This window comes from Amblyomma mixtum, chromosome 8 (genome assembly GCF_055824585.1).
Source record: "Amblyomma mixtum isolate Tamu chromosome 8, ASM5582458v1, whole genome shotgun sequence".
Classification (NCBI taxonomy): Eukaryota; Metazoa; Arthropoda; class Arachnida; order Ixodida; family Ixodidae; genus Amblyomma; species Amblyomma mixtum.
In genome coordinates this window covers 113,398,090-113,469,323 of record NC_143019.1, presented here as the reverse complement: position 1 = coordinate 113,469,323, position 71,234 = coordinate 113,398,090, and the positions used below count along the sequence as shown (strand labels likewise).

The 71,234-nt window shown below is 48.0% G+C and overlaps 5 protein-coding genes across 5 annotated transcripts in view; 3 read left to right on the top strand and 2 right to left on the bottom strand.

The window, feature by feature from the left end:
- The first annotated feature begins 14,126 nt into the window (after window positions 1-14,126).
- Window positions 14,127-39,974, top strand: LOC149333992 (uncharacterized). Its single transcript, XM_089557833.1, has 3 exons — window positions 14,127-14,342; window positions 37,592-37,681; window positions 39,678-39,974. Exons 1-3 carry the CDS (start codon window positions 14,127-14,129, stop codon window positions 39,972-39,974), a joined length of 603 nt encoding a protein of 200 aa, XP_089413959.1.
- A 5,604-nt stretch (window positions 39,975-45,578) lies between these two features.
- Window positions 45,579-60,954, top strand: LOC149333989 (uncharacterized). The gene is made up of 3 exons (XM_089556160.1): window positions 45,579-45,829; window positions 56,034-56,227; window positions 60,538-60,954. The coding sequence occupies exons 1-3, from the start codon at window positions 45,679-45,681 to the stop codon at window positions 60,952-60,954; spliced, it is 762 nt and encodes a 253-aa protein (XP_089412286.1). The 5' UTR covers window positions 45,579-45,678.
- On the bottom strand, window positions 49,033-49,503 carry LOC149333991 (uncharacterized). The gene has a single exon (XM_089556159.1). It carries the CDS (start codon window positions 49,501-49,503, stop codon window positions 49,033-49,035), a length of 471 nt encoding a protein of 156 aa, XP_089412285.1.
- Window positions 52,427-53,836, bottom strand: LOC149333990 (uncharacterized). Its single transcript, XM_089556158.1, has one exon. It carries the CDS (start codon window positions 53,834-53,836, stop codon window positions 52,427-52,429), a length of 1,410 nt encoding a protein of 469 aa, XP_089412284.1.
- Window positions 60,955-67,405: 6,451 nt separating the features above from the next.
- LOC149333988 (uncharacterized) overlaps window positions 67,406-71,234 on the top strand; it is a 5,411-nt gene continuing 1,582 nt past the window's right edge. Inside the window, exon 1 of the mRNA XM_089557832.1 lies at window positions 67,406-68,608. Within this exon, the coding sequence (XP_089413958.1) occupies window positions 67,495-68,608 (1,114 nt within the window). The 5' untranslated portion in view covers window positions 67,406-67,494. The remainder of the gene's footprint in view (window positions 68,609-71,234) is intronic.

Here is a 71,234-nt window from a genome sequence, read left to right as displayed (position 1 = left end):
TTTCACAGGTTCTTCTTCTTCTTTGCACCAGAGGTGCCCCGCCAGAAACGGGTGGTTTAACTCGGACTGAAGCTTATGTCTTCGCACCAGGGGTGCCCCGTCAGAGACGGTCTCTCGAAGAGTCGAGACGCAGGGATAAAGGGAAAACTTATGTACAGTTTATGTACAGCAATTTACAATATCAGGTTCTTCTTCCTCTTCTTGCACCACAGGTGCACCGCCAGAGACGGTTGATAACTCGAAGACTGAAGCTTATTTCTTCGCACCAGGGGTGCCCCGTCAGAGACGGTCTCTCGATGAGTTCACACGCAGGGATGAAAAAGGCAATAACTGAAGATTTATATACAGATATTTACAGGATGTACAAGTTTAGGCACTCGAGAGGACAAATTAAAACAGCAAAGGACAAACAACAAAAAGGTGGATCTGGCTAATACTAGGGGAGGCCCCTACTCGGCGTGGCCGAAGATGCGTAGCATCTCACCTTAGCGCAGAACCCTGCTTCCAGCTCCGGGGCCCGGTTTTAAAGCCATAAAGGCCCAGCCCACATTCGGTAACTTCCAATCATGTTGTGCTCTCAACATGATTGGTTCTCAAGGGCATGGCCAGCCCTCCGGCTTCGACAAGGTAAAACCACCCTCTCCACCACAAAATAAAAACAAACACAAATAGACGTTCGTGCCAGCCCGTGCGCGAATCGATACCGCGGGGCGGGTGGACACCCGTACTTCCCGGCGCGTTCGCGAGCGGCCGCGTTCCAAGAAAGGAGACGCTCCGCTTTGAGTGCCCCCAGCCGCGTTCCAATGACCCCCGCGAACGCTAGTGATACCTTACAAGTTGGATCATTTACGCTAGAAACCATACAAACTCCGTGGTTGTATATTTCAGAAGGAGAGAGAGTAAGCATTTTAACAATGGTTTCTTGTCAGTTTTTCTTGTCTGTTGCTTCATCAGACGCGCAATGCTCTTGTCGGAAATTATTGATTGTGAGATGGCAGGACTAACAACTCCGATGCTTCACAGGTTACTGACACGAAAAGTCAGAGCTAGCACATTTATCATTGGAAGTCTCAAAACGCCCCCCTCTTCGCAAATTCAGAAACAAATCATGTGTCATGCAGATGAGGTTAGCTACGAGTTAGTAATATCTGACCATGTATGCTTTTTTACTCCCATTACTTAACATGCATAGATCAAATCTATCTCCCATAATATATAAGCAGAGCTGTAGCAGGAATAGAAGAGGCAGCAAAACATGACCGGCACCGTCATAACAAGTGTAGCATAAAGAGACCACAAAATGATAGATACTGAGGTCTGGAAAAGCGCACAGGCGATCAGTATTCCATCACACGTCACCGCGCCGCAGGAAGAGTATACGCTTAAAATTTGAAGCTAGAGATCTCTAACTTCTTTAACACCGAACATTTCGGTGAGTAAGAATGGCGCTCTTCCTCGCCCCCTCAATTCACACTCGCCGATGCCCCAGAAAAAAAAGCTACAAACACAACAGTGCGGAACTGCACCATTCTGCGCCTCGTCTAGCCACATGCCGCCCACGCCATCTTGACGCGCCCTTTGAGAAGCCTCGCCGAGACTGTCCACTGACGTAATAGGGTCAGCCGATGCACGGATTGGGGCTGCACTAATTGGTAGCGAGTTACTGCGAGCGGCGATTTTAAAAAAAAAATTGTAAATCTTAAGGTCGACGCAGAGATTTTAAATTTGGCTCGAATACTCACAAACACCGTCTGTAAAGGTCTGTTGCACTAGACTATGACCGCCATAATCAATTAAGCGTCCGATGGACAGCAAAAATGGATATTCAGTGCTCTGAGACAAGCTGAAAACAAGATCGATTTCATTCGTACTGTAAGGGGAGTTCTCTTCGGTCAAGCAAATTTGACACGGAGAGGAAAGTAACATCAACCGCAGATTTACGAACACATCGCTTCGAGTCGTTTGGCTGCACCCAGGCGAACGTTAATATGTAGTCTTCTTAATTTTGAATTATGACGCTCTTTGCCGCAATGGTGAACACCTGTTACGCTGGGGCGCAGTCTTCTTGCGTGCCTAAGAAACTGCGCGATTCCTGGAATACCTGCAGCAGGAACGGATGTTTCACATCATGCGTCCGTCAGCTCAATGACGACGGAACCCTTTGTAATAGCTCAGCTGCCATCGAGTGCGAACGGCCACAGTGTTGTGTTTGGTGAATGTTTCACACGCCTCCTTCACAGCGTCGGAGCCTAAAACTTTAAGTAATCAACTCTTTGAGAAATTTCCAGTTTCTGGTTTCATTCCTGACCCGATGCTTTTTTTAAAATAAATGTTATGATCCCCTCAAGCGTCTGAAATTACGGCTTATAAAAGAAAATTCACAGGGACACTTAACTCGACTATATCCGCAATGCGTAGCGTAAACAGTCCTTTATGCCTCTACCTAAAGTCTGGTCTGGTGACGTCACTTCCCTCCATCCAATGGAAGAATTTTATGACCGACGTCGCATTTGGCTCCACGAAGCTTCAACTTTACTGCAGGAATATAAGGCGATTACGCGGGAGACATGGGAGAGGCCTTTGCCCTGGAGCAGGCAGTCAGGCTGGTAGGGTGATGATGATGCTTGTACTAGAGATGCAATAACAATCACTTAATTGCATCAGGAATTGCCCGTGACACTTCCGTGTAATAGGATGCGGGCAGTTTTCACTTAATGGAAAGAAAAATGAAAATTTGTAATGCGGGCACATAAGGCGCACAAACTCCTTGGCTTCTCGATGAACAGCTGAGCCTTGTCGTGAGGGAAGGGATGATGGAGGTGATGAAAAAAGAGCGAGAAAGAGGTGCTGTAGCAGAAGACTGCGAATTAATATTTAGCGTGCGCAAACATTGCACAGCAAACAGGCCAAAAAAATTGTTTTTTTTTTTGTTTTTGAGACCACCGCCGTGGCTGAGTGGTTAGAGCACTCGACTACCGAGTCGAAGTACCCGGGCTCTTTCCCGGCCGCGACGGCCGCGTTTCGATGAAGGCGAAATTCAAAACGCGCCCATGTGCTGTGCGATGGCAGAGAACGTTAATGTCCCCAGGCGGTCTAAATAGACCTTTTCACAAATTCTGCAGCGCCACCAAGCGGCCGCGCAAAGCACTGTGGGAAAACGGAGCGGCGCGGCGCCCGCGGCGCCGCGCTCGCGTCTTTTCGTCCGTCTCTCCGACTATGCCTGATGACCGGAAAGCCTTTCTCTGCCATCTCGTCGCCATCGCTGTTTCTAAACCTGTGCTACACGGGAACGTTCGAATGACATCTGAGCAGAATTACATTCGAGAATTGGAATGGCATTCGGACTCGACGGACGCGTGCGGTGCTACACACTTTAAAAAACGCATTCAAAGCCTCAGCTCATTTTCAGTGTACAACGACGACGACGGTCACACTAGTCTGACAACGACACTGTATATATCACGCTCAACATCAGCTTGTTATTATAGTGAAATATCTAGTTTACTATGATATGATTGCAGTGGGACAAGTTTTCAGGCCAACGACACCGACGAATCCGATCGGCGGACGGTCAGCCTTGTCGGCGGCTGAGCGAAAGCACAGTGATGAGGCGGCGATGTGAATATGTTCGCGCTTCTAAATGAGCGAAACGAACGGCTATATTTCACATATTCCCACCTGAACACTCCCCAGCGATAAGCGCTTGCCAAATCAATTTCCGTCGACGACGACTCCCTTCCCTTCCGCGACGACTAGGCCTAGCGAGTCCGCAGGGTTGGATCTGTGATTGCGGCGGTTGTTTAGAGCGAATCATAAGCTTTAGCGAATGAAAATGGTCATCGAGTGTAGTTTGGGCAACAGTGACCTGAAATCAACTATTGCTTACATCGCAGGGCACGCATATGATGAACGGGAAACGCCGGTGTGACCCAAACTGCCGAGCCGTGCTTTACGGCCAGCAGCAGTCGTCGCTGTCGCTAGCTTGTGGATAACAAGTTAGGCCGTTTCAGTTAAAGCGAACGGTCGCCAAACATACTTCTGGATAAAGTAGTTTAAAATAAAGTACTGGTCACGTCGGAGGAAGCCGGGGCAAGAAGCGAGAAGCGCCGGTTTTGCGCGATGTCAACAGCCCGCTGTCAAGTGTTTCTCAGGCGTGCGATCGCATCATCGCTTCCCACACATTATCGCACTGCGTAAACAAGCACGGCTACTGTCGGTAAAAAAGAAAACAGGTTGTTTAATAGAACTAAAGCGCCAGTTGCGTTTTATGTCATGAAAACGAGCACTAGCTGTTCGTACGCAGCGATGTAAACAACAGTATGAGTGCACTCGTGCTCATCGGCGCACTCCTGAGAAATTTCATGCTGACGCGGTAGATGTTCATTGCTGTAATATTATCTTCAAGCACTCCCTTAGACAGACTAACAGATAACCACAACAGCAGTGCGCTGTAAACTTTCGCTAAGAGACACCAACAACGCGCACGAGAAGACGCACAACGCCTGAACACGGCGGCACAACACAGCAACACGCTTGACAGCAGCCGACGCGGGAGGCGATCGCTCCTTTCTCCCATCATGCTTTGCGCGGATCCGCTAGGGGATGGCGCGGCGCTGCAATTTGTGGAAAGGTCTATTATTCCGGAACGTCCACTGCGGCATCTTCCTTCTTTTCGTCTTTCATTCGCTCATTTATCCCTTCGCTGACGGTGCGGTTCGCGTATCCATCGAAATGTAAGGCAATTTCTGCGCTATTTCCTTTCCCTAAAGTCGAACTTTCAATTTTCAGTTTTCGTTTTTGAAAAAAGAAAATGGTGCTGTGATTGACTGACATCTCGGTGGACCCCCGAACCACGTCTTAAGGAAACAGACTATTAAAAAACTTTGTTAGCTGAGTGGGAAAACCGGAGCCCCTCTAACGCAGCAGGTCAACAAAAACTTCGTTCAGTTTCACTAAGGTCGTGCTTCGGCTAACGTTACTAGATTATCTGGTCAGTTTGCAAACTCCGCTGCAGTTCGGCGGCCGAACGTGACCCCATTCGGCTCCCGCTCGTGAGGTGGCGCTTTCGACGCTGTGGGCCCGCTCCGGCCGGTCTTTTGTCACACGAACTATTATCGCTATGAGACGAGCGCGCCGTCTTTCACGCCACTTTACGCCGGTAATTCCTGTTTAACGACGATATTTTTAAGATAGTGCACAAATATTATTCTGAATGTGCAACTACACTGGCATTAAGGCTGCGCGAACGGTCCTGGGCGGCAGAGGTACGATCGGGATGTCTGAATCATTAGCTATTTTGATGAGACATCTTGATCTTGGTTTGGTATAGTTTTTTGTTTCATTTACTTCCCTACAAACTAAATGACTCTGCTTACGGCGGGCCACGAAACAGTAGATGAGTCGCATGTTGCCGAAAATGTCGAAACATAAGGCCAAGTACCATCGATTTGAAGCAAGACATTCAACGATGCATACGTGCTTTTTAAAGGGAGATGCAGGACTGCCACCGTGAAACTTCGGCGTTATTCTCCTTGCTCTCTAAACGGTGATTAACATCTCTAGAAAAAAAGTGCATTCTTGTAGCAATAACAAAGTTCATTATCTGGCAAGTGAATGCCGACACGTGCTCTGCACAACCCAAGCGAGCAACTCTGCACTTTTGAAGCTCTTACAGCGCTTTCCAGAAAATGTTTTAGCCTTGGCGATGGTCAGCGTGAATTGCGGTCGCACATTACGTAGAACGCTGGTCTTGCCTTGGTTTGGGAGCAGACAGGTCGTCGACAGCTCGGCCGCACTGACTCACGGACGCATAGCTCGGGTGCGCCGACGCAGTTGCAGCCGAGACAACGCCGCCCGAGCGGCGTCGCTCGAAACGCACTTATAAAAATCTAGCAAGGACACAAAGGAGCAGCGATCAACTTGCAGCGCAGTTCAACCCAACGAAGAAACGCCTGGCACAAAAATGCTTTGCTGTAGTCTTCGCTGACGTGGTCAGCGCGGCTACTCTATCGAGAAGCCGGTCAAACAGTGACGAGAGCGCCCCCGCTCGGCGGTACAGGCAAGGGCGACATCCGCGGCGTCGGAGTTTGCGAACTGAAAAAGTAATCTAGTAACGTTGCCTTCGGCAACCTCTTCGAGAGGGAGATACTTGGAGGGCAACAATCTGCTGCCGCCAACACAGTTTGGATTCTGGCCGCACCTCTCAACGCAAGACGTCGTGCCATACTTATATATATAAAGACCTCCTCGTGAAACCTCCAAAAACCCATACAAGTGGCATTTTAGCCCTTGATTTAAACGGCGCATTTCAGAACATCTCCCACTCCAGTATCATGAGTGGCCTAGCCGACGTCAACTGCGATCCAAAGACATAGTACAACTACATTAGAGACTTCCTAACATCGAGACAGGCCGTCCTCAACCTCGAATCCTTCTGATCTGCGCCCATCACACTTGGCCCGTGAGGAACTCCGCAGGCGGCGGTCCCGTCACCGCTACTCTTCAGCCTGGCGATCTGGGACCTACCATCCCAGCTTCAGAAAATCGAAGGCTTCCAACACGCCATCTACGCAGATGACATCGCCATCTGGTGCCACACCGGGAGCCACACAGAGGTGGAGCAATGTCATCAGACAGCAGCCGACAGTTACACCAGTATGCAAAAACCCGAGGCATACAATGTTCCCCGCAGAAGTCGGAACTGCTTGTACTCAAGAACTTGAGACATCCTCTAGACCAAAGCATCTCAATCCGCATCGATAGTGGGCCAGTATACGCAACCTGGGCCTGGGCCAGTATACACCACATCCTGGGCCAGTATATACCATAAGGCCGGCCAAACACCACGATTGTCAGAAAGCTGGCAACTACTAGAGAGCAGATAACCAGCATGCTCAGCCGCATCTGCCACAAGCACCACGGCATAAAAGAGACGCACGGAGTTCGCCTGGTGCGAGCATTTGTCGGCTCACGAATTACGTACGTACGAGACTTCCTACCTCCACCTCACCCAGTCAGAAATAGCAAAACTAGAATCAATAATACGGGCTGCTTACTAAACGGCGCATATTTTCCCAAAGACCGCATCAGCATCGCGCCTCATGTCTATCGGCATCCACAACACGCTCCAAGAAATCTTGGAGACACAAAGTCTTATCACAGCTCAACCGCCTGGCCATCACTAAAACAGTCCAAGCCCTTCTAGGAAAGGTGCACCTCACAGTTCCCTACACGGTCGACCAACGGACGGCACTTCCTCTATCAATCCTCAAGAAGACTTATCTCCATTAAATACCCAGAAATATGCATCCCACATTCAACGCGTAGTAAAGAAACGCCAGAGCCGAAAGCCTGCGCAAAAAATGGGATAGCCGCCCGGACACACACTACGTGGATGCAGCCGGCCCAATCCAAGTGCGGATGACCATCGCCATTACGAATTCTCAGGGCGAACTGATCAAATGCGTGTCTGTGCGCACGTTCAACCCCACTCACGCAGAGGAGGCAACAATTGCACTAGCGCTAGCTACCAACTTAAACGCTAATGTACTCACAGATTCCCAAAATTCCTGCAGAAATATGAACAAAGGACTAATCCATCTATATGGTCTCCCACTCATAGCCAAACATCCTCCTAATCAAACCTCAATCCTATGGTTTCCAGGAAACACGGAACACACGGGAGGGACTGATGCCGCCCACCGGCACGCATGAGCTCTTTTATACCAGGATTCCCCCTTAGCCGACGAGGAAGAGGAACATGTTACACGACCAATAATCAGCTTCGCCGAACACCTACAGGCCTACAGACAGGCCAGACAGACATTTCCCTCACCTCACAAAACTCTAGACTAGGCAGAAGAACACAGCCTTCGCCGACTACAAGCAGACACTCTCGTAACTCCACTTAAACTCCACCAATGGTACCCCTTACTGAATAAAACACAGTGCCCACACTGTGAAGAAATAGCGACAGCTTTTAACATGGTGTGGGCATGAAAATTCAATCCTGCTATGGACAGGCTTCCGAATCCCAATTTGGAGCAGTGGCAGGCCATTGTGCACAGCGATGACCCCCGACCAGCAACGAGGGCTGGTTCGAAGCGCCCACACTGCGCCGCAGCACAGTGGACTGCCGGAATAGGCGGACCACCCAAGTCTCCGGTAATTGCCATTCTTTAAATAAAGTTTTCAATCAATAAATCCGCGCCGGACAGCCAAGACCTTATGCGCCTCAGCGACCCAGTCAGGCCGTTGGTCGAGATGGGCCTGAAGACCCTGCTCCGAGCTGCGCAGGAAGGTAGAAGTGAAAGAAAAGAAAAAGTTGGAGGCTTATCAAGGTTAAGCCCAGTGGATGCGAAGCAGCCTTCGTTTTGCATTCTTATTATTAACGTCCTTGGCGCGGTTGCGGGCACAGAGACTGACGCGACGGCGGGCGCGCGCCGCTCATCCCTTTCGTGACGTCACATATCACGTGATGCAGCGATGGTGGCGCCGCCGCCGCGTCGCACGCGACGGCGCGAACCGAAGCGTGGAGGCCTCCGCCGGGCGACGTCCGACGGCGCGATATGAGGCCCCATCTGCAGCCGGTGTGACGTCATCACGTGACGTCACATCATGTGATCTCACTTCAAGCTCAATGGTGGCCACCGCCGGGCGTCGCGCGAAGGCCCGAAACCTACGTTAATATGCTTCGCATAATATTTCCCGTACTGTAGGGCTCCGAATACTTTTCACCGCCTGGGGCTCTTTAACGTGCACTCACATCGCACAGCAAACGGGCGCCTTTGTATTTCGCCTCCATCGAAACATGGCCGCCTCGGCCGTGTTCGAACCCGGAAAAGAATTCCTGACTTTTGCCAGAAAATGGCCTATAAGTTCGCCTGAAGGCCTCTTTCCCATGCCCATGCAGCCTCCTGACTGGCTCCAGTCTGTGGATGATCTTCCATGATGGGCGGTAGGGGGCGGGTCCCCAAGTAGTTTTTTATCCTGCGGAAATGTTAATCCACAAGCATTATACACTCCAATAGCACAAAAGCTGGCATCGTCGCCGCCCATGGAACGAAATTCCTGTTACGTTGCCGTGCTCTCGCATCACTCAGCAGTAGACCATAAGATAGTGGCGTCTACAGCAGAGAAGAAAAAGTTAAATTTATTCAGAAGGTGCGGGGAATTGAATTAAGAACCTTCAGATTGCGACCGAGCACGTAAACTATAGGCCACGAAGCGGTTTTTTTTCTTCATTGCCCACCGCACTGTGCCGTGGCGAATAAAGGTGAACCTAGTGTATGCTTTTCCTGATGACTGTAAGTTAATGAGTAGGTGTCTCATTGGAAAGGAAGGAATCTATAATGTGATTCACAACAGAACTCACGGTGAGACAATTCTACCGCATTGAAAGCACGTAAGCAGTCATAAGTGCCTTTCGTATTTTTTTCATTTGAGACGTCTTCGGTGGTGGTGCTGAAAAACATGTATCAACGATTAAATAATTACACAGAGGTGATACAGGTAGCGCACTACAGGCCCTTTCCCCTCACAATACTAGGTGAAGCCCCTATTCTGGGGCCCCATTGGCAAGTAACGCCGCCCGTGTCCGTTGAAACAAGGCCTTTTGGGCCTCGAGGTCTTGACAGCCGTGCATAGCCGCCTACCAGTCCTCTCTGGTGGGGTTAGGCTTGGGGGAATAGACTTGTTTGATTGGCATGCCACAACGCAATAGGTACCCCTTCGGGATTCCAATACAAGCGTGACCGATTCTTGAAACCTGACGAAAACATATTGCTTCGTTCTAGGACATTATCATTTGCGTCCCCACGCTGGTGTCGTTGTGAGACGTGTCCGTGCTTTCAGCCCGGCTTTTATTTTTCTTTTGCGTTTACAAGTACTCAACTCTAGCAGCATTGTGGCATAGCTTGTGTTATTTTCCCATTTCGGGCACTACTGCTATCGAAGTTTCTAGTTTAGTTTATTTGGATCACAGATATGTGTCGCCAAATAGCCATGTAAAGCTGCGGTGATTTAGCAATTTTTTAGACATGCGAAATGGAACATCGAGCTGAAGCGGACATTATGTATTGAGGTGAACGTACTTTTGAAATAGTGTGAAGAGAGCAATGTCACGGCATGTGGTTAAAGACTGCATTGAAAGATCAGTTTTTATCTGAATGGCAGTGAGTGAGTGAGGTAGTGAGTGATGCTGGAATGGTATCAAAGCTTTTGATGTAGTGCCTCATAATAGGCTAAAAACAAAATTACAACGAATTGGTTTCCCACAAATCTTTATTTCTTGGATAAGTGACTACGTAACCGGCAGTAATGCGTTGCTCTTGGCGAGCAGCAATCCAGCTCCTTTCCCGTCACGTCCGGTGTGCTCCAGGCAAGCGACCTGCGGACATTACTCTTTCTGTTATATATTAATGTCATCGTAGATGAAGTTTATCGTGGTGTTCAGATCCGTTTGTACGCCGATGATTGCATAATAATTCGCGAAATTAGTAATAATCAGCATCAAAGTGACCTCAATGCGACCCTTGGCAACATTGTAAACTGGTGCAGCCGTTGGGGAATGGCTCTGAGTCCGGAGACACCTCTTTCAGTCTGCATTACTGGAAAACAATTCCCACAAAATATAATTATAACCTCGGGTCTTAGGACCTAGAGGAAGCCACTGTTGCAAATACTTAGGTGTGACAATTTCAAGTGATCTATCTTCGAATACACATATTGACAATATCTGTAGGGCAGCATTTAGAAATCTGCGTTTCCTGAGGCATAAGCTCCGTAATTCTGCATGCAATATAAAACTTAATAGTTCATGCAATATAAAACTTCATAGTTAAATTTCTTTAATCAGGCCCAAGCTTGAATACGTATGTATAGTCTGGGATCCACACACTACATCGAATACAAAGAAGCATGAAAAGGTGCAAAAGAAAGCTGTGAGGTTTGTACTATCGAAGTATTTGAAATCCGATTCTGCTTCCGAGTTAATGCAAGCTGACGATATACCGTGCCTCGAAATGCGGCGAAAAAACTATCGTTTAGAATTTCTATCCTTGTTATTTAACAACAAGCTTCGACTTGATCTCTCACCCTATTTAACTCCACAGCCCGCTGGAAGCCGTCGACGCTACGATACTATTTTTTCACCGTCATATTTCGCCCGAACAGAATTGTATAAGCTTTCTTTTTCCCCTCGCACCATCGCTAACTGGAACTGTTTGCTCACATCTAAATACACCTGGACGGACTTGCTCATGTATTTCTCAACTGTGCTGCACCTTGTAGCTCCTTATAAGTCGCAATTTTTTATGCGTAGCATGTTGCAATCACTCAGTTCAGCCCTTGGGCGCGGCCGGGCAGCCACCAAACCACGTGACGTGACGTCACGAAAGCCGGAGGAAAAACCGTAGGCAAAGATGATGGGGATTCTTGGTGAGAATTGCAAACACAGTAAACATGAAAAAAAGGGGGAAAAAAACAGGAAAAAAAAAGAAAAAGAATGGCTGAGCATGGTGGCCGTTGCCACCGCCCCATTTCAATGGGGGCGCTCCTATCCACCCATCCATCCATCCATACGTCACGGAGGAAAAGCTGCTGAGAAAATCGAGTGCCGCCAAGCAATACCTCGCGCAAAAAGACCGCGCAATATGCAACGCATTCTTGGCTTAACCAAGCTAAGCCTGGGCATCATTTTTTTTTTTCTTGAGCTGCAATCTCCTCGTCCATTTCTCTCTCTCTCTTGTAATACCGTTGGTATTACACCTCAGAGCTCCTTATACGTCTTAAGGTTTTGTCACTTTTCAAATTCTTTGTATTTTAAGTGCCATTTTTCATGTTGTGAATTGCCATCTGAATTTCACTGTATCTTGTATAATTTCAGATTTTTTTTTTCATTGCTGTCTAAAGTACCCTTCCTCCTTGGACCTAACCATGGTCCGCAGTAAGTCCGTAAATAAGAACAAGTTTCTTGAATAGAATCGTGAAACCCTGCTCTAGTTAGATCGTAATCACAAGCTATACACCATGAAAGTTTACTAGGAGTAGGCCAGGCGTTGTTCTTATTGCTCCTAATTGAGCTCGCTCATATCTGGCCTGATGTCCTTCAATCATTCAAACACTGCATAGACCTTCGATTGGCAGTTCCTAAGGGGTACAAATTCTATGAAATTTGAAAGTTTTGGGTACTTGTTCACTTCTTTATTTGTCTTTCGTTTGTATTTGAGACAATTTAATACAAATTGGCTCAGAAGGCAGTAGCAAAAGGCTATGCCCCCCTGACAGCAGAGGCAGCACATGTGTTTATATGATTTGACATCGTACGCAGACCCAAGTGTAACACATCAATACAAATGCAAATTTGTTTTGAACGATAGCATTTGCTCCTCGAGATATCTCGAATTCAATAGAGACGAAGGCGTCACAATGATAGTTGTCGATAGTTGACAAATCACGCGAGCAGCAAAAGATTTTGTGGTGCCACTACGTCACCTCTTGAGTCAGGTCAGTAATGATAAGGCAGTAGCAAAAGGCTATGCCCCCCTGACAGCAGAGGCAACACATGTGTTTATATGATTTGACATCGTACGCAGACCCAAGTGTAACACATCAATACAAATACAAATTTGTTTTGAACGATAGCATTTGCTCCTCGAGATATCTCGAATTCAATGGAGACGAAGGCGTCACAATGACAGTTGTCGATAGTTGATAAATCACGCGAGCAGCAAAAGATTTTGTGGTGCCACTAGGTCACCTCTTGAGTCAGGTCAGTAATGAATACGCACACTGCGGTGGACTTAAGAAGGTATCGGGTGTGACGCCACAGGAGAGTAAGTAAGGCACTGGAGACGTGCTCATGCGCACTTCAAGGAGGAGTCTGTCTCGGCTGTCGCTCCGCAGGTGGCCGCCCTCTTCGCCAGCCAGCGTCTCATCGCGAGCTTCTACGACAGCGAGAAGCATGCCTTGGTCATACAGGGCCTGTTCTGCTTGGCGCGCGCCTACCTCCTCTCTGGGTTCGCGCTGTTCGCCGGCTACAGCGCCGAGCTCTTCCAGGGCGACGCACGCGCACACGCGGGAGCCCTGGTGAGGGCCGTGCGTTGCCAATTCCGCAGGATCCTCTCGGAATGGCCGCATGGAAACAACAACAGCGCCACAGTCGTCACCGAGTGGGACTCGACCGAGGTCGTTTTCTCGGTAGGGCTGCCGGGGCGGCTAACTTCTTTAGGGGCTTTTCAGGGCAGATAATATAGAAATTATGATTTAAGACATAGCGTTTGATGCATGGTTTGCAATGTGCTATCTGATACAGAGGTACCAGTGGATACAGCGCCAGAATTAGAAGCTTGGCCACAAAAAGCAGGGGTGAACACGAGCTTTGACTGTCAAGTGATGTTTACTTTTGGTGCAAGAAAATAAGCACCATGAGGAAATTCTTCCAAATGTCATGCACAACACAGTGAGAAATGTGCACATGTAAATTTGTATCCTACATGAATAGAAGAAAATTTTCTGCGGGAAGTGTGAAAACCCAGTAGGCGCGCTATTTTCCTGATTGCCTCCCACCCAGGTTAGTTTTGAAAGCATACGTTTTGTCAACCGTCGGGTGCGACGCCGAAGCAAGTTGTTTGAAACATGGAAGTGCTATTATTGTGGAAATCAAAACGCTTTAATGTTTTGATAAAGTACACCATACACAAAACTTTGCTTTTCTTTTAACATTGCCCAGAATGGTTTTTTACGCGGCATAACTGTTTTTAGTAGATAACACCACCTATACTAACCAAAAAAAGGAACGACCTTAGGCCAGGGCAGGGATATATAAGATGTATCTAGCCGATACATGTTGTCTCTTGTTGATAGAACTATATGCTGCATATAGTTACAAGAAACGCCTGTGGTAAGGAGAACGACTGATGCTAGCTCTCTTATTGAGCGTAATACAGGAACGCGCGACGTGTTTTTGGACACAGAAAGTAAACATGTCTGCAGTGTCCTTCAAATTGTCATCTTTTAAACATGCAAGTGTACGAAAATTTTATCACCTCCGACTCCATGACTGACAGGCCGACAATCCGGGAGGAGGTACGCCTGGCCAGGAAGGCGGCCACTCAAGCTACCCATACATGGGCGACTCCCTGGTCGAGAACTGGCGCCGTGCCGTCGAGGTGCAAGCCGGGACTCTGCCTTCGCGAGGGGCGGCCGTCTCTTCAGCGATGGAGGCACTCGCCTTCTACGCCGTCCTCGAGAACGACTTTTTGCTGCTACCGTACGCCTTCGCGTTCCCGCTCTACGACGAGGACTCGACTGGGGCCATGAACTACGCCGGCCTCGGCAGCCAGGTGCAGCAGCGCGTCGCTGTGCGTGAGAAAGGATGATGTTGTTCCCCACTAAAGATCGGAGCTTTGCACGTTGACAGTCTCCGCGCTTGCAGCCTGCGCTTCAGCTTTCGTAAATGTCGATTGCATTGCAAAGATCAGCTTGCTTGCCCCCGCTGCAGCGTAACGGTATCTCCGATTGTTCTCCATTCAAACCTTTGAACAGTCGCGCGATTGTAACAGAGAAATGGTGATATGTAATTTGGGTAACGTTTTCAACTTTTTCGTATAGCTTGATAATAGAGTTGTAACTAAGGGCACTAATATTTAAGTGGGGTGACAGAATTAATTCTAAAATAAAGGCTCTCTAAGTGAAGAGATGATTTAGCGTTTCCCGGTATAAACGCTGAACGGAGGCTAACGAGTCAAAATGTTTGCTTCTGGTGAGTTTGTTCTTCACAGATTTCGCATCGTTTGAATTAACATCTTTTTAAGGCTTAAATTACGGTATTAGATCGATCAGGTTACTGTCTGTTGCGCACAAGATATTTACAAAGGCAATCGCTAATAGAACCAGCACAATCGATAATCATGCAGGCTTTCGTAAAGGCTACTCGACAAAGACTGCATTCACACTATGAATCAGGCGACAGATCAGTCTGCAGAATATATCCACTTCCCTTTATAGCCTTCATAGATTGCTAGCAGTCATGAATGCAATACGGAATCAGGGTGTAGATGAGCCTGTGTAAAATATGCTGTAAGATATCTATCACAGCGGCTGCACAGCCTCCATAGTCCGTAATAAAGTCATCAATAAAATTCCAATAAGGAAGGGTATCAGGCAGGGGACGCTATCACGGCATTGCTGTTCACTGGATGTTTACAGAAGGTACTTAGAAGCCTAGCTTGAGAAAAGTAGCGAATAGTAGTCAATGCAAAATACCTTAGTAATACGCGATTCGCTGATGACATTGCCTTGCTAAGGCACTCAGGACAAGAACTGCAAATCATGATCAATGACTTAGACAGGCAGAGCAGAACGGTGGGTCTAAAGATTAATATGCAGAAAAACAATGTAATAATAAACAGACTCGAAAGGGAAAAAACAGTTTACCATTGGGAGGTAGGTGCCATAATTGGTAACCGAATACGTGTGCTTAAGGTAGGTATTGACCGCAGATCCGGATCACGAGAGAGGAATGATTGGAAAAATAATAATGCGATAGAGAGCTTCTGTCAGGTTCTCTCAGATCATGAAGCAGCTCAGATCATGATGCAGTTTGCCAAAATCCTTCGAGAACAAAGTATAAAAGAGCTGTATTTTACCTGTAGTCGCTTGTGGAGCAGAAACGTGGGGGCTAACGAAAAGGGCTCAGCTAATATTAACGACAGCGCAGCCAGCTATTGAAAGGAAAATGATAGGTGTAACGTTAAGAGATCGGAAGCGGTCGGAGTGGGTGAGGGAACAAACGCGGGTTAACGCCATCCCAGTCGAAATGGAGAGGAAGAAATGGTCTTGAGTAGGACGTGTAAGGCGGAGGCAAGATGATCGCTGGTCCATAAGGGTAACGGAGTGGATACCTAGAGAAGGCAAGCGTAGCAGGGGATGGCAGAAAGTAGGTAGGCGGATGAGATTAAGAACTTTGCGGGGGTATGGTGGCTGCAGATGGCACAAGACAAGGTTAATTGGAAAGATATGAGAGAGGCCTTTGTCTTGCAGTCGGCGTAATCATGCTGATGATGATGATGTGTAGGATGAACAAATCTAGCAATACGTGTTTATTCTGGTATCAAAAAACTGATACTTGTTGCTGTGACACTTCTTTTGTACTTATTTTTTCTCTTGGCACATTGCCGCTACCATGAAAAACAAAGGAAGAATGTCAATTCCCAGCTGTTTCCACAACCACACTTTTAAAATTTTTGACAGCGGAGTACAGACTATGATCTTTCTTTACAGTTCGACCTCCGCTAGAATTATTAGTGATTATTAAATATTTCTCCTTCAGCAAGTGCAAATAGTCAGATCCCAAACTTTTCTGGCAAATCTCCCAAAAATGTAATCGTAAGATGAAATTAAAAACTAAAATTTCAAAAGCCTCTTACTTGTTTGGAAGATCGCAACATGCTCTTAAGTAACTGTTGTAACTTGTTAAATGGAAAGGGGGAGGTAGGGGAAAATGCTGCGTGTAAGGTTGGTTGAACCTCACCCGGTTGGTACATAGATTGTTTGGTGTCAGCGCGAGAACGAAAGAAAAAAAAGTGAGGAACGAAGGGCGACACTGACACAAACAACAGGTTTCTTGACAAAAACGACACCATGTATAGCAGCCACATGAAAACTTTTTTTTTCCTTTTCAAGCAATATACAAATTCTGCGTCAGTGTGCTGCGCAAGAATTCTAGTAACCTCGCCCTGCATCATCGGAACCACAAGTGCAAAGTATAATAAGCCAGGTCACGGTCAATGAGACGTTGTAACAAGCTGGTGCGGGAGATTAAGGAAGACTGGCCGTAGACGAGTGTGGACAAGCATGTTTAGCACACCTTCATTGAACCTAATAATCCAAGAGAAAAACTTCTTGCCCACTACATAGACGCAGAAGTTGTAACTTATCACCATTTTTTGTTGTTAAAAAGTTTCATGTGGCGTCTATATATGATGTCGTATTGGTCTATAAAGCTCCTTTTATGTCAGCGTTGTCCTTCGTACCTTCATTTGTGTTTCCGTTTTTCCCGAGCTGAGGAAAAGCAACCAATGTGTGCGGCCTCAGGTTGTTGCACTAAATAAAGTGGGCCATTAACTGTTGCTGTGAGCTGTTGTTGTTTTTTAAATTTTTACCCCAATGTAGGTTTATTTCTCGCTAAATCAGCTCGGATTGCTCTTTCTGCAGGGATTCTGCCACTAAGGGACTTCACAGGTTGGAAGGTAGAAAGAATTCTTACACTTGGATACAGAAAAGCAAATGCTTTTAAAATTGCAAACGACTATACAAAAGCAACGCAAACTGCACCAAAAAGACTACAACGTACACAAGCTGCCCTTTACAAGTTCTTTTATGCTATTATAATACGATGACAGTGTACCTTATTCTATTTTAGGAGTTAGTGAAGTATTTCATTCTGGTATTTTAAAGGAAACATTCACGAGTCGTGCGCGGTGGAGTGTGGTAATTATTATCTTAGCTGCTTAAGTTCGCTAATTAACATGAAACTAAGCAATGTACCTGGTTTATGACAGAACAGTTTCTGGATGGTGTAAGAACAGTTTGAGCCTATGCTATTAAGAATAATCATATTGCCACGTATCATTGTAGTGTTTGTTCGTTCATGCTCAAGGCTGCAGGAAAGGGCTGTTATCATATTTGTTTGTGACGCGAGAAGCGACCGGACTAATCTCGATTGATCACAGCCACGAAGAGCGGCATCTACGTGTTTCCAGATTACTCTAGATGATCTCGAACTGTTATCTCGAAGTTTTCTTGGCGGCTTTAAATTGAACGATGCCGCGAGCAGTGGACATTCGTAGTTCGACGACCGCCGAGCACGCCTGTTGCTTACGCCGCCGCCGAGTGATTCAGTTCTTTTGAGGGCGCAAGTCAGCCCAAATAAAGAGCTTCGTTTGAAAGTCTTTGTTGCTGTCTTCCTGACCGCTGGACTGCCGTCACTACAACGTGACATCTGGTGGAGGTGCTGGGTAGCCTTCCATGTACCGGACACCCCCAGCAAGTCGCGACGCCAGCCCTTCGAGTCATTCACCGCAGGACCTGAGTCCAGTCCACCGCGCAAGCCGACGTCTGCTAGGAGACGCACCTGAGTTCGGGATTCTGCCTGACCCTACCCGGAAACGAAAGCCAGCAGGAACGTCCACCATGAGCTTGCCCCAGCCGACGGCTCCAATCATTCTTCACCAGCCCCGGGTGCCACCAACCTTCGACGCTTCGCCTGGCGCCGACCCCGAAAAATGGCTGGAACAGTTCGACCGTGTGGCTGCCTTCAACAACTGGGATGATACTACGAAGCTTAGGTACGTCTTCTTCGCCTTGGAGGGACCAGCAAAAGTCTGGTTTGAGAATGAGGAAGCTAACCTCACGAACTGGGAAACCTTCAAGGAGCAGCTTCTAAAGACCTTCACGAACGTTGTGCGAAAGGAGAGAGCCCAGCAGCTGCTACAGTCTCGCATACAACACCCAAACGAGACCGTTGCTGTGTACACTGAGGAAATGAAGCGTCTCTTCCGGCGTGCCGACGCAAACATGAATGAAGAAGAAAAAGTAAGGTTGCTCATGCGAGGAGTTAAAGAGCAACTCTTTGCCGGCCTCGTCCGCAACCCACCGAAAACTGTCGCGGAATTTGTAGAAGAGGCATCCAGGATGGAAAAAACTCCGGATGCCCGAGCCCGCCAGTATGACCGCCAGTATGGCGCGTTTTCTCAGCAAGCTGCCTGGACACCGCTAACAACAATGAACTGCGGGATGTTATACGTCAAGTTGTGCGAGAGGAGCTCCGACGATTGCTGCCAACGGGAACGCAGCCGCAAATTTCATCGCTCACTGACGTCATCCGGGACGAGGTTCAACAGGCCTTGGGTGTGACGCCGACACCCACGCAGCCTCTGCAGCCCCCAGCCATGACTTACGCCGCAGCTGTGCGCCGTCCTGCCCCTCGACGACGGGACCCAAGCCCCTATCGCCCTCAGCCAGCTGCGTTGGACCGCCGCCCACTCGCCCCAACCCGCCCGTCCTACGAGCGACGCGCGCAGCCGAGGAAATGCGACGAGTGGAGAACTCCCGACCAGCGCCGCCCACTATGCTTCCACTGTGGGGAAGCCGGTCACGTCCTCCGGCACTGCCCATACAGAAGACTGGGCATCCGAGGGTTCTCTTACGAAGCTCCACGACCCCGACCCGGCCAGCGACCAGCCGAAATTGAGGAATTTTTGCGTCGGGAAGAATGCTCACCACCCAGCCACCTATCACGTTCCCCGTCGTCTTCGTCTCCGCGCTTCGTATCTCCGAGCCGAGGCTACGCTGTGCGTGGACGCTCCCCCAGCCCCCGAAGGTTAAACTGAATAAAGCAGCCTCTGGAGGTGAGGTTGCTTCTAAGCGCAAGGACAAAGATCCTCCACCGACGATAACTCCGACGACACCTCCGACGACACCTCCGACGACACCTCCGACGACAACTTCGACGACGACGACGAGGCGACCAGACTTGACGCCTTTACCGCTGCCCATAGAAGTAACGTCGGAGTACGCCCACCGCAGCCTCACTACCCGACGAAGCCGAGATCGTACACCGAAGACCACGTGTAGCACGAAAACGCGAACAAGTGACCTTGAAGTTACGGTCGACGGTCACGCGGTTACTGCCTTGGTCGACACGGGAGCTGACTACTCAGTCATGAGCGGGCCATTCGCTGTTCGACTCAGGAAAGTGACAACAATTTGGGATGGCCCGTTGATCCGCACCGCAGGTGGTAACCTGATTACGCCGTCAGGACGCTGCACCGCGAAAGTTACTGTAAATGGGAGAACCTATGCTACAACCTTCCTGGTCCTACAGCAATGCTCGCGAGACGTGATTTTGGGAATGGACTTCCTGAGTGAACATCGGGCGATCATCGACCTTCGATCTAAGTCGATCAAGCTTTCCACGGAGAATGCCATACCTGCTGCGACGAACGCAACTCATCACGTTGCCTTAAACGTCCTCGACGAAGCATTGAGCGTGCCGCCCCGATCGAGTGTCCTCGCCTGCATAGGTACTGGAGACGTCGAAACTGCCGAAGGCGTCATCGAGGGGAACACCCAGCTACTCCTGGATCGAGGACTGGCCGTCGCAAGGGGAGTCGCCCAAATCCGAAATGGCCAGGGCCAGGTGTTGCTAACCAACTTCACCGAAGAATACCAGCATCTAAACAAAGGCACGACGATCGCTTTCCTCGACGAGCTGGCAGACATCAGAGACGTATTTGCCCTACCCGACCAATCAATCAATCAATCAATCAATCAATCAGCCTTTTATTTTCTCTATATTAGAGAAGGAGACAGGACTAAAAGCTCGAAAGCTTGACAGAGGTCCTGCCCCCTTTTTTCACGCTGGCATTGCAACAGACAAGCGGCAATAAATTCTGCGCTATACATTATAGCACAAAAGAAAATAACACACCTTGAAAAAAAAGCAAAAAGTACCAACATAAAAATACATGCAGCGTCATGACACAAACTTGTTCAGAAAAAATTTCTTAATAACGATATTTGAATGCTGGAAAGGGTCAAACATTTCTTTGTTTAAGTTATTTAATAGCACTGGCAGCGTATACGAGATAGATTGTTGTGAGTAATATGCTTTAGGTGTAGGAACTAGCCACATTTCTTTATTTCTGGTTTGTGGAATATGGGTGTTTTTTGCAAGTTCTGCCAAATTACCAACATAATTTTCATTGCTCCGCGAAGCACTTTTGAAACTCATTAAAAGTCTGTGTTCGTGTAAAGCTAAGACTGGCAGGATTTCATATTTTAAAAAGAGGTCACTCGTAGGGAAACAATACGGAACACCAGCAATGCATCTCACAGCTCTTTTTTGGAGAAGATGTAACTTGGTCATGTTCGTGATACCAGTGGTACCCCAAACGATAATGCAGTATTGTAAGAGAGATAGAATTAAGGAGTTATACAGCAACAGCCTAATTTTGACAGGAAGAATGGTGCGCAGGCGCGACAAAACTCCGACAGTTGAAGATATTTGGATCTGATATAATCCACATGATCATTCCAAGTCAAGTGTTTTGAAAACACGACACCAAGGATTTTGACAGAATCCACTATCTCCACAGGATCATGGTTTAAACATACATTGAGTGGCCTAAACAATACCTTCCCTTTCGGCAAGTACAACACTATTTTAGTCTTTTTAGGATTAATCTTCAAAAAATTTGCTTGTGCCCATGTATTTAATGCATTAATTGTTCTACCTGCTTTTTCTTCAATATCATCTTCTGATTTCCCAGAAATGAACACTGAAGTATCATCGGCGTAAGATACAAATGTACTATCAGGTTCACAATGCACAATATCATTTAGATAAATTAAAAATAAAAGCGGACCCAATATGCTTCCCTGGGGAACTCCTGTGCAGATATTCTGTACTGAGGACAAGGAGCTTTTAAAGTCTACATACTGTGTTCTATGGGAGAGGTATGATTCCATTAAGTCTAGTGCTTTTCCACGGATACCGTAGGTTTCCATTTTATGTAAGAGAATTTTGTGACTTAATAAATCAAACGCTTTTGTGAAATCTATGTAGATACCTGCAACTATTTCCTTATTTTGAAATTTATCTATTATTATTTCTTTTTGTGTAAGTAGCGCTGTTTCTGTGGATCGATTCTTTCGAAAACCGTGCTGAAAGTCAAGGAGGAGATCATGCTTGTTAAAAAATGACAGGACTCTGCCATGTAGTAACTTCTCTATACCTTTAGAGAATACCGGTAATATAGATATAGGGCGGTAATTTTGGATCAAAGATTTGTCGCCACTTTTAAAAACCGGTATCACTCGAGCAGTTTGGAGTTCTTTCGGAAATACAGCGGTAGATAATATTAAATTGTAAATGTGCGTAATGGCTGGGCATATAAGGTGAAGAACATGTTTAACGGGCGCTATTTGGAGGCCATTTGTGTCCACTGACTTGCTATTTTTAATTGTGCTTATACACGAGAAAACTTCTGCGCAGTTTGTCGGAGCAAAGAAAAGTGATGATGAACTGTTGCATCCTTTCAAGAATGCAGTGTAATCTTGACTGCTGCCCATTTGATTCTGAGAAGCTTGCTGGATAAAAAAGTTGTTAAAAGTATCAGCTAAGCCAGTGTCACAAATACGCTTTCCCTCATGCTGAAAGTTATCAGGAAGATCAGGGTTAGATGGCCGTAATAAGGAATTTAATTTCCTCCACATAAGATCCGATCTTTGTTCAGTCGAGCTCCAAAATATATTTGTAAAATAAGCTTCTCGAGCGATCTTCAGTTTTGATGTAAGATTATTTCTGTACTTCTTGAATTGGCTAAACAAATTTGCATCTTTAGTTTTTACAAACTGTGCGTACAACTTATTTTTATGTTTTATCATTTGGAGCAACTCAGACGTTACCCAAGGTTTCCTAGCCCTAGATGGCGCGTTTACTTTTTTTAGTGGAAAGTGCGCGTCATATACAGTTTTAAATGATGTGATGAAATTGTAGTAAGCAGTATCGCTACTATCCGCCTCAAAAACATTATTCCAAGTCTGTTGGCTAATAGCATGACAAAAGGAATCAAGGTTTTTGTTAGTTATAGACTGTGTATAAATTATTCGCTTTTTCCTTTTATTAAAACGCACGGGCTTGTTAACTAGCATAAAGATTCCAAGGTGATCACTAATATCTGTGTAAACAACGTCTGCGGTTATTAAGTTAGTGTCAATATTTGTAATGAAGACATCTAATAAAGACGTACTTTCTAAAGTCACTCGTGTGGGCTTTGTTATTAAGCTAAAGAATCCATTCACTGCAATTAAAGAATGGAGTTCTTTTTGTGATTGTGAAGTTGAAAGCATATTTATGTTGATGTCACCACCTAAAACCATATCTATAGATTCGTATGATGCATAGCTAAAGATATTTCCGAGAAATGCTAAGAAATGACTTATGGCGCCAGACGGTGGCCTGTACATGACACAAAAAAGTTGGTTTGAGCTTCGCAGAGTGAGCACTTCGTAATCAGCAGTTGTTGCCGTGTATTCCTCGACCATTTCACACGATATTGTATCTTTAAGTAGAAGCGCGACGCCGCCTCCTCTTTTATCGTTTCGGTTTTGATAAAAGCACTGATATCCAGGACGGTGATACACATTCGATGCTGAAGTGTACCATGTTTCAGTCAACATTATTGCTGTGAGTGGAACTTCGAGAGTATCCAGTAGAATAGTTAATTCATCTTCTTTGTTTATTAAGGATCTAATGTTTAAGTGGAAAAAAGACAAAGCAGTAGTTTGAGGTTTAACCAAATGCGTAACCTCATGTGGCTCATAACCCATGTCACGGAACTAGTACTTAGGTTGGATGCCAGCAGGTACAACTACGCAATTTTGCGCAGATCATCCTGGTGGGTGATCGCAATGACATTTGACGTGTCAGTTTTGCGCACATATATTTTGCCATTCCGAGTCCATGCATACTTCCACTTCAGTTCTTTCTTTTTAGCATTTGCTGCACCAAACAGTTTTTTCATTGAAGGACTCAAGTGCTCATTGATGAAGATTTGTGTCTTCGGTTCAAGTTCAATGTCCTCTGACGTTATCCTCTGCTTTCGAGCTTTCTCAAGGAAGGCATCACGAACGGATCTGCGGGCAAATTGCAACACTATGTTTGGAGCATCTGCATTTCCCGCAGTTCGAACGCGGTGACAAACCTCAATGTCTCCCCTTTCAAGTGGAAACTCAACCGCTCTAGCTATCCTATCGGCAATCTCTGTGATGTCTTCATTCTGCTTCATTGGTACACCCTTCAATTCAACGTTGTGACATCGCGTGTGTTGCTCGTTTTGTAAAAGTCTTACTTCATGAGCTTTCAGCTCCGCTCGTAAAGCGTCGCGTTCCTCCTGTAGTTCGTTTACGGATGCCTTCAGTTCCTCATTCTCTGTCTCAACGCGGTTCACAGACGTTTTCATTTCTTCGTAGTTGTCATTTATAAATGCTAGGCTAGCTTTTATCTCGCGTATGTCCTTTCTTAAGTCCCGTTCGAGACTTTCGCGTAGTTCACGGAACTCTTGTTTAAGTTCTCGTTTCAGCTCATCAAATAGTTTAATAAGTTCTTTCGACATTGCCACTTATGAAGAAGAAAGAAAAAAAACATGCAGTTTGAAATCGCGCTACAGCAAGAACAGCCCCAGTGAAAACAAGCGCAATCAACAGATCACAGTGTGTAGCAGCAGCAGTCACAGCGAAAGTGAAATCAATGCCACTAGTAGTGAAACATTTCACTAACCTGTGAAAGTATACGTAGGCGCTTAGAAAAACAGTGCGATCGCCGTGACTGCTGCTGCCAAGTGAGGCAGCGATGGGGTCTCCGCAGAACCATCAGACCAAGGCCGTCAACCCACGTTCGACATCAACCCGGCATTACCCCGGAGCAGACAAGACCAAATACGCAGTCTTATTCAAAGGTACAGCGATTGTTTCTCATCAGCATCGAATGTGCGACGAACCCGGCTTGCCAAGCACCGCATTGTCACAGACGAACACGCCCGACCACTGCGGCAGAGCCCCTACCGCGTATCGCCGATAGAACGCCAAGCTATCCGCAAGCAAGTAGAGGAAATGCTACGTGACGACGTCATCCAGCCATCAAGGAGCCCCTGGGCAGCACCAGTTGTCCTAGTGAAAAAGAAAGACGGCACCCTTCGCTTCTGCGTCGATTACCGCCGCCTGAACAGCATTACGAAGAAGGATGTCTACCCCCTCCCCCGCATCGACGACACACTGGATCGGCTATGCAACGCTAAGTACTTCTCATCGATGGACCTGAAGAGCGGCTACTGGCAAATTGAAGTCGACGAAAGAGATCGCGAGAAAACTGCGTTCATCACGCCAGACGGCCTCTTCGAGTTCAAGATGATGCCATTCGGCCTCTGCTCTGCCCCAGCGACGTTCCAGCGAGTAATGGATACAGTGCTCGCAGGCTTGAAGTGGCAAATTTGTCTAGTCTACTTAGATTACGTTGTTGTCTTCTCCACAAGCTTTGAAGACCACCTCAGAAGGCTTCGGACAGTGCTGGAAACAATCAAGTCTTCGGGCCTAACACTGAAACCAGAGAAGTGCCACTTCGCCTACGAGGAGCTGCTGTTCCTTGGTCACGTCGTAAGCAAGGATGGAGTTCGCCCAGACCCTCAGAGGACGGCTGCGATCGCACAGTTTCCACAGCCTAATGACAAGAAAGCTATACGCAGATTTCTTGGATTGTGCGCTTATTACCGGCGATTCGTCAAGAACTTTTCGCGCATCGCTGAGCCTTTGACCCAACTTACCAAGGCGGACGTGCCTTTTAAATGGGAAACGCCGCAAGAGGAGGCTTTCAAAGAGCTAAAGCGCCGATTACAGTCCCCTCCTGTGCTCGGGCACTTTGATGAAAACGCCGAAACCGAAATCCATACCGATGCAAGCAGTGTGGGCTTAGGAGCGGTGCTCGTTCAGAAAAATGGTGGAGAGGAAAAAGTTATTGCGTACGCTAGCCGTTCACTGTCGAAAGCCGAAGCCAACTATTCGACGACCGAGAAAGAATGTCTCGCCATTATTTGGGCCACGTCGAAATTTCGCCCCTACCTGTACGGACGACCATTCAAGGTTGTGAGCGATCACCATGCTCTCTGCTGGCTAGCCAATTTGAAAGATCCCTCCGGCCGCCTTGCCCGTTGGAGCCTGCGTCTTCAAGAATTCGACATAACTGTAGTCTACAAATCTGGCCGCAAGCATTCCGACGCAGACTGCTTGTCGCGAGCCCCCGTCGACGCAGCAAGCGAAGAAGAAGACGACGACGCTTTCTTAGGACCGGTAAGCGCCAGCAGTTTCGCGGAGCAGCAGCGCTCGGATCCTGAATTGCAAAGCCTAGTTGATTACCTGAAAGGCAAGACCGCATCGCCTCCCCGAGGGTTCAAGCGCCAACTGTCGTGCTTCGTCGTTCACAATAATGTCCTCCTGAAGAAGAACTTCGCGTCCAACAGGACAGTACATCTTCTTGTCGTGCCCAAGAATCTTAGGCAAGAAATTATGCAGGCATGTCATGATGAGCCGACTGCGGGGCATCTCGGGATTGCTCGCACGTTGCACCGCATCCAGGAGAAGTACTATTGGCCGCGGCTAGCTGCCGACGTTTCCCATTATGTGAAAACGTGCCGCGAGTGTCAGCGACGCAAAACGCCTCCGATTATACCAGCCGGACTCCTGAATCCCATACCACCTCCAACTAAGCCCTTTCAGCAAATAGGAACGGACCTCCTCGGCCCCTTTCCGACTTCATCATCAGGTAACAAATGGATCATCGTGGCCACCGACTACATGACCCGATACGCCGAAGCAAAAGCGTTGCCTAATGGTACCGCAACGGAAGTCGCAAAATTTTTTGTCGAACAAATTCTCCTGCGACACGGCGCCCCCGAAGTGCTCATCACAGACAGAGGGACGGCATGTACAGCGGAGCTGACGCAAGCCATTTTAAAGTACAGCCAGACAAGCCATCGGAGAACAACTGCCTATCATCCGCAAACCAACGGACTGACAGAGCGTCTGAACAAGACCATCGCAGACATGCTCTCCATGTACATCGACGCCGAACACAAGACGTGGGACTCTATTCTGCCCTACGTGATCTTCGCCTATAATACTGCCGCCCAGGAGACAACCAGGTTTACTCCATTCCAGCTGGTATACGGCAGGAAGCCCACGACAACACTCGACGCAATGCTCCCGCACGTTTCCGACGAAGACAACCTCGACGTCGCTGCCTACCTACATCACGCCGAGGAAGCCCGAAGACTTGCGCGGCTTCGCATTCAAGACCAGCAGCACACCGACGCCCGACGCTACAATCTGCGCCGACGAGACACGCATTACAAGCCAGGTGATCGGGTTTGGATATGGACGCCAGTTCGCCGCCGTGGATTGAGCGAAAAGTTGCTGCGACGCTACTTTGGCCCGTACAGGGTTCTCCGCCGCATCGGTGACCTCGACTATGAAGTCATCCCCGACGGCATGACAGCATCTCAGCGACGCCACCCACGCCGGGAAGTCGTACATGTCGTACGCCTGAAGCCATATTATGAACGCTAAAGGACTCGAAGTTTTCATTCTCCGTGTTTATTTTCATTTTAAAGCATCGAGACGATGCTTCTTTGGAAGGGGGGTAATGCCACGTATCATTGTAGTGTTTGTTTGTTCACGCTCAAGGCTGCAGGAAAGGGCTGTTATCATATTGACACATGCCTTCCATAGAAGATGAGGAAGAACGCAACGGGCCATTGGAGAAAGACGAAGTGACTCTGCTCCGTCTCGTGCTGACCTGACTGGCTGCCGGTGTTCCTCGGCGCAGGAGACTTCTTTGTAACGTTACGTTACAAATCTGGTGGAGGCAGTGCCGGGTACGCTTCCAGCGCATAATCTACCTCTCACTACGGAGCTTACTCTGGTACATCAGCGCCTCGGCCGCCGCCTACGTGGAGAGCCCCCGGAATTTGGACCCCTTCCGGCCGCTACCAGGTCGACGCAGCCTCGGGCCCCTGTAACACCTGCGGCAATGACATCTGAGAGTAGGCTTCCCGCAAACATCCTCTGCCATCAGCCGCGAACACCACCGTCTTTTCATGGAGACGTGTTCGAGGACGCCGAGGACTGGCTTGAGGCCTTCGAGCGTGTGGCACGTTATAACGGGTGGACCGATGAGCGTAAGCTCCACAACGTCTACTTTGCTCTTGAAGAGTCGGCGCGGACATGGTTTGAAAACCATGAGGCTTCCTTTCCATCCTGGGAAGCCTTCTGTCGTGACTTGAAGACCACTTTTCCATCGCCGACCGCCGGGAGCGAGCAGAAGCTGCGCTGCACTCGCGGAACCAGCGCCAAAACGAGAGCGTGCGCATGTTTTATGAAGACATGACGCGTCTTTTCAAGCGCGCAGACCCACAGATGACAGAAGACAAGAAGCTGCGCCACCTGATGCGAGGCGTGAAGCAAGAACTTTTCGCAGGACTAGTGCGCAGCCCACCGCGCACTGTTGCGGAGTTCCTCAGTGAGGCTACCACCATGGAGACGACGCTGCAACACCGGGCTCGTCAATACAATCGCGACGTGAACATCATTGGGTCCGACGCACTACCTATGCAGGGCGGAAGCGATATGGATGCACTACGCAACCTCGTCCGTGCTGTCGTGCGAGAAGAACTGCAAGCACTCCGGATGCCTTGCAACACGCCGTCCTTTCCATCACTAGCTGAAGTCGTCCGGGACGAGGTGCGTATGGCAGCTGAGCGAGTTCCTGACGTTTCCTACCAGCTCGACGCGAGACCCACCTACGCGTCCGTCCTACGTAGAGCTCCCACGCAAGACAACAGTATCAATACCGCAGCTCCAGCAATGGAGCCGCAGGGTCCTCCTCGCTACACCCCTGCGCCAACCTATCAGCGACCCCGTAAGAGTCAAGTATGGCGGGCCCGCGACCGTCGGCCCCTCTGCTTCCATTGCGGTGAAGCAGGTCACCTCTACCGGGCGTGCCCGTACCGCCGCGTCGGCTTGCGCGGTTTCGCACCGGACGACCCCTGCCCTCAAAATGGCGAGCGGCCTACTGAAATCGAAAGCCACCTTGCTACGCAACAGCATCCTGTTACGTCCGGCTACCAAGAACGTCGGTCTACGTCCCCAACAAGTTACCGTTCCTCAAGTCCGAGCTATCCCCGACGCCGACGCTCTCCCAGCCCTCGCCGGGAAAACTAATGTCAGCGGCCTTCGGAGGCAGGGTCGCTGATGTCGCGAAATGTGAAGATCCTCCGTCCTCGTCACGCCGGCTCGACGAGATTTCGCTGGGGTCAGGTAGCAACAGCATCCGACGGGCTACCTTCGACCGATACGACGACATTCCGCTTGGGACAGGTGGCGACAGCATCCGACACACTACCTCCGATTTGCGCGTAAAGATTGATGGAGCCGATGTAACGGCGTTACTAGACACCGGTGCAGATTACTCGGTAATGAGCCACGGCCTCGCCCGCGATTTGAAGAAAGTTTTGACGCACTGGTCCGGCCCGAAAATTCGCACGGCGGGAAGTCACTTGATTACCCCTGTAGGCAAGTGCACAGCGCGTGTCGGCATCCGGGGTTTTGTGTATGTCGGAGAATTCGTCGTACTTCGCGAGTGTTCCAAAGACTTGATCCTTGGCCTAGACTTCCTGCAGACTAACGGCGCTGTCATTGACCTGAAAGAAGCGCGTGTGACGTTCTCGACGAAACGGGCCGTGGAGCGCATTGAAATCGAGGATCCGGAACTCAACGTTCTGCGTATTGTCGACGATGATGTGAGGGTGCCAGCACGGTCTAGTGTGCTTGTTCTTGTGCGTCATGACTTGTTTCACGACTACGAGGGCATCGCGGATGGGCACCTCCCGCTACTTCTCGAGAAGGAGATAGCCGTTGCTCGAGGACTCGTTCAACTCCATAACGGTTGTGCTACTGTCCTCCTGACGAATTTTGCTAAGGAGATGCGGCACCTCGCCAAGGAAACGGCTGTTGCCTTCCTTCACGACGTTACTGCCTCGCCTCGTTTATGCACCGCCGGGGCCAACCCTCAAGAGGAGGCTACATCTTGCCGTCTCCTTCAAACCGTTAAAATTAGCCCGGACTTGACGCCCGATCAAAGGAATCTTCTTTCGGCTCTTCTGACTGATTTTGCAGACTGCTTCGCCACTGGCTCCAAGGTCGGTCGTACTCCTGTCGCCAAGCACCGCATCATAACCGATGAGGCCACGTTACCGGTATGCCAACGCCCGTACCGGGTTTCTCCTAAGGAACGTGAAGCCATTCAAACGCAAGTGAATGAGATGCTTGCGGACGACGTAATCCAGCCTTTGACGAGCCCATGGGCGTCGCCAGTAGTCCTCGTCAAGAAGAAAGATGGCACCCTGAGATTCTGTGTCGATTACCGGAAACTAAACAACGTGACCAAAAAGGACGTCTATCCGCTCCCCAGGATTGATGATGCCCTCGACCGTCTACGCGATGCCCGGTACTTCTCCTCATTAGACCTCAAAAGCGGATACTGGCAAATCGAGGTGGATCAGAGAGACCGAGAGAAGACTGCATTTGTGACGCCCGACGGCCTATACGAGTTTAAGGTGCTTCCGTTTGGTCTTTGCTCTGCGCCGGCCACGTTCCAACGTATGATGGACACGGTTTTATCAGGTCTGAAGTGGCAGTCGTGCTTAGTGTACTTAGATGATGTCGTCGTTTTCTCGCCTACTTTCGAGCAACACCTGGACCGGTTGCGCATTGTGCTTCAAGCACTCAAAGGCGCACAACTAACGATCAAGCCGGAGAAATGCCATTTCGCTTTCAAAGAACTTCGCTTTCTCGGCCATGTTGTCAGTGCACAGGGCGTTCTCCCTGATCCCGACAAGACTACCGCAGTGTCAAGTTTTCCACGTCCCAGCGATAAAAAGGCACTTCGGCGATTTCTGGGCCTTTGCTCTTACTACCGACGCTTCGTCCAAGATTTCTCCAAGATAGCTGAACCATTGACAGCACTAACCAGAGAAGACATACCCTTCCTGTGGGGAGGCGATCAAGAACAAGCTTTCCAGGAGCTCCGAAGCCGCCTCCACAGGCCCCCCATACTCGCCCATTTCGATGAAAACGCAGCAACTGACGTCCACACTGATGCCAGCAACGTTGGCCTTGGGGCTGTACTTATCCAGTGGCAAGATGGCGTAGAACGAGTTATAGCTTACGCGAGTCGAACACTATCCCGATCGGAGGCGAACTATTCAACGACCGAGAAGGAGTGTCTTGCGGTAATCTGGGCCATAAGCAAGTTTCGACCATACCTGTATGGACGACCCTTCCGTATTGTCAGCGACCATCATTCGCTGTGCTGGCTGGCCAGCCTCAAAGACCCGTCTGGACGCTTGGCTCGATGGAGCCTTCGTCTTCAAGAGTATGATGTTACCGTTGTTTATAAGTCGGGACTTAAACACCAAGACGCAGATTGCTTATCACGCGCGCCCTTAGACTCCGCTGCAGTGGAAAACGCCGACGATTTTCCCTTCATTGGGGCCATTACTCAATCCCATATGGCTGACCTTCAACGCAAGGACCAGGAGCTGGCGCCGCTCATCGAGTATCTAGAAGGCCGCGGTGGTCGGGTACCGCCTGTTTTTCGTCGTGGCTTGCAGTCATATACTTTACGAAGTGGGGTTCTCTACAAGCGCAATTTTGAAAGATCACAAGAGACATTTCTGCTCGTAGTACCTATGGACCTACGGCCTGACATCTTGAGCGCTTGTCACGACGAACCATCCGCCGGCCACTTGGGAGTTAGTCGCACGTTTGCCAGAATTCGGGCGAAGTATTATTGGCCGAAATTATTACCTTCAGTACGATCCTATGTTAAAACCTGCCGTGACTGTCAACGTCGAAAATCTCCCCCCATGAAACCAGCCGGATTTCTTCAACCTATTGCTCCACCGAAAACTCCTTTCCAACAAGTGGGAATGGATCTTCTTGGCCCTTTTCCAAAGTCAACTAATGGAAAGCGTTGGATTGTTGTCGCAACGGATTACCTGACCCGGTATTCTGAGACCGCGTCGCTCACAAATGGAACTGCCACCGAAGTCGCCGCATTCTTTGTTCACGACGTCGTATTGCGCCATGGCGCCCCGGCTATTATTATTACCGACCGTGGGGCAGCTTTTACGGCCCGCCTGACTAAGGCAGTGCTGAATCTTACACACACTAGCCATAGACGGGCCACGGCGTACCACCCGCAGACTAACGGCCTGGTGGAACGGCTAAACAGAACTCTGGCCGACATGCTGTCCATGTACGTGGATATAGAGCATAAGACCTGGGATCAAATTCTCCCATACGCCACGTTCGCATACAATACGGCACTTCAAGAGACGACGCGGATTACTCCCTTCGAGCTTGTCTTCGGCCGCCGAGTGACCACTCCCCTGGATACGATGTTGCCCGTATACCCCGACTGCGAAAGTGAACTTGATGTGGACGTCGCTAGTTTTGCTCAGCGTGCAGAAGAAGCGCGGCAGCTGGCACGGCAGCGCATATACCTACAACAGCAACTAGACGCTGATCGCTACAACCAGGGACGGCGCTTCGTTTCCTACGAGCCTGGAGACTATGTATGGATTTGGACACCCGTTCGCCATCGCGGACTGTCTGAAAAATTACTGCGCCGGTACTTCGGGCCATACCGTGTCCTCCGCCGCATCAGTGACGTTACTTACGAAGTAGAATCTGCCACCCGAGACCCCTCAAGCCGCAGACGACGCACGCTCACTGACGTTGTACACGTCGTCCGAATGAAACCCTACCACAGCCGCCCTGCTGACCGATCTGGAGACTGATAGTGCCCCGTTTTGTGTTGTGCTCCTCCTGTACCAACCTAGCCCACTATCTGTCAGCCCGTAGCTCACCAGTATGCTCCTAGTCGACCGCATCGAGGCGATGCTGCAAACAAGGGGGGCAATGACACATGCCTTCCTTAGAAGATGAGGAAGAACGCAACGGGCCATTGGAGAAAGACGAAGTGACTCTGCTCCGTCTCGTGCTGACCTGACTGGCTGCCGGTGTTCCTCGGCGCAGGAGACTTCTTTGTAACGTTACGTTACAATATTTGTTTGTGACGCGAGAAGCGACCGGACTAATCTCGATTGATCACAGCCACGAAGAGCGGCATCTACGTGTTTCCAGATTATTCTAGATGATCTCGAACTGTTATCTCGAAGTTTTCTTGGCGGCTTTAAATTGAACGATGCCGCGAGCAGCGGACACTCGTAGTTCGACGACCGCCGAGCACGCCTGTTGCTTACGCCGCCGCCGAGTGATTCAGTTCTTTTGAGGGCGCAAGTCAGCCCAAATAAAGAGCTTCGTTTGAAAGTCTTTGTTGCTGTCTTCCTGACCACTGGACTGCCGTCACTACAACGTGACAATATGAAGAATGCAACTTCTCTGCGACACATCACAAGCGACATCTCTGCAACTCGTCATCGCTTGAAAGATAGACAAGAGCCTGGCTGTCCTTCGTTACACTTTCTGGTGCAATTCAGTTGGCCGAATTTTGGAGAATCCGAATTTCACTGGCAGGTATCTTAATTAAGCTTCTACTTCAGCAGATTTTGCGGTGTATTTTAATCACGACCTACTGTATAATGGGCGACCTGCGCGTGCGCCGCCGCCCCAGCGCCGAAGTTTTGCTTTTGCTTGTGCTGTATTTTTTAGTTCTCTAAGCCGCCACCGCTGAGAGTGGCGCTGTAACTCACCCCCACGACGAAACCGACGAGACGGCGACCGGCTGCGGAGCACTGCGACCTACCACGTGTGGGCCCTCGATTTACGTGCTGAGCGGCCGCTAAGCTGAGTGCCGAAGAGTTTTTTATTTTTATTTTTTTATTTATTTCATACTGCAGATCATCTTACAGATCCAAGCAGAACAAGATAACACAGATACACGGGTAACAAGTAAAATAAAAAGAAATAACAAGTAAAATAGAAAGAAAAACTAAAAATAAAAATAAAAAAGGCATGCAGGATGACTATGCGCTTACATTTTATCATGTCAGAGAATTCCACTCACTGATGGTACGCGGGAAAAAGGAAAATTTAAAAGTGTCAGTTCTAGCAAAGTACGGGGTAAGTGAACCGGGATGATGGTGACGCGTGATGCGTGTAGCTAAAAACGATAAATAGGGTGCAGGATCAAGAGCCAGTTTGTTATTTATGAGCAAGGAAAGAAATTCTCGTCGAATATTTTTTCTTGTTACCTCAAGAGGTTGGATACGGTTAGATTTCATTAGCTCAGACGGAGAATCAAAAGGTGAAAATTTAGAATAAATAAATCTTATGGCTTTTCTTTGGATTCTTTCAATTTTCTTAATATTAGTATTAGTATATGGATCCCACACCACGCATGCATATTCGAGCTTAGGCCTGATTAGTGAGTTAAACGCGAGAAGTTTAACCTGAGGGGGAGCTTTGGAAAGTTTATTTCTTAAAAAATAGAGTTTGCGAAAGGCGGACGAACAGATATTTTCCACATGTGAATTCCAGGACAGATTGTTAGTTAATGTTACACCCAGGTATTTAAAACTGGAAACTTCCTGCAGTGGTGTTTGTCCGAGATGGTACCTGTGCTCAAAAATATTTTTTTTACGTGTCACGCGAAGGAAGTTTGTTTTTTCTTTGTTTAAAGCCATGTCCCATTTCTGGCACCAGGTAAGGATGTTAGTTAGAGAAGTGTTTAGGTCAATCTGGTTATTTGAACATGTAATATCTCTGTACAGCAAGCAGTCATCCGCAAACAATCGAATCTCAACGCCCGGAACAGTTGTGTCGACGATGTCATTAATATATAGTAAGAACAATAAAGGCCCAAGAACGCTCCCCTGAGGCACTCCAGAAGTGACTGAAAGAGCTCCCGATTCCTCTCCATCAATCGAGACATACTGCTTACGGTTAGTTAAATAGTTTGAAATCCAGGTAACTAATATCTCAGGAAGGCCAATAGATTGAAGCTTTAGAATTAATTTATCATGAGGGACTTTGTCAAAAGCCTTGCTAAAATCTAAAAATATTAGGTCAACTTGGCCATTATTGTCTAAGCTTAATGCAATGGAGTGAACAATTGTTACTAATTGGGTTACTGTTGAATATCCTTTACGAAAACCATGCTGAAATTTAGATAAAATGGAGTGCCGATTTAGGAATTCATTTATGCGATCAGCAATGACGTGTTCAATTAATTTACAACAAGATGAAATAAGGGAGATTGGGCGGTAGTTTGACAGCATTAAACGATCTCCTTTCTTAGGTACAGGGATGATTCGGGCGGTCTTCCAGTCAACAGGCAATTTCCCAGTTCGCAAGGATGCTTGAAACAGTACATACAAAAACTTTGCAACCGATTCGGCATATCTTCGCAGAAAAATGTTAGGAATGTTATCAGGGCCACATGCTTTTTTGGTTTTCAAGTTCAGTAGCATAGAAAATATCCCAGCATAAGAAACAAAATTGACTTCGGTGTCATGAAACTGTGCGACTATTGGGGTACATGAACTGGAATTCGAAAACACGCTTTGAAAATATGTATTAAAATGCTGCGCAATGGCTCTCTGGTCTGTGATAATGGAACTGTTGACTGATATCTGTGACACAACAGCCTTTTTTCCGGTTATGTAGTTCTTTTTAAGTAGGCAGGTTGTCACTTAACCGGAGGGAGCTTTGGCGTGCCGTGTGCCGGTGGGTGGCGGCGAATGCCTCCGTGTTTGCGACATCTTCCCGCAGTATGGTCTACTGTTGCGTGCCGCTCTGCAAGTCGGGCGGGCGAACGTCAACGGGGATCTCCTTTCGTGAAAGGACCGCAGCCACTAAAACGGTTCGCAGCTGTGGTGCTACCGTCAGCTGCATAAAATCCACTGTTTCAGTGCTCCGTGGATGACAGTATGGCCCATAGAATGAGGCTTGTGAAGCTCGTCTGTCACAAATTCATGAGGCCCTTTCTCACTAACTTCACTGGCCAGCTGATTGAGCGCAACGCAAAAAGAAAATTATTGAACTAGAAACCTTGCTCTCGAAAAGTACTGAAAGTATAGCACTTATTTCTGTGATGGCGCAATAAAGCACCACTGGCACTTATTTTTCAGCACATGCTTTTGGAATCATTTGTTAAATCTGCATGAGCAGAACACTCGCAGCTCAGCTCACCCTGAAAATTTCCACAAATATTGCATGCATTAAAGTTGACAATCTCGCCCTTTCAAAAGACTCATCACTAAAGTTTGTGTTCAAAAGCTTAAGCGCACGACAAAAAACAAGGGGGTAGAGGCCGAGCTCGCGTATTGCACTGGACAGCCTGCCCGTCAAATACGTAACACCGAGGAATAAACGTGCACGGGTGTCGAGAAGGGAGACTGCCAATCTACTCCAACTGTGCTGCTATCGCCCGCCAACTAAAAACAGTGAAAACGCGGCTAAAGAGCAGGAAAGGCGGGTGCCGTCGCCACTGGTCGTCGCAATCGCGTCCGTCGAAAGAACGACGGCGGCTGATCTCCCGCCGCCGCCTCCCAGCCCCGGAGCTCTTTCCCTCAACACTGCCACTCTCATTTCACTGGCCCGCGGCTTTACCCTGCCGAAACCATCTCTCGTGCCAAATAATGGCTTCGAAAACTATTCCGCTGAACTCCGCGCCGCCGGCGCCGGTAGCTTGCAGGCACAGCCGAAGCGCGTGAAACGCTGCTCAGGGGTGAGTTTTAGCGGCACCTGCCGGCTGGCTGGGTCCCTACACAGAGGTCACGTGGTATTTCTTCGGCCGCGCGCTCCCGTAGAGGGTGGCGCGATGCGCAGGTCGCCCATTATACAGTAGGTCGTGATTTTAATATCCGCCGTAATAAACAAGATTTCTTTTTTGCGTTGAACAGATGTGATTGTTGTGCATAACTCACCTCCAATGTAAGGTGCACAAATCAGAGGGCGCTTGCGATGAAGGTCGGCCTAGGAAGCAACAAGTTAGAGCAGAAGTGCAAGCAACCGGACGTTTTGCATCGTGGCAGGTTAGTAGGCGTTATTGTCAAAAACATTTTGCCCATTTTAGCTTCCTTCAAAAGCACTGTCATCTCGCTGGATGGCTGATGCTAATGTAAGGAAAAAATTAAATACTGCGTCTTCTTTCATATGTGCATCGTAACGAGGCCCTTAATTCTCTACCAATGTATGCTCAATAGTTCCAGAATGGCCTCTGTTATGCCAGTCTTGATGCCGTAGAGGTCAAGAGGGTTCTCGCACAGCAGGTGCCCTCACTTTTTGGTCACGTTTCAAGTGACATTTTCTGGTAGAACATCACTTTTCACGTCAGGCGGTAAGTCCGAGGCTGGCGCTGGTGAACATACTCAAAGGCAGGCTACGCGCAACATGAATATTCTGATGTAGAAGGTTGCGCCGCCGACGACGTAAGAATGCTGATAGAGCGCTTTACACAGCATGCAGATGTAGTGGGTTCGGATTCCATCGCGGCTTTTGTTTGTCTTTACTTCCGCTTTCTAATTCGTTCTCCTTGAGATACAAAATGATTACGCTACTAAATTGCCAGTGATCAACGCCACGCAGATACTAAAACACTATCCCCTATGCCTTCCTTGGCCTCACTCAGTGAGCGTTGTCTTGTTTGAAATGTATCTTGGCCAGTCAGTTATTGTGCACGGTGGGTTTCGTACACCGTTGTTCCGTGTTTTCTTTTTTTTTAAACGAGGTCCTTGTGCATGCACCCGTTGTGATAACACGGTCGCTGCTTTAATTTTTTGTGGTACATTTTGAAACAGGGAGCGAGGACAGTTAATTTGGTTTGTCTATGCGAGATGGTTTTTAAACTGCTCTTTCTATTGCAGTGTTTTTTCCCCACTTATAGAAGTAAGAGGTTCTGCTACCGGGCGAAAGGATTGGCCTTTTCAAATGCGTGCGTGCCAATGCGCAGGTAGCACTGGCGTCGGGAGAACTGCTCTTGGAGGCCTACCGGGACAACAACCCGCCAAAGCTGCGCTGTCTCCGCCCTGGTTCAACCAGCGTACGCCGGACACAGAGAGAGGCGTTGCAGGTCTGGTCGTCCGCTACTTAAGACTAGTTGTTGCATACTAAGCAACTGTTCCAGTATCTTGTAATGTCGTGCAGGAAAGAAATCCCAAATTTTATACCATCATTCGCTATAACTTTTTCCCTTCTCTCCGCCTTCGATAATTTCCTCTTCCTCTTCCTCTCTTTAGTTGTGTGCGACACTGAGTTTAATTCGGCGGTTTTTAAACCTGCTTGCGAGATTTCGTTCCATGAAAGCGTTTTTTTTCTTTCGCTGGCCATAATCTTGTGTATTTGTTTGATTGCATCAGTCTAATGGGGTCACTCTAGTTCAGGCTTTCTAGAAGTGCTCGACAGCAGAAACATCGGTGAGAACAACAATGCAACCATCCCACCTTCTATTGCTTTCTTGTAAGTGCGAAGTGAAAGTTACTACCTAGGTTTACCCTCCCGTCCCCTTTCCCCTATGCGCACCCTCTCCCAAGCACCTGGATAACTACCGAACTGGGTGACTTCTTGAGTATTGCCCCGATACGCCCGAGAACATCGGAGACATTTATTTGTCCACCTGGCGAACGCGTGGATTTCTCTTTTGTACTTTTCTGTGAATTTCATGGGACGTTTACGATATGGTGATTTGGTTCTGAAACACGATTGAAATATCTTTCACGTCGCTGCTCCACAGTGTTTTTTTTTTTGCAGCTGCAATTATTCCAAAACGATCGTTCTTTGTCTTTGAAATGCAAATAGGAAGGACACGTTCCCGTTCAGGAAGGATGAATATTGACAGTTATAGCTCTTTTTCCCCCGCTCCCCCCCCCCCTTGTGCAGTCCCTCCCAACATCATATGCAGGTCATATGGACAAAAAGTGCAAAGTTTGCACTGAAAGCTTCTTGTTGCACATGCGGAGGCCTCCACAAAGTTCGGATATTGTACCGGTCACTAAAACCTCGGTAGTTGCGCTTTTTCTTATTCCTTCTTTCTGATTTTTTATGCCCGTACTTGTCGTGTGACACGTTTTAAGGTCTACTACTCGGTTCACCAAGCTAATATTCTCATGGAGGAGTGAAGGCAATATGTTTAATGCGAAACTGCTTTTCTTTCAACCGTCTATGTGGCATAGAAGGAGAACGTAGTTGTTCTGGCAACCTCTAGCTGTTCAAGCGAAGTGTCAGCGGGAAGTATTCGTTTTAGTCTCGCACCTGTTATCCGTGCTAATATTTTTCCTATCCGTTGATCATATCATGAAAGTTTTTTTTTTTTTCAAAAGGCGGAAAATGCCCGGCTAAGTGAACCTGGCCGCAAACACCGATCTTACGTTGAAAATTTGCGAACGGAGGCTGTGTCAATCATACAGAACAGGCAGACACAAGCACAGCACTGCAGAAGACAGGTCATATCACATATCGCCAGACAAAACACATATCAGCACGCGAACTCAGCCGCACGGAAACCCTGGCGAAGTCGTCGAACCAGCAGACTGCAGATACAAAGGGTGGGCGAAAGAAAAATTTTGAGCTCGATGTCCCCGCAGCTGCCGGAGTCTGCCTCTTGCGCACACGTGAAGAATAAGTTGAACAGTGAAGCATTCGTTCAGGGTAAAGATCAAGCTAAAGGAGCACGAATGTAGCTCTGCTGCCTACCTTAAGAAAAGGGCACTCCAAGGGAAACCTCACCTCTAGCTTGTACCTCAGCTCTACCTTATTACGGTCTCTTGGGCCTCGTCAAACTGCCCCGAGCAGCTTTTTGCCCAAGAGCTCCAACCATGTGTATATGTGGTGAAATAAATGAATTGAATTTAATTGAACAGTTATTTGTTTAGGCGTGTTTAAAAGTTTATAAAAGGAAGGTGAGTGGCTCTTTAAGCCTCCTCGCTAAGGCAAGGAACGGTTGAAAATTTGGTCCTGTATACGGGAGAGGCCTTTGCCCTGCAGTGGGCGAAGTCAGGCTGCTGATGATGATTATCGCCCAACGTTTTCGTGTGACGCAGGTGCTGTCGTTCAACGCACTATTCGACGCGTACAGGGCGACCGCCGAGCTCTCGGACAGGCGCCTGTTCGGCTGGGAGCACCTCTCGCGGAACCAGCTGTTCTTCGTGGCCGCCTGCTACGCCATGTGTCCCGGTGACAGCGCCCTGCTGTCGGCGCCTTTCATCGCCGGCGTCAGTGCTGCGCGGTCGGCGGAGAAGGAATGCGACGCCGTCTTCCGCCGGATGAGCCACTTTGCTCGCGCTTTCGAATGCCCGCCCGAGGCGCCCATGAACACGGGCGCAGACTGCCGCGCGTGAGACACGCGTTTACTGGGCAGACAAAAGCGACTGCGTCACTAGCACCGCCCCAGTCCACCGTGGTCTAGGGCGGGACGCTGATGGTGGTCTGTTCGCAGCGATGACGCATTGTTGAGGACTCACTCTGCCACAATGGAGCCCACATCCTTTACGTGACATGTCCGTGCAAGGCGTGTGTATCATGCAGACATCAACGCCGTCGTCTCCATTCCAATACCGCACGCCGAACCAGGGACAGTTCTGTCCACTTTTTGTGCTTCCTTCGTCTCTACAGCGTGGAATGTGTAATTTAAACTTGAGGGCTCCTGTGTATAATTTCCACTAGTCATAGCTTCACAATTTCCTGTAACTGTTGAGATTAATGTCGTGATTTCCGTCAGTAACCGTCATAAGTATCTTACCCCTCTTAAGTTCACTTGTATTCTTTGAACCGTGTCTCGATGCGCGTTTATAGTGTCTGCGGTACGGCTGCACCCAACCAACCCTATTTCCCCTGAACAACCTGTTGGCCTCCGCGTCTACTGTGTTGCTAATGTTGCTAAGATGTCCATGCGACCAAGCTGACTGTACATAAAAAATATTTATTCACACTCAACATATCGGGCGGGAAGCACTTGAGGAAATCTTCATGCTGCGTGCTTTTTTAAAATACACGTCAGTTTTTACGTGTTCAAATCTAAGGATAGGTAGTCGGAGTGTGCTGTCTAGTTTCCCAGCTTTATTTTGCCTGATACTACACCCGAAAAGTGACTCCGAACGATGCTCTTAACGGAACCCATCTGCCGTCCACATCTCCGTTCACCCGCATATGCCCGGTGAATGCCGCGGGCCAACTGGCAGGGCTGCATAACATCCGACTTCCTCACCGGCATTGAGTCGACCAGAGGAGGAGAACTCAAAATGCACGAAGATGCAACACTAGGTGTCATTTCATAAATGCAGCCGTATCGAACTACCAATTTCTCGGAATCAGTCTCATAGTGTTATTACAGGATCAATGCAATTCAACACGTTTTGTGGCAAACGCACGCTGGCTCCCAGGTACTTACTCAGAAATGGGGTGGATGAGCCAGAAAACATTTCTGCGCTTTCATAAATTGTTGGCTCGCCGCCGACGGTGCACATTTTTCACATTTTTTCGTCTGTTGAATAACTTCACACTTTCTACAGAGTTTGTGCCTCTACCTGTAGAGCGCCGTGCGCGTATAGTCTTTGAAAGCACTTTCAGCGCAACGCATGCCTGCTTAAAAGGATCCATAGACAGAGTGATAAAAGTTCGACTCATTGCCTCATCCACTTCCAATCAAATGCAGGAGCTCGCGACGGCAGTTATTTATGCACACCGCTAGCTCTTAGTGGAACATCTAGTTCACTTTGCTTTGCCGGCTATGAGTGCATTTATCATGCTTGACCTGGCCAATTGTACTGATGAGCACAGATGCAGTGAAGAGGTGAGTGACCTTCAGCAGCTAGCGGGAAGAGATGTGCAGCGTCTGCCAGGAGGCCGTGAGGAAAGGCGTGAACTCATGCGTGTCCTACTTGCGGCAGCGCTGCATGGCTCGTGAGCGATCTGTCAGTTTGACCTTAGACACATGGGAGAGAACGGTCACCGGATGCAATACCCGGAGTATGTTCGCGAACGTCGCTATGAGTGTTGTGAGCGATTACGTATTCGAATCCAGAGTTGTGCGTAACAGAAAAAGTCGTCTGCTGAACGAACGACTGACTCTTGAGGCACCTAATTTATGGAAGCTTAAAGAGAGCGACCAGTCAAACTGCGCTAATGAAAGGTCATTTAATGCACCCCACTTTTCCATCAAATGTCCGTATACTGCCCCCTGCAGTTTGCTTCGCCATCGATTTCCTAAGGCACCTGTAATGTTCCTGCTTCCTTCGCTTTCTCCAGCTGAAGTGGACTCCCTTCAGCTCCCACTCAAGGCGGTTCTGTACGGCCGCTTCGCTTCATGCCTTCGCTTTATCATCATCATCAGGCTGAATGCAACCATCATCAGCCTGACTACGCCCACTGCAGGGCAGAGACCTGTCCCGTGTCTCTTCAATTAACCCTGTCCTTCTCCAGCTGCCGTCACCGTCTCCCCGCAAACTTAATCTCATCCCCCCCCTAACTTTCTGGCGCCCCCTGTTACGCTTACCTTCTCTTGGAATCCACTCCGTTACCCTTAAGCACCAGCGGTTATCTTGCCTTCGCATTACATGCCCTGCCCAAGTCCATTTCTGAATACAGCCACTGCAAACCAAAGGCCTCTCCCATATACTTCCAATTCACTCTGACCTATGCCACCTGCGGCCATCACCGATGTAGTGTTAGTTATTGTAACCTATATTTAAGAACGTGCGTCCTTGATTAATTTCATCTTAGCGCGGAACCCTCGCGGCGACAAGTTGGTGACGCGTACCGTACGAATCATGGCGACGCGTTGGTGCCTCGACTGCGCTCCTCATTGGTCAGTCGAGGAGCAATTACTGATTGTACTGTTAGCAGAGTTGGCAGTAGTTTCCATAAAAACAGTCATTTTCAGCTTGAAGTCGTGACAAGCACATTCTCTCGGTTTCACGAAGTCGCAGCACTCGAGAAGGAAGACGAATTCTCTCTCCTGGAACGCTTCCCGTTTTATTCGAGCGCATGGATCTCTTAGTTTGTCTTTGGAGGAATAATGACCTGTATGCTAATAAATATAGAATGCTAGCACCTCACACATTGCAAAAAAAGAAGTCGTAAGATATTCAAAATTGTTTCAGACTACCTGTGTCGTAGGACGCAGTCTATCATAGCCTGAGTCGCTTTGGGACGTTATGAAAAAAAAACAGTCCCAAAGAGCTGAACATTCTGGTATGTTTGATATATGAATGCGTTCGAAGGAACTGTCAGCATCTGATTAAAAAGGTATGACTGCCAAGGTTGGCGTAGAAAACAAAGATTAAAGGATTAAGCCGCATGGCGGAACGAAATACGGGGCACAAAAAAAAAGAATTCAAAGCAAAAAGAGAAAAATGGGGGCGGATTAGAGCTATTTCGCTTTTTGTTATTCCGTAAAATATTGCTTTTACAAGCCGATCGAGTTTCCTTAAATAGTTCTTCTACCATCATGCGTTTCCTGGCACACGAATTATTGCCATGAAGTAGGCGTGTTGTCACGTCGTACAACTTCTTTATTTCAGCCATTCGCTTTAAAACCTTGCTAAACTGAGGCCACCTTTCTAGCCGTACAGCAGATAATCAAGCTTAATACCAGCTCTGCTCCGCACTATCTAACCGTGTATAATCCGTATGTTGTTTTAATAAATATAGTATTGTATAATATCTCCGGAGATTTCTATCCGGCGGCGTATTTGCTTGCGTAAAACTTTTGTGTTCTTGCATACCAATAGGTTTTGAATGTTGCTTTAATAAGTTTCGCCCCTACCCTCGAAAAGTCCTCAGGGCTTTCAGGATACGTATAAAAAATGAAACTAAATTAAAGGATTCAATTTGTACCCCTTACCCACGTCGGTGATTTCTGAGCACAAGACAAAATCATTGAACGGTTTAATAAAGTTGCTAGCACTGTCGACGAGAGTGCCTTCAGTGTTCTATTTCAGTGGGACGTTAAACTCCCATATAGAAACCAAGCTTTTGAAGGCCAGTGCACGTCAAAGCGAAAAAAAAAGAGTTTCCATCCATCTGCAAAAAAAAAAAACGCTCAGCGATTGTGTTTCATGAGTTACCACCCGTTTTCGTAACTGCTTGTTTCAGTACACAAAGGGTTTACTTACTCAGTGAGCTTAATCCCCATGTAGCTTCGGTCAGGTGTTGACCAGATATGACCGGTCGTCGAGAATTAGTCTTGCGTAGGCAGCTTCAGGTGGACGTCGATTAACATTCTGTACTATTCTTCATCAATAATCCGCCCTAGCATGCGCCGCGAAATCACTCTGCTTCCTCGGCGCAAGCTTGCAAGTAATGATGGGCAATGCTGCCTTGTGAACCAAATCTTTATCTATACAGCAGAGAGCTTACCAGGGATGAGTCAAATGAAGCCTGACTCCTCAACCGTCGATTACGAATTCAGACCGTTTGCGACAAACCTAACAATTAGGTTGCCTATTCGGCTTGCGCAAGTTTACTCCACGAAGGGGAGAGAAGCTTTTTCAGAGCATTTTTCTGGGGAGCGTCAGCTTTCCTCTTCGCAGGTGGCTTGCTCTACCCTTTTTTGTACGCTTAGAAATTCCCTAGCTCCTGGTGATGCATGCTGTGAAACAAAATATTGTTTCTTTATTGCCTGGTAGTTCGCTAAAGGACGTTTTGATTAAAGGCGTAAGGACACAATGTTTTGGGCAACCGTTGGTTTATCTTTTCTTTGAATATGACGTGCAGCCTTAGTGATCTTCAGAATCGGCTCAAACAACCGTCGCGCAGCGTGAGTGATTATTCGCAAGGGATTTTATACCAGTAATTTCGTCTCCATCAGCACAGGTTGGGAGTACAACCTGGCGTTGAGTTTTATTGGCATGATTACAATTCGCATGTTCTGCCTGTGATTTGGCCAACCAGCCCACCGATTGCCGATGTCGACGCCACCAGCGACTGCTCTAGCATTGCTTGTGAATCACCACAAGCAGGAATCGTGCTTGGATCTGTCTTGCGCATGGCGGAGGCCCTCATTACATCCGACTTATGAACGTAAAAACCCATCGAAACACTCTTTATAACTTAGTGCAGTAGAGACCAAGATTTGGTTAGACAACATAGCGAAACGGCGCCATTACAATAATGCTTTTGCGACGTTTTCTCCTAGTCGGCTCCTACCTGTTCTCACAGTGATAAAATTTGATTTGTGACCGCTTTCCGCCGGCGCTCCTGCCGCTCTTTTCAAAACCACGCACACAACAATAAATATTTTTCATGGTTCATTGATGCCCTCAAGTTAGAGCGGCAAGCCATGATGTTTAAACTCCAACTGTCATCCTGTGCCGAGACACTTCTCGGTAAAACAAGCAAGGCTGACTGTCTCCTCTTGAAGAGAAGATTCCTTCCGCTTGAAGCAGACCAAACAAGGGGATAAAAAGGATAATGCCGTCCGCGCACCCTAAAATGGTGAGAACACACCCCATCACAGGGCAGAAGGCATTGGCGTGATTGTGCGAGGCTGAAGAAAAAAAATAGCTGGGGCCAGGGGATCCCACAAAGAAAGACAAAAGACGCGCTCTGAGCCGTCCCATATTTTTGTACTCGTGAGTAAAGTTGTTCCTGGGAGAAAGATATTCCCTTTCTGTTCTCTGCGCTTTTGACCATGGAGTATCGTTAAAATTAACGATACTCAATAAACGTAGTTTCGATACCGATACTCAGATACATTCATTTTTTCCAAGCGATACCGATACAAATACACAAAATATATCCATGGAGACTTTGATAGATGTATATTCGATAGTGCCCATGCCTGCTTTTTAGTCGTGAAGTAGCAGCGCCCGTAATAGCTTCTATTGTCAACACGGATTCGCGCAGGAAGCGAGCTGGCGTACGTGCTCGGTGAGTGACTTTATGGCCACGGCGGATCAACAACGGATGCAGCTGTAACCGGAATGGAGAGGTTTCCCGAGCATATTACAGCCGGTGAGCCCTCACTGACTACATGGGAAGAAGAGAACAGCGCACGAGCGGCGCGTCGAAAACACAACTCGAGGAAGGAGGCCGTGGTACGCAATGTCTTTGAGTGGAAGGCTGGCACTAGTGACGGGTGGCAGCAGCGGCATCGGCGAGGCCGTCTGTTGCACCCTGGCTGCCCAGGGTGCCACAGTGGTGGTCGCTAGCAGACGCATTGACGCAGCCCGGGAAGTGGCGCAATCTCTTCCAGGTGAGTATGCATGAATCAATTTGTGTACAAATTTTCTTACATTGCTGGCTTTAATGGTTTCGAGGTGACGCCCTTAGTAAGTAAACCACTATATTTATGCACCTGAAATCGAGGGCTTCGTCTATGAAGTCCGACATTCTCCTTTGAAATGTTGTGATGTTTTGCGTCATAAAAGTTCAAGTGTCACAGACAGAACAGAGAGCGGGCCATTGTGGAAGGAGATGGTAATGCTTCCCACAAAACTGTGGAACGTGCATTCGTCTTCCCTCTTTGTGCGGAATTCCTTATTTGTTCACATGGTTGTAATCCCAACAAAGGTAAAAGTACGTGCAGGATTCCTTCGTCTCTACTCATCTTCTTCATTCACTCTCCTTTCGTCTTTATCTCCCAAACTGCCTTCCCCATGCAGAGCAGCATGCCAGCGATTTTTAAACGCACGCTAAATTCTCAGTTATTTCATTAAAGGGTTCCTCTCTCGATCTCACAAATTACCAAGAGAGATAGATTCAGAGGAGGTTTCGGTTTTTAACCACCGCAGGAGAGAATCGAGAGGGACCAACCCAGCTGCCGAAAAAGACGTTGTCCTGCGAGCCTAGAAAACTAAACTGACTGTTATCTACTTTAAAAACTCTAAACTGACTGTTATCAATGTTACGAAGATTTTGTCCTGTAATCTGGCTCTACAGTAAGTCACTGGACAGTGAGATGTCATGTGCGATGTGCTCAACTGAACGACAGGAGCCTGGATGATGCGGGTAAAAAACAACCTGTGTGAACAGCCAGCATAGAACAATATGTATAACTCGTACAAATCGTAAAGCACATCCGCTGTTCGGAAAGCAGTCCTCTCGTCTGCGTTGGTCGACGTCAATCTGCCGGTACTCGCTGCTGAAAATAAACTTTTTGTTCAAAGATCGCGCTTGCCGTCCTGCGTCGTCCCTTCTGTAATACTGTTTGCGCACCCCTAAGGGAAGATGTACTATCAGCAAGGAATGAAACGCGAACAAGACAGCTGAGCCACGAAACTCAAAATAAGAATATTTTAGCCCAGGACAGCTCAATACTGGCTCAGGCTCTTTTGACTTGGAACGCGCGAAGACTCTTCTTCAGAAGTGTTAATCAAACTCGCTAGCATTTCCACTCCAGGAGCTGATGTTACGGTGTCTTTGAGATGTCACCTCAGTTTTCTTGTTCGCGTTTCATTCATTGCTGATAGTACAACCAACTAACCCCCTTTAGATCTTTGCTATCAGACAGTATCGGGTGTTTATATCCGTGGACGAAATATACCAATTTGCGCAGGTTATATTTACTGCAGAAAATAGCATTGCGTTATATTGCTGATGTACATAGTACTTTCTCCACGAAGCCTCTTTTTACAAAGTATGATATGTTTCCTATGTTTTGTTTATACAATTATAGGTTGATTGTGCCTTATAAAGCTTTCGTTAAAATTTCATATGGAATATGCAATTCGTCTTGCAAAACTACAGGTGAACACAAGCGATCGTCAAACCAGATACAAAGAAATGTGTTCTGTGCCCACCCCTAGAACATCCTATGATGAACGATCTTTATCTTGCACGTTACTCTCACTACTAAATTTACTAAACCGAGTGGAGTTTGATCCTACCTGTAAGCAAAACGATATCGCCAAACGCTTTAGCCAACTTTTTTTTTTCAGGACTAAAATAACAATTCCATTTTGTTCGCGACAGCTTGTGTTTATACTCTTAATTATTTGCACCGGCATTTTTGTTTGTGTTTCTTTTGTGTTTGCTACTCTCAGTGTGTATTGTTGTATACTCTTTGATACTTGTCTATTTTGCAACTTTGATGTTTCACTGGCCGTCATCTCCCTGTTTGCTGACCAGTAAGGGGTGAGAACCCCTTGTTTCACATAGGGTGTTTCCCTAATCCGTGAAGACGACGAGAATAGCTTGCTACGGTCCAGCAGAGTTCGGAACCTTGCTTTATTCCCTTGCGACAGTGCGGGTTTTTACATGAAACTCCGTTGAATTTCCTGGCTGTATAAGCAGGCGCCTTTATCTCAGACGATGAGCAGCTCAAAGGTTACTAACTTGAGAATCTTGTAAAATGAATCCATGGTTGTACCCGTGTTGATGTGCTCGTTCGATGCCAAAATTAATGGCGCAAACTTCTATCAAAGCTGCCATCAGTCTAGGTGAGCCCCGGATAGTCACTAAGAACTTTTTGAGAGCAAGAGGAGTGGTTTACCTACAGCGACTCTAGTAATATCAGCCAGTTAACTTGCACCAGCGGACATTATAATGCTTAATTTAGGCAGGATCGCAATGAGATTTTTAAAAATCCGTAACCGCCTTGGCCTTCCAAGGCTCCCTTTTTTGGTCTGTGGCAAACATGTTGGCAACGCATAGACTTTCATTGAAGGTTAAGTACCATGCCATTGTCTCCTGGCATGTCAATTTTGAGTAGGACGCCATGAGAACCATGTTCCGAAACTATGAAAGTGGAAAGGTAAGTGCGTTCTTGAGTCGGGACTCCAACTTTACATCTCTTCCAATCGGCGTCATCGTATGTTATTCAGCTGTTCGAAACTTTGAACCTGCCCACTTCGGTGCCACTTTATTCAGCCCTACCGCTAGTTGGCCACTCAGAAAACAGTAATCTGCGCCTGTGTCTGTGAGCGCGATTCCTCTCCCTTCAGAAAAAATCTAATGACTTTCTTTAGAAAGTCCAGTGACTTTTGACATTAGGATCTTATGCCTTTCTCATGACTTTCTGGTGATTTTCCTAATGAATTCCTAATGGCTTTCTAAAACAAATTGGCCACCGTGGTTCTAGTGTGTTCTTAATGTATGCTTTTCTGATGATTTTTTCTTGACACTCTCGTGTCCTACCTGCCGTTGCAAAACCTGATCCGAATATGGGGATCACTAATGAAAAATAAGAGCCAACATAAAAAGTGGACCAAAAACAAAAAAAAACAAAAAGTTTAGTAAAAACCGCCGGCCTTCACGAGGATTCGAACCGCTGACCTCAAACTCCCCATCTTACCACGCTAACCACTACACCACACCACCTTTTCTTCTTTATTGCATGGAAGAACTTCCGTAGAAAGGAGGGAAACTTTAATCAGACTGGTTCGCGTCTCAAGTTACCGGGCTGCTCAATAGGAGCCCGCCAAAGCCCTAACTCAACACTGGATCCCCATCAAAACATCAAAATTCAGGGAGGCACACACATGCATTTAGGCACGGCAGCCAGCTTGGAGGTTCTTCGCGTGCAGCATATACACTCCTCACCAAAGCACACTGTTCAGGAAACACAGATTTGGACGATATTGGTGGCTCGGCATGTCTGTCCATCATACGGCTTTTCCAAAGACTGAATAGTCCCATCAACAAAAACAGATCATAAGGCACAACAGAGTTTTTGCCAACAGGCAGAAATCTAATAGTGTATGGTGTAATTTCAATGTCCTTCTTAAGAGTTCGTTGTAGTATGTCCCAAAAGAGCATGGCATCACGGCACAGGATGAAGCAATGATCAATAGTCTCAGGCACGTTACACAGACGGCAATTCACATTCCACGGTACAAACATCTCCTTGTCATAAAGAAATGTCTGGACAGGCAGCGTGGCTGTGTGTAGTTTGAAAAAGAACGTTTTAGCGGCTGCCTGAATGCACATCCGCCTAACACGCTTTAGAACACTGATGTCCAAAGACCCCAGATAAGGCTGCCGATAGAATAATGTAGGGAACAAAGACTCAGTGAGAGCCTGGGTCATCTGTTTTCTCGAGAGGCTATAGAGGTAATCTAAAGAGAAGCGCACAGTGAGGAAATTGAAAGTGTCAGCAACCTCCTTAAGCAATCCCCATAAAGTCCCCTCACGAGCCTGCACAGTCGGTGCGAATAAGTAAGGCAAATGAAAACTAAGCCGCCTAACGAGCACAGCTACCAGAAACGGGTGGTTTGCCGATTTTAAAAAGAAAAAACTGGAAACAAGTTGATGCACGAACAGGTGAGCAAGACCCACTCCACCACCCTCTAAGGGAAAGAACAAGTTGTCACGCCTCATGGGCTCCCATTGAGAGCGCCAAACGAATGTTGCAAATATCCTGTGTATTGCTTGCACCTTCCTCCTCGCACAATGCAGGACTTGAAGGACATACGCGAGCTTTGCAAACAAAAATATGTTACAGACCTGTGCCCTCGCAAACACTGAGAGTTCCCTACCCATCCAAGCCTGTGTTTGCCGCCGTAGAGTTACAATTTGTGAATCCCAGTTGCAAACTTGGTGCAGCGGATCGCCTAGGTACTCAAGAGGGCTACAGTCCCAGCATATGCCACCGAACTGGCTTAGCATAGTTCTCCAATAACCCAACCAAAACCCTTTGGATTTCTCTAAATTAAGAGCCGCGCCTGATACATCCCAGAACTGTTTAGTCAAGTTTAGAGCCTCAAGTACACTCTTTTTGTCAGAACAAAAGAGGGCGACATCATCAGCATAGGCTAAAACTTTAACTTCACATTGGGCCAGAGAGAAACCGCGGATAGCTGGGCTGTTAATTATACTGAGACAAAGGGGTTCCAGATATAGGGAAAACAACAATGGAGACAGTGGACATCCTTGACGAACAGATGCTTCTAGTGGTATTGGTTTCGTTAGCTCCTGATTAACAATAACCCTTGTATAGGAGTTCTTATAGCACAGCCTTATGCCTTTGAGCAAGACGTCACCAATATTTGCATACTCCAAGACCGCGAACAAGAAATCGTGCCGAATTTTATCAAACGCCTTCGCCAAGTCAATTTGAATCAGAGCTACTTGGCTTGTCTCATCTGATCCTGTCTCTAATACTGAACGTGCAATATGGATATGTGTTTGAATACTGCGGCCTCTAATACCACAGACCTGATGCGAGCCTACCAAGTCCATAATGACGAGCTGCAGACGACTGCTAAGAACCTTGGCAAAAACTTTGTAATCAACATTGCAGAGGGAAATTGGACGATATCCCTGAACATTTTTCAACCGATTAGTATCTTTGCTTTTGGGAATTAATATTGTGTGCCCAGAATAGAAAGTTGGAGGCAGGACACCCACATCATAAGATGCTTGGAAAACTTCCACCAAAACAGGCACTAGGCAAGGCGAAAAAGTTTTATAGAATTCGCTAGTAATACCATCTGGCCCAGGAGATTTCTGGCTCTGCAGGGCAGAAATGGCTGATTGAATTTCATCCAAAGTGATAGGTCCCTTCACTATAGCACATTTCTCATCGTCAAGTCGAGGGAAGTTTCTGAGTAAGGAACTGTAATCGAAACCCTGATTTGGATCTTCGCAACTGCCAAACATCTTTCGATAATAGTCGAAGAAAGCCGCAAGAATACCAGGCGCATCGCTGTATGTGCAATCACCATACTGAACTTCCAATATTTCCTTCGCAAGAGCATTCTCTCTTTCATCACTCAGGGCCCGACGAGAAGGTTGCTCATCAAGAAACCTTCGGGACCTAGATCGTATCAAGGCCCCCTTATATCTTTGTGTCGCAAATTGTTGAAGGTCTGCTTTTACGTTATTAATCTCTTCGAGATAGGCACCCGGGCTTACCCTCTCTAGCTCATGTAGCTCCGTTAGGGTGCGCCCAAGCTCACGAAGGTGCTGTCTCTTCAGGAAAGCGATTCTTGCTGAGGCCTCAATTGCCAAGTTTTTGATCTCCTGTTTAAACAAATCCCGCTTTTGAAAAACGGACAGATCACGGCGTGACCATACGTCCTTCAAACAATTAGGTACAGCACGCTGAAAGATTTCGTCTGAGAGCAGACATTTATTCATCTTCCACAACTCCCATCGAGGGTGAAGTACATGCGAGTGCACCTCCCTATCTGAAGAGACACCATACAGTGGTCGCTGAAGAAGATGGGGCGCACCCAGTAGTCAAACACACTTGCTAACGCGTCTACAGAAACGTAAATTCTGTCAAGGCGAGCATTCGAGGAAAACTGAAAATGAGTAAAATGTATACTGTCGCCTTTTTCCTGTCCCACATCCACAAGACTATATTCAGAAACCAAGTCGGTAAGTAATGCAGCACTAGGGTCGTATCTCTTAAATACCACTGATCGGTCCTCACCCCTACAAACGCAATTAAAATCTCCCAACAATATAATTTTGCGGTCCGTGCACAAATGTTAAACTAATGACAGAAAGAAAAGCCTTCTATCGCGCTGCTTTGTGGGGGCGTAAACACAAATAATCCGCCACTGTACACCTGAAATTCTGAGATCACAGCATATAAGTCGCCCCTCGTCATCTATGCAATAAGACATGGCTGTCATCTCTAGCGTGTTCGCCAGGAATAGCATACAACGTCCTGATAAGCCTCTCGCGTGGCTAACAATAATGTTGTATTCCGACAAAAAAGGCTCGAGAGCCGCTGCTGTCTCTTCATCAGAGGACAACTTTGTTTCCTGGATAGCGGCCACACACACACTCCATTTCTTTAAGAGATGCCGTACCTGCTGTTGCCTCCTACGATTACGCCTACCCCTAACGTTAAGGGTAGCGACTTGATATGCTGCGACGCTCGCTATTTTTGGTGCCAGTCTTAACAAACGCCATCCCCTGGAATGGGGTGGCCCGCCTCCAAATTGGCGGCCTCTCGGGCAGACATCGCCCTCCTCTTTAACGCCACCCTTCCCGTGGACTCTACACATTGTGCCTTGTGGTCAGCGCCATCGATACACACCTCGTCAGCATCTGCTGGACGTTTCAAAGGTGCGGTGCTGTCCATGTCTTCCTCTGAGACAGCCAAGGCCTCGGCCCACGAACCCGAGGGGAGCACATCACTCGCCGCCACACTAACAGCCGACAGAGGACCGGACACGCCAGAGATCGGCGCCACACACGGCTCACCGTTACCCTCCAACGACGAAGGAAAATCAGCAACACAGGAGGATCGGCGAGCATTCACTGGCGGTATCGCCTCGTCTGACTCCACAGGAGGCATATCCGGACGTTGACCTGTGGCGACGAGGTGTTCCTGTGCAGCAAGCACAGCAGTCTCTGTAGCACTCACGGGGGGGCCCGGGTCCGGCGGGTTTCGTTCTGGAGGCGCGGATGCTAGATGGCCAATCGCTTCAGATTCCGTGTTGATTTGAGGTGTTGAAGCCTTCTGTTCCCCATCTATTTGATGCTCACGACTTAGTTCTCCGGTCGCGTCGACAACCTCAGACACATCCATGATGTGTTCTGACGCCACGTCATCTTCCCGTGACCACTGGCCTTGACGCAGCCTGTCAGCGTAACTCAAGATACAGTTCTCCGCAGTATGGCCAAAGCGTCGGCACTGGGTGCACCGAGGCGTGCGACACTGGCGCCGTACATGCCCAACCCGGCTGCATCGGAGGCACAGTGGAGGTCTCCCTGGGATAAGGACTAATGCCTGCACTCCATAAACATTAAGTGTGTGTGGGATTGTGCTTACTGACACTCCATCTTTGAGTGTGAGGGAGATTTCACGGTTCGACGTTTCCATATGCTCCATCCCTGGGCACCGCCACTTTTCACGGTCCACAGACTGAATCGTGCCATAAGGCTCTGATGCTTCCACAATCCTCCGTTGTTCCATATAGCGGGGAAGCCAAAGGAGCTTAACCTTGACGTTCTTAGTATCCGGGTCAAACACCATGCACCGCAGTCCTTTGACAGGAAACTCCGCTTTGTTAACAAGCTTCTGTTTGGAAGAACTACTCTCGCAGGTAACCATCCACACGTGGCTCATTTGGTATTGACCAATGCACAAAATTTCCCGGAGATCCAATATCTGTGCGAGTGCGTCACGGAAGTCAGGTGCTCGGTACGGGCGACCCTTAAGGTCAGCATGCAGGAAAACGGTATTAAGGACAACATTACCGGTCGGCAATCGGGGAAGTACAACTTTGTACGAGTCCGTAGTGTCCTGAGACGTCAGTAGACCTCGGCCAACCGCCGATGCGCTGTTTCCAGCAAGGAGCATGTTGAAGCACAGCCGCACCACCCCGCCACCAGACGTTAACTAGTCAGCTTATGTGGCGTGATATGCGCAGCCACAGTTGTTTCTTGTTCTTTCCATTGCGAGCATCTACATGCTCGCACGGGACAACAACGTTGTTCAGAAGGACCTTTCAGGCCTGTTGGAAGTACCAACGTATTCTGAGCCTTGACATAGAGCGCATTGGCTGTATCAAACCGCTTGGGAAACTACAAGTCTCAGAGCGACAGCTGTCCGTTTTACTGTCTTATCCTTGGTACAGACCACAGCGTTGTGCAAAACTGCACTCCGGGGCACAAATTACTCGAATAATGCGCTAGGTAGCTTCAAAACCTGCGAGCATGTTAGCGACTCACATCTTTCTAATCCAGCTAAACGTTTGAATGTTGTAAACACACATGAGGAGGTGCCTGAAGATGGAGAGACTTCGCTGTCTTCTTTTTTTATCTTGTACACTGGTACATCGCATGCTTGTGACTTGTTTTTTTTTTTTCTTGTTGCGTTCCTTTCTGCACTGTTCGGAGTTATATTGAAAACAGCGCGCGCTTACGCTTTCGACGTGACGCACTATATAGAGCCTGCGACTGAGCCAGCCTTTGATATTAAGTTGTTCGTTGCTGTATCAGTACCTTCAAGCCTATATTTTGCACTCTGCAGACAAAAAGAAAAGTTCTTCCTTTCACCCTTGCGGGTAGCACGTTTTTTGGTCACTCGTATTAACGCCACCGCGCGGTGCGTTTATCGCATTGAATAATGATCACAGGTAACGACCACTAATCTGGACACTAAACAGCAAAAAAAATCGAATTTTCCGTGTAATATTTCAATAGCTGAAGACAAGCATTTTTTTTTTCAAAAAAACCTTCACTGACCAGTAAACAACCTCTCTCTTTCTAGAGTGCCGACACAGTCATAAAAGCGTAAAATATAGCGCCCCCCCCTCCCCGCACCCCCTTCCCTCTTAGTGCCTCCGGCGCTTGCTGCATTTATTTCATGCATGCCTTTGTGCGTACCACAAAGGCAATGGCATGAGAGAAATTCGTGTGAAATAACATCTGAATCTGTTGTGGTATATTTCTGCATGGGGGTTAACGGCGAGAAAAGTCACTTGAGTGTCTGATGGCCGATGACATAAGGAAATCTTCTGTGTTAACGAAAAAGAGTCTCTGCTGAGTTTTTATTGTCGAAAGACATGAATACCTGACTTCGTGGTGACTTTCTAATGTGTCACAAGGAATGCATGAACATGACACCAGAAACTCAACGCCCATTTTTGTAAGGGCTGTCACCGTCTAATGATGCTTCTCAGTCGGTAGTGATCGTCGCCTTCCTTTTTCTTCGTCGCACTGTCAGGTTGCCGTTTCTTCGAGTTGGTAACTGTTTGTAACTTCCTCTTGAGGCTGCTTCGTCGAAGGTGAGCCATGCCGCTGAGCTCTCTGTCGGTAGCGGTGCTGACCGGTTCACAGTTGTCCTGTAGTCAGGGAGTTTTCGTTGCGACGACGAAGGGTTTGCAATCCTGAGCTGACAGCAAGCACACATTAAGGGGTTGCTGCTTTTATTTTGCCCAACCTGGAATGGGCGAGCAAAAGCAGCCAAAATCGGCGCACGGATGACATTAAGGCGAGTTAAATCGTCGTGCTCATGTGGACTAGGAGATGCGGGAGAGGCCTAGCAATTTTGTGGTCATTAACCAACTTCCAGGGGTACTCCATCGATATTGGGCCCCCGATGTCCAACTTGTCGGCACGGGCAGAACCTTAGATATGCGCTGCTTTTGCTCAAAGCAAGCCCATTGAAGTAATGTTTAAAAGCTGCTCTATGCCCAACTGTTCAATATATTTCAATGAAAGCAATTTGAAAAACTGCTTGAGACACCTCCGTATGCCTGTGGTGCAGCGATCAAGATTAGCCGTCTTAATTGCGCATGAGCTTACCCATCGAATCTATCAGAGTTCGCGAGCTGCAGACATGCTTTTGCAAACGCATTTCTTGTCCACAAACTTTAGCTAATTCGACACAGTATCAACGCATCGCGCTGTTTACATCGGGCTGCTTAGCATCGGGCTGTTTCGACGCTCTTTGAATTTTTGTGCTGCACAGCATCCTGGTCACAGGAGAATCTCATAAATTTTATACAAACTTGGTTGTATCGGTGATGATGCCATTTGTTACCTCTTCGCAGGCGATGCGAAACACTGTGGCATGCGTGTTGACGTTGGTGAGACGGCGTCAGTGGAAGAGCTGTTCAGCAACATTCGCGCCATGTTCCCGCAGCCGCTTAGTATCGTGGTCAACTCCGCCGGAATCGGTGGCTTCTCGGCCATCGTTGAATGCACCGATGACCTGTTCGATGAAGTCATCAGGGTTAACCTAAAGGTGAGATTTCAGAGGCGAGGCTTTCCGTCTCTCCCCAGGACAAGCGATGATGACTGTTCACGTCATGAAGGGTGCATAAACTTCCGTGGACTCAGGTTTTGCAGTTCTCCTTAAGGAATGAAACGCTGTCAAAATTGTTACGGAGAAAGTCCACGAGGCCTTCCTTTGCAGCTGACAATGTTGCTTGGACGTGAAAGTATAAGTGCCCTTTAACCACGACAGAAAGGGCAGCACTATGTTTCTGCTAGAAGAAAACATTGCCACTTTGAAGGTGTAATTAGCGCAGAAATTTTTACAACACAATTTATAATATGAATATCGCCTTCTTCATGCACACCGCTGTCATTAAAGAGTGGAATATGCCACGAAGCCGTTCGTGGTTATGGCCTGAAGACCATTCGGATGCGAAATCTATTGCGTCTTACAGTGTTCTCGGTGCTGGAAGGTATGGCATGTGAAGCCCGCATATTCTTAGCTGCTATTCAGGTTGTTGCAGTCTATCTTTGTGGCTAAATTGGGTCGTAGTGCACCATATACTTCTGTTTCTGACATGCGTCCTTGTGGCTGTGGAAACAGTTGATATTCTGCAACACACCTCCTACGCAGGTACGACAAAAACCGAGCGCAAAACTGCTGCATGTTGCAAAAAATATCAAAGTGATAGAGTATAGGCCCCGACTTAGACGTTACTTTATCGACTAGTGACGTGGGCGCTGTGAAATGTGGTATGAAAATTATGACCTCTAAGAAGGGAATTTTCCGGTTTTACATTGATAAGAGCGTATTCACAAGGCTGCGAAGAAAAGTGTGGGCAAATTCAATTTCTCACTCAAAAATGAATAGTGGTCCCCGCTACACACTACTGGGGAAAATTGGTGCTTGACCAGGGCATGAAACCAGTGCCACCAAGCTGATTAACGCATTTCCTCTGTTGAATAACGTGACAAAGACGGTTAGCTGTTCGCATGGTGTGGCCAGTTCGACCAACACATCGGAGTAGAAACGATGTCATTTCGCTGAACCAATGTGCAGCTCCTCATAGTGGAGGGATTTCTCCCAGTCTCTATGTGAAATGTAAGGGACCTTTAAGATGCTTGCGTGTAATATATGCTCGGGAAGGTTTCAAGAAGGACTTAGCACTTTTAGAGAGCCTGTGAAAACTGACGCCAATGATATGGTCAGTTTAAGATGCTTGCCTGTAATATATGCACGGGAAGGTTTCAAAAAGGTCTTTTATATATATATTCGGGAAGGTTTCAAGAAGGACTTAGCACTTTGAGAGTGCCTGTGTAAACGGACGCCCGTGATATGGTCAGGCTTCTGAAGGATATCTTTAGCAAGGATTTCTGCTTTCAGAGGTATCGCTTCAAGCACATTGGTAAGTTCGGATATCAGGAGGACTTCCGCATCTTACAGCCTAGCCCGGCTTAGAAGCGATTCGAATGTGTGTTTGCTTTTGGAACAACTGTTTAAACGGACCCTGGAACGATTTTGGCGGTCATACGGTGAAACCTCACCGGGCGTTCTCAGCCGCCCCTAGCCCGCTGACATAAGTAGGGAATCTGGGCGATCCTTCTGGGGCGCGGCGGGGTGCAGTCCTGACCTCTTTTTTTATTGTTTAGTGCCAAGTCGGTGTGTAGTGTTCAAAGGAAAGGGGAGGAACGTCATTTTTAACCTTTGATACCTTCGGTGTTCATGACGCTAGTTTAAACGTTCTTGCGGTTCTTTGACGAGCGATACAATACCAATCATTTGTGCTCTTTGCCTAACGCCGCTAAAGATCATTTCATGGTCATTTCAAGAAAGAACAACATATCCCAAAGTTTGGTGATAACGCGCCAGGTTTTAATACAGAACACATTATTAAAAGAGAGTCCTGCACTCCTAGATCATGTTTTGTGTTACGCGATCACCACTCTAATGTTTCGCGAAAGAAATACTGAATTTTACTCACACACTGCGGATTAACAAAAGTTGAAAATAACCTCTCTAAAATAAGCCTTCCTGTGTAGTCGTGAATCTATATTAATGAGTTGTTTAAAGGAGGAATAGCTTTGTATTCGGAATTAACCTGACGCTGCGCGCGAGCATAACATAGTAGATTCCACGACGCCATAAATGCAGTGCACAATGTCGCTAGTTTCACTTAGAAGTGGATTTGTATTTGCGCTTTCTCAGAGGTGTAGGCTATAAAAAAGTAAAAGCCGGCAACTATCTCATTCGGTGAGCAGTTGAACTACGTCATCAGTGAAGAAAGACATTAGTATAGAGAAACTGGAGACCGCAGAGTGCTTATAATTGCTACTCATTGTAAACGCATATTTATTTATATATTACATACTGCACGGTGTGAAGCACACGCAGGAGTGGGATACAAAGGCAAAACATTAGAGTGTTGAAACGCAAATAGAAATGCTAGCAAAACAGAATACGAGCAGCAAGAAATGACTGGCAACACACCGCATACAACTATCCATGGTAACTTATAATGTCAAGAGATTGTACGTGAAGAATTTATTCCAAATTGCTCGTTAACTAGCAACAATGAACAATTCAAAAGAAGAAATTGGGGGCGGGACTGAAGGATTAGGATTGCATCCGATGATTAGTGCTGAGGCTGAAATAGTCCGATTGTACTGCACAAAAAATGAAGCGCACAGCTTTCATTTCGATTTTCTGAAGTGCTTTTATGCTAGTTGTAGTATACGGGCCCCAAGCAATGCACGCGTATTCCAATTCGCTCCTCTAAAAGTTTCATATGCAACTCTTTTAGCCTGGAGTAGTTGATCGTTTAGATTATGGCGGAAGAAGAACAGTTTTCATAACAGAGTAGCAAGTATTACAAATGTTTGTATGAAAGCTTGATTAAGTTGCTTGTGAATGTCACTCCGAGATAGATTCGTTTACTTGTGCAATTTGAATCTTGAATAAACAGCACGAACGAAGACGAGCGCAAAAGACAAGAAAACGGACGACACAGCGCTGTGTCGTCCGTTTTCTTGTGTTTTGTGCTCGTCTTCGTTCGCGCTGTTTATTCAAGATGCTTAATTAACCAACTAGCCCGCCAAAACGTGTTGTGCAATTTGTCTGAATTCAGAAAAAAAGAGAATTGAAATGCATGAATTTTTCTTGCAAGGTGTAGTAAAACTTTGTTTATCGAGTTTAGTTTCATTACCCTTCTGTTATTCTGTGGAAGAATGTTCTTAAGGGAAGTGTTTGGTATTATCTCATCATCAGCTGACCGGGTGTCATTGAAGACAATCCAGTCGTCCGCATGCATGCGAATCCCAAATGGTTAATTGTCCACATCGACAATGTCTTAGCAGTACAACGACGTAGCGTGCGAGAATCGCTTCACCCGTTTGTGCCCGGAACCGTGGAGTCATTTCAATGCATACGGTGTCACACGGAGTTCTTCTACTACAATTAACCGCGCGCCACATACGCCTCGTTTCACAAACCGGCAGCTGAGGCTAAAGGGAATACCTGGTTGATCAAGAAGGCTCAACGATCCTATAGGGGTTCGTAAAGAATAATTTCCCTTCTTCATGCCTCAGCGGCGCTGTAAGCTCCACTTATGTGTGTTTTGCGATAATAAAGTTCTGTGGCATGTCTATTTCTCGCACTTAAGCAAGCCCTACACCGTGCACGATCCCTTCACCCTCTTTCATTTATCCCCTTTTCACTACATCCAACGGTTTCCTCGTGGTGCATCCAGAGGTTACCTGCTCCTTTCCATTTACACCTGCAACAACTGCTAGAAAGGAAAAAGCACCACCATTTTCCGTCGCGTAGACCACTGTCATTTTTTTGCTCCAGCGCCGGTCTCAAGTTAACTTGTGCAACAAGGCGCTACATTGACTCGCACAAGACAAAACGACAAGCATTGGCATGATCTGTCTTTTTGTGTGTTTCGGTGTCGGGCCTTGTTGCACAAGCTAACGAGCAGAACCAGCTAGCCCGACAACATTCTTTACCGCTGTGATCTTCAGCGTACTTTTGTGCATCTCTGCAAAATATCTCACAAGAGTCGTTGTTAAAAGGACTGTAGACATATCTGTAAATGCTAATGCATGCATGCAGCAGGAAAAGCATTCGACATAAGTTATGCTAAACAAATGGTTCTGCTTCTCTGGCCGTGGCTGAACAAGGGTCTATTTGTAATGGCGCGAACACGCACTAGAAAGCGCGACGTTTCGCATGAATTTATGAAAGCGCGTTTACGAAATGCGCTGTTTTTGTTTGACGTACTATTCCAGTGCAGTGTGTGAAACTTCTGTTCAGCGGCGTTTTTTGCTGTCCCATTCCAGGGTGCCTTCGCGGTAACGCGGGCAGCCTGCAGGGAAATGCTCCGGTGTGGCAAAAAACTGCCCGAGGGAGGCGGTGCCATCGTAAACGTGTCGAGCACCTCAGTCAAGCACTGCAGCGTTGGCTATTGCGCGTACTCTTCTTCCAAGGCCGGTGTCGAGGCCCTCACGAAGTCAGCGGCCAAAGAGATGGCGGCGCACGGCATCCGATGTAACACCGTGCTAGCCGGATGGACGGAGACTCCAATGACAGCTGATTTCAGCGAAGACCGCAGGGCCTTCTTTATGTCACAGACGCCGCAGAAGAGGGCTGCCAAGCCGCAGGAAATCGCCGAAGCTATCCTGTTTCTTTGCGTACCTTCAGCTAGCTCCTATATTACAGGGACGTCGCTGCTAATCAGTGGAGGTTTTTGCATGTGACTTTTCTTGCCTAAAGTCAGGTGCACTGCGCATGTATGCCGCCGTCATTAAAGTGACTCTCTCCACCACCAACAATCTCTCCACCAGCAGCAATTATACTGATGAAGGGTATAGTAGTTTTTTTTTTTGCGGCTAGTAGAGTTAGCACTTCTGGAATTAGAATGTAGCAATCTATTTTTTGCGACAAAATAAAATATTTGTTTTGGCTGCAAGGTATAAAGAAAGTTTCGAGAACGAGGCGGTTATCTGGCGCAAGATATCAAACCACTAACATCTGGATAGCCACTAAATATGGAATCTCTAGACATAATTACAGATATCACACAAGGCATCAAAACAAAAGTAAGTATAGCAGGAATGTTCAGTTTATGTTTCGTTATACTCAGGAAAAATCAAATAATTAAGCTTAACCAAAAATTAAAAATTAAACAAAATACTTGTGTCAAGCCCCAGCATAAGGTTAAATGAGGTCCAAGCCCCAAAGCCCCACGGTGAAAGTAAAAATATGAAATTCACCTCCTGTGAAGCAAATTTTCAGTTACTCCTCCGAAAGCTACATGTCTTTTAACGTCCAGTTGAAATTGCGTTTCGAAATGCGCTGAGATGAATGCTTAATAAACTACTGCCTTGGGCATTTTGGAGCATATTATATGTAATGTCTTTAGTTCGCGCCTGATCGGCGCTAAAAAGTACATGTTGCTTTAGTTGATTAGGAGTAATTGACCAGGAGACATTGACGCTTCAGAAGTAGTAATCACTAAGTGCCGATGAGCAGTGTTCTAGGTGCTGTTCAAGCTGCACTGATCGCGGGCTGGCAGTTAGCTGTACCTGTGAATTGTGGCGGCGGCCACATTTATGCCACTCGACAGCGGACACCAACGCGGCGAGGGCTGGCAGATTGGCGTCCACTTGCTTCATCTCACAACTGTGTCATAACCTCACGAATGAAGACGCAGCTGCAGACATTGCCATCGCAGAGGCTCGCCGCCGTGTAGACGAACTCACCCATCGCCGTGAACAGCGTCGTTCTCACTCTTCTCGAAGGATTCTAATAACTCGGGAGCAATCTTTACCGCAGTCACCTCCAGTAAGCACTGGGCCACAATCAGGTGCCGACCACCCGTTCATCGTGACTACCCCGACAGCGGATAAAATATTAGCGCTCATGAAGCAGGTCGCCTCCCTCATCGTAGAAGCTCTTCGCCCTCGCTATGGATAGCGCATCATCTATGGTGGTGCAATGGAACTGTCGAGGCTTCGCTGATAAGGCCTCTGAAGTGAACACCTGCCTTCGCGACGGAAAGCTGAATGCATGGGCGTTCCTATTGTAAGAGCTTTATTCGCTTCCACACCTTTCAGTATTCTCCGCATAACATTCACCCTCTATCAATGATCGCCGTCGCATCGACTCCTCCCTCAGCTCAGGTAAATCTGCAATATATATTCACAGTTATGTTCCGCACACCCCGCTCGACCTTTCACAGTGAAGCAACACACGTCAAGAGGTCGTCGCCCTTCTTGTTAGACCTGCACACGCACCCCTCAATCTGATTTCTTTCTCTGGCCGTCCTGGCTCCGCATCTAACAGTCTTGGATGGGTTCATTTTTTCTATTTTGCCAATTGGGGTATCCCTATTCTGATAATGACAGTGAAGTTTTATGGCGCCAGGGCATCTGCGGCCAAAGAGCGCTATGCCACAAGGTTTTTTTCCATTGCGCAAGGTGCAGTCAGAGGCCTAATTTCCAGGTATCTCGCTATGATTAAACTTAAACCGAGCACCAGGCTAAGGGAACCTTGTACCCCTTGCATCACCGGTGGGTACCCGACGGCACTGGGGATCGATCCTCGCACCTCCCGCACGCGGGTCGGATGCTATATCCTTATTCTAATTCCCTATTATAGTATCCCTATTGTAGTTGGCGGAGACTTCAACGGCGCGTACATTTCATGGGGTTACCCATCGGATTCCTCAAGGAGTGTACACATCCAAGCCACCTTTTCAGATCATTCCTTTTAACTTTTGAGCCACCCGCTTACGTCTGCGCACCAACGAGGTGGTCTGTATTCACCTGACTTGACTTGGTGGTTCGGACCCGGTAACGCTCGTTGGGCTGTTGAATCAGGTACTTAGGGTAGTGATCACAGCCCTATTTTTATCTCCCTCACTGCGGAAAATACGCCTCAGCGTACGCATAACACCATGGGACTCTGTACGCGCCGACAATCCTTTATCTAGAATCAACCCGTCTTCAGTACTGTGTACTCTCTCTACTCTTCTCGCGACGCACACTGTTAGCACTTATGCAAATGAAGACAAACCAAACTCATTGACAATCCCCCAGCAGTTTCTCCGCCGGTATCTGCCGCGTGTCTGCGTGAAGGGTGCAATTTGCAGACCGATGAATCACATACTGCATAGCGGGGAGTTACTGCAGTGTATAGTCCCTCGCATTCGCATCTCAACTCTCGCGCGTCGTGTACCGCTGATACGTGGATTCTCCTGGCATTGCAACTTGAGATCGTTTACAGTGGCATTGCTTCCCTTCCGCTCGATCCCAGGTTCAATACAGGTCATGTTAACGACGACTCCCTCGCCGCTCTTAAACAGCTTAAGGCTGTTCGACGCACATTCCAGAGTACACAATCAATTCATCTGCTCGGCGCAAAGTACTCATGTCCTGTGCGATACATTGGATTCGCAGTCATGCTCCCGATCCACACAATATTCAAGGGGATGCTGGCTCACCTTGACGCATCAGACGACTCGCTACTTTCCCCTCTTCCCCAGGATCCGTAATTGTCCCACGTTTCCGATTCACAAGCTCTGAGCCCAGCGACCACGCCCTCTAAATCCTCTGTGTTCGCACCCTATACCCCGCAGGGGCGGCTCTGATCACATCTGTTCTTCGTCGGTGGCATGAAATAGATCGGCCAGCAACGACAGGTGCCTTGCCTGTGGCTCTGCATCGGATATTTGTGACATGCAGCACTTGTGGACGTTCCCGGCGACGACTCATATTCGAAAACGGCTCCTCAGGGAGTTGGGTCTGCGGTGGAACCGCAAATGTGACTATATGAGGTGGACTACGAACAATCAGTTCACCAGCAGCCTATGCGACAACCTCAGCGAAACTGATCTTCACTCCTTCTTTTTAACTATAACCTGCATTCCTTTCCCCCGTTCTCAACTAAGTGTGCCACATGGCCCACTTTCGCGGCATGCAAAAAATGAGAGGAACATTGCTGTGATTCCGACAGTATCTCTGACAAGGTAAGGTTGAAGCAGAAAATAGAGACAGAAAAACGGGCAAAGGGTTGCGACTGAAACGCACGGCGCCTCCAACACGCTTGATATTATCTTGTATAGTATGCCTTCAGCCGCACAACATGCGCAATTTCAGAAGTGAGCGTTCAAAGTCACGACTGGGCGGTAGCTTCCAGAAGAATATCATAGTTAACATCACTCACAAGCCACAGTGTTGTAAGGGCCCATTGCTCTGTGGATGGTAGGTGTTGTATCGTAGTAATGATAATTAGCAGTAAAACAGTACACGTAGCATACGGTCGAGCCGATCTGTATTCTCCTACTTCGTCGTCTTCTCCACTCCCGTGCGCGCGAGTGCGTGCAGCGCACCTTCCACACTTCATCTTTATCACATTTCCGCCGAATTTTAAAAAAACAAAATGTCTAGCGGATGTCATAGTCTTTGAACCATGCGGGCCGCTTCTTTTTGCGAGTACTTCGGCGAGGCGGCGCAGGAAGTGAAGCCGCAGTTGCCGCTGTGGATGTACTACACGAGGGTTGAGGAGCGGCTGCCGATTCCGGAGCGGGCGAAAACAGGTGCGATGAAGGGCCCGAGCAGCTAACTTGAGAGGCTGGCAACAGATGGATTGAAGGCGCGTCCGAAGAAGAACCACCCTGGACCACGGTTCCGGACTGTGGACTGGGCGGCGGCATTCTGTTGCCGTCGATAGGCGGCGAAACTACTTCTGGCGAACCGCAGAAAACTTGGACGAGTGCCACACTCGCCCATCATCCAGCAGATAAGATGCAGGTCCACGCTGCTCCACAACCTTCCGAGGTTCCCAAAACCGAGCTGACAGTTTGCCTCGCGCAGTTGGTTTGCGAACACGCACGTACTGACCAATCTGAAAATCACGACACTTGGCGCCACTCCGCTGGTCCGCATAAAGCTTGTACTGCGCTTGCTTCTCCTGAAGCCTCTGCCGCAAAAGCTTAAGCGCTTTTGTCGGATCCGTTGAGAAGCACTGATCCGGCAGTCCTACGACGTGCAGTCTTGTGCGGGGCAACCGGCCATGAAGTAGGATGGCTGGTGCAATTCCTGTCGTGGCATGGGGCGTACAGCGGTAGACACCGAGGTAGTCCACAACAGCTGTACGTAGGTCGCGTCGCTCGCACAGAGCCAGCTGAATATAGGACTTAAGCACTCGATTGAATCGTTTAACGAGTCCATTAGCTTGGGGATGGTACACTGAAGAGTCGCAATGGCGTATCCCCCGTTCGCGGAGGAAAGTTTGCATGGCCATCGATGAGAATTGAGGTCCGTGGTCAGAGACAATCTCTTGAGGGTAACCCTCACGAGCAAAGAGGCCAAGCAGGAATTCTTGCACGGTTTGAGTTGTGGTGGCATCAGCGAAGAAAACCTGTGACCACTTACTATAATAATCCATTAGAGTAATCCCGAAGCGGCAGCCACTGGGAGCTTGGTCGAAAGGCCCCACGATGTCAATGGCAACCTTATCCCAAGGTTTTTCTGGGAAGGCGACAGGTTGCAGAGGAGCAACTCCGAGTTCCTTGGAGAAGAGATGTTCGAAGTGTGGATGTAGCTCAGGAGGTAACAGAGGCGTATCAGGTGTCATGGAAAGACATTCCAACGATGCACCTTTGATGTTCATTTGTAGGGCTGCAATGGAATCCAGACCCAGCAGCGTTGTGCCTCCCGAGACAACGTACAACAGGATTCAGGCGGTACGGTCGTGAAACTTGGCTGTGGCAACAAAACAGCCTTGGACTATAATCCGAGACTTAGAATAGTCCAGTAGTTGAACTGCAGTTGGTTTAAGCGGGAAAATTGCAGCGAAGAATCGGTGGTATAGGTCTTCAGAAATAATTGACACAGATGAGCAGGTGTCAATCAGGAAGCGGATGGACTTGCCTTCAATCAAGACCAAGGCGAAAATTCCGTTTTTTTTTACTTTCAACATTGAGAATAGATGCACTGCTGAAGCCATCCGGCATCGACGATGTGTCAGCAGTATCTGCAACTTGCTGAACTTGAACAGGACGGTCGGACGACTTGCAGAGAGAGTCGAAATGGCCCATCTTGCCGCACCGACGACACTTGCGGTTGCGGGCTCGGCATGCAGGGTTGTTCGCCAGGTGGGCCGTAGAACCGCAACGGTAGCACATGCGCTGTGGTATTGCAGAAGCAGGTTGTGACGGTTGACTTTGGCACTTGCAGCAATGGGCCTGAGGTGGTGTTTGTCTCGATCCGCGCTCGCATCCCACACGATGTACTGGAGCGTCCTCCTCAGCCAATTCCCTGGCTTCACGGGAAGCTTGCTCGCACTGTCGAGCAAGGATCGCGGTGCGCGACAGAGTCAAGGAGGAGCCTTCCATGAGTAGGCGCTCACGCAGATGGCAACTCGAGGTCTTCTCCACCAGCTGGTCCCTGATCATATCGTCCGCCATGGTCCCAAAGCCGCAGTCGCCGACAAGGCTGCGAAGGACAGCGACGTACTCATCGGTTGTCTCTCCTGGAGCCTGAACTCGACGGCGAAAGCGGTGACGTGCGGCGATTACATTCACGGACGATTTGTAATGCGCCGACAGGATGGATATCGCCGCATCAAATTCGTCAAGGCGCGCCTCGTCACCGGAGTGCGATGCAGCTGCTGTAAGCGCTGGAGTGGACGACGGCGGCGCCAAGGTATAAAAAATGCTCTGACCTTCCAGTCCGATGCAGTTCAGCAGGATGGCCTTCCGCCTTTCCGCGCCCAGAGTAGAGGCACGAGAGGCCAGCATGTAATTACGGAACGCCAGCTCCCATTGCTCCCATGGTAGGGCAGGACGACCAGGAGTCGACAGGAACGGCGGTGGTGGCTGAAGCCCAGAAAAGCTCATGACGGAAGGTGAGCAGGCCACGTCAAGGTCCTGAATCAAAACAGCATCCTCGTCGCCAAAATATGTTGTATCGTAGTAATGATAATTAGCAGTAAAACAGTACACGTAGCATACGGTCGAGCCGATCTGTATTCTCCTACTTCGTCGTCTTCTCCACTCCCGTGCGCGCGAGTGCGTGCAGCGCACCTTCCACACTTCATCTTTATCACAGTAGGCTGTGGTCTTGCAGTAGGCTGTGGTCTTGCAGAAGAAGAAAGACACCGAACGTACCGGACCGCTGGGAAACGATCGGTTGAGTTTCGGGTGGTTGGTTGAGGTTTTGTTTTTCTCCCTGAGCCTTTGCCTTTGTCGTTTTGTGGGCATCAAGCACACGGTGAGGCCGTAAGCCCGGGGTATGTCTACCCAGTCTCCCGGCCAGGGGAGCTCCTCCTGGTCGGCATCCCTTTCCCCTGATGTCTTGCCCTTGGAGGCTTTTTTGCGCAGTGGCGTCGGCAGCATCCCGGTTGCGCTGGTGCCTAAGGATGGTGGCGCCATCAAGATGACTAATCCTGGAATTGTTCGGGCTGCGCTCCAGTCAGCCACTTCTCATTATGAAGCCATCAGTGAGGTCCGCCAGTTTGGACGCGGCGGTATTCTCTGCAGGTCCTCAGACCTTGCCTGCGTCAGAGATCTTCTAGCTACCTCGTCTTTCGCATCTCTCCGGGTAAGCTCTTTTATTCCGCCTCATCTGGCTTGCACGAAGGGCATTGTCCGAGGCGTCGACTCTTCGCTGTCTCCAGTTGAGACCCTTGATCGGCTGTCCGCCGCAGGTGTTGTTGCTGTGCACCGCTGTAACCGTGATGTTGGCAACATGCGGGTGCCCACTGAGTCGGTAATTGCCACCTTTGCCGGCACGTCTTGCCCCAGTGAAATAAAGGCCTGGCCTCTAATTTTTCGGGTTGACCAGTTGTCGTCTAGGCCTCTGCAGTGCTCCAACTGCTGGCGCTATGGCCATAGCGCCGGCGGTTGTAAATCCACCTTGCGCTGCTGTCACTGTGGAGAAGATCATGCTACGAGCACTTGCTCTGAGCACAACGAGAAGTGCTGCCTTTGCGGTGGCGCCCACGCTGCTAATTCTTCCAACTGCCCCTCTCGTGCGCAGGAAATTCAGATCCTGGAGGTTAGAGACCGGAAACGATGTTCGCGCCGAGAAGCTATACAGGAAATTAAGGAACGGGCCTACGGGTATGCAGGGGTGACCGCTCGTCAGGGCATGACTTTAGACTCAACGCTGACTCAGGCAATTGCGTCTGCTGTGGAAGCGTCCATGACAAAAATGGTAGAGAAAATTGCAGCAAGTGTTTCGGAATGCCTCAACAACGTCCTCGCTTCCCAGCTCACTAATGCTATGCAGACCAGTTTGGCTTCTCTATCGAATGTAATTACCCCTGCTCTTGTACGTTCTTCTCTATCTGCAACATCTCAGCCCCAGGAACAAACTTCTGCACCCAGCATTGTTCTTACCTCGGGTACTTCCAGTGACGCTGGAGTTATCTCTGATTCCGAGATGATGGAGCCTGACGTGCGGGTCCTAAAGCGTAGCGGGTCCCCGATATCTCCTTCATCTTCTTCTCGTTCACAATCCAAATCACAGAAGAAGCAGCTTGGCAATATGCCGAAGGACACCATTTTAGAGCAGGCAGTTGCTGCTGCTCTGCTTTCGAAACCATAGCGTCGTTGCGAGTTTTACAGTGGAACTGTCGTTCTATTCTTACAGCCTCAACAGATTTACACTGTATTTCTTCCCAGGTTAATCCGGATATCATTATTCTTCAAGAAACGTGGCTTTCAGCCGACAAACATTTTCACTTTAAAAATTATCGTTCATTTCGTCTAGATCGCCAGTCACGAGGAGGGGGTTTGCTTACGTTAGTTTCTTCAAAACTTTGTCACAAGGCTAAGGTATCTTTTCAGCTAATGTCCCCTGACTGTGCGATTTTGGCATTAGACTTTCGTCTTCCTGGGTGCTCCCCATTTTCCTTAGTAAATGTTTATTTCCCCTATGGAGTCCAGGATACTAGACCTCTAGATTCGCTTCTCGCTAGCTGTGGAAACCCACTTCTCATGGCTGGCGATTTCAATTCCCACCATGTGTCTTGGGGCTACCGCACAAATCTATGTGGGAAGCGCCTTTGGGACTGGGTTTCTGATAACAGCCTTACGTGTTCAAATTCTGGATCAGCCACTTACCTTTGCGCTCAGTCTAAATCTGTTTTAGATCTTACATTCACCAGTCCTGGAATTGGCATAATGAATTGGTCGACTGTTGATTGCGGCTCCTCAAGTGACCATATACCTGTTCGTTTTGATATCTTATGTCGTGTAACTCCTGCGGCTCGTCCGTTGCGGACACATGTAAATTATGACAAATTTGATACGATGTTGCGCTCTGCCCTCGCGTCAGTTTCTAACATCGCCGAAGATCACCAGTCAACGAGCATATGCCTGGCTTTAGAGGATTGCCGGAAAAGGTCGGAGTTCCTGGTGCGGCCCTCAAATGGGAATTCCTCTAATCATTGGTGGAACGCGGACTGTACGAGGGATTACAGGCGGAGGAAGGCAGCATGGAAAAAGCTTCTTTATAACCAATGCCCAAATAACTGGAAAGATTATAAATTCATAGCAGCCACCTTTAAACGCACAGTTTCTCGTGCGAAAGAGAAATATGACTCTGAACATTTTGATTTTCTTTCAAAGTCAGGCAACCGACGGGCATTATTTGGCTTCTTACGGTCCAGGAAACAGGTCCTGCCTTCTCGTGATTTACAGTCATTAGTTATGTCTCCAAAGGAAGCTATCGAGGTGGTTGAATCAATTGCCGCGGGCTTGCATAAGCGGTTCTCGTCTATATTTCCTTTGCGTCCCGTGTTGTTTGCGCACAGGACGCCAGATAATTATTTCACTAAAGTCACTCTTTCGGAGCTTTCTCAAGTTGTTCAAAGATTACCAGCTTCTGCTCCAGGTCCTGATGGTGTTACTTCAAAGATGCTCAAGATTCTATTTGAGGCGTCTCCGAACTCTTTGGTCCTCCTGGTCAACTATTCTATCAAACTCGCTCGGATCCCTTCTGAGTGGAAGCTGGCCAAGGTGATCCCTTTACTTAAAAACCAGGGCGGAGGCTATGAATTGGAAAATATTAGGCCTATTTCTCTAACATCAAACGTGGTAAAATTAATAGAAAGGGTGTTACTTATGCGGGTTTGTGCCTTTGTGGACCGCAGAACTATTCTCAGCCCGTGTCAACTCGGCTTCCGGCCGCGATGTTCGATATGGCATGCACATGTAGATCTTGAGAGTCGTATTCTTCTTGCTCGTCGTCAACGCCTGTATGCTGCTTTGGTTACGCTCGACGTCTCTAAAGCTTATGACAGTGTAGAGCATTCCATCCTAATACACAGGCTACAGTCCCTCCAGTTTCCGGAATATTTAGTTGCTTGGATATCTGCGTTTCTCTATAACAGGGAATTCTTCTGCGTCCATAATGGGGTAAAATCCGAGAGGTACAAAGAGACGAGAGGTGTTCCGCAGGGAGCTGTCCTTTCGCCTGTGCTGTTCAATATTCTCATGAGCTCCATTCCTCTCCACCACCATGTTCGCACTTACGTCTATGCGGACGACATAGCATTTTTTGCGGCTGCGCCTGATATACATTCCCTCTATGATCAGTTGCAATCATATTTGAGTTCTCTTGAGCTCTGGTTGAGCAGTTTACACCTCTCATTAAATGTTAACAAGTGTGCCGTCCTTGTTTTTCCTATACAGGATCCTGTCGTGCTCTCTCTTTCATGCAAATTTCATCCAATTCCTCAAGTTAAATCCCTAAAATACCTGGGCGTCATTTATGATGACAAACTCACCTGGCGGCCTCACACTGACCATGTTGCTGTAAAAGGGACTCGTGCCGCAGGCATGTTACGGAGGTTATGTAGTCACAGGTACGGCATGCGCAGGGATACGCTCCTAATGATTTACGTATTGTATGTTAGGCCAATTTTAGAATTTGGCTCTGTGTTGTTTTCAGGCTCGGCTTCATACAAACTTCGTCCTCTCATCCTTTTGGAGAGGGAGGTGCTTCGGATGTGCCTTGGCGTCCCC

Bases quoted from the DNA above. Each gene is read 5' to 3' on its own strand.
- LOC149333992 (XM_089557833.1), top strand. From the start codon at position 14,127: ATGGGCGACTCCCTGGTCGAGAACTGGCGCCGTGCCGTCGAGGTGCAA. The intron at 14,343-37,591 runs GTGCAGCAGCGC...GCCAATGCGCAG, and splicing joins ACGCCGGCCTCGGCAGCCAG to GTAGCACTGGCGTCGGGAGA. The intron at 37,682-39,677 runs GTACGCCGGACA...CGTGTGACGCAG, and splicing joins TCCGCCCTGGTTCAACCAGC to GTGCTGTCGTTCAACGCACT.
- LOC149333989 (XM_089556160.1), top strand. From the start codon at position 45,679: ATGTCTTTGAGTGGAAGGCTGGCACTAGTGACGGGTGGCAGCAGCGGC. The intron at 45,830-56,033 runs GTGAGTATGCAT...ACCTCTTCGCAG, and splicing joins AGTGGCGCAATCTCTTCCAG to GCGATGCGAAACACTGTGGC. The intron at 56,228-60,537 runs GTGAGATTTCAG...GTCCCATTCCAG, and splicing joins TCATCAGGGTTAACCTAAAG to GGTGCCTTCGCGGTAACGCG.
- LOC149333991 (XM_089556159.1), bottom strand. From the start codon at position 49,503: ATGTGCATTCAGGCAGCCGCTAAAACGTTCTTTTTCAAACTACACACA.
- LOC149333990 (XM_089556158.1), bottom strand. From the start codon at position 53,836: ATGCTCCTTGCTGGAAACAGCGCATCGGCGGTTGGCCGAGGTCTACTG.